The sequence below is a fragment of the Sciurus vulgaris genome (assembly GCF_902686455.1).
Source record: "Sciurus vulgaris genome assembly, chromosome: 5".
NCBI lineage: Eukaryota > Metazoa > Chordata > Mammalia > Rodentia > Sciuridae > Sciurus > Sciurus vulgaris.
Window position 1 is genome coordinate 51,557,847 of NC_136465.1, and position 72,089 is coordinate 51,629,935.

The following is a 72,089-nucleotide window of genomic DNA, read 5'->3' on the forward strand; positions in this document are numbered from 1 at the left end:
AAAAATTTCTTTTGTTTTACAACTTCAGATATAAATCTTAGCAACCTCAGTGTAAGATTTTTGTTTTCCTTATTAACAGAGAACTTTCACCTTTTCACTTTAGGCTTTTCTAAAGTCAGTCTAAACTGACTACTCCTTGTGCTTTGAGGCCACTATTAGGTAAAATAAAGGTTACTTGAACCTAATCACTATAATACTGTGATGGTCAAACTGATAACTGAGATGGTCACTAAGTGACAAACAGATAGTACACACAGTGTAGATATGCTGGAAAAGATGATTCATGTCCAGGGCACAATGGTGTAGGACACAGTAGGACAAGATGGAGCAGAATAAGGCAGGAGAGTAAAAGGTTTCATTTTAAATAATTTAAAATGTATGAACTGGCTGGGTGTGGTGGTGCTCGACTGTAATCCTAGCAGCCGGGGTGGCTGAGGCTGGAGGATCGCAAGTTCAAAGCCAACCTCAGCAACTTAGCGAGGCCCTAAGCAGCTCAGTGAGACCCTACCTCTAAATAAAATACAAAAAAGGGCTGGGGATGTGGCTGTGGTTATGTGTACCTGGGTTCAATCCCCACTACCAAAAAAAAGTATGATTTGGTTTTTTTTGGAATTTTCCATTTTAATATTTTCAGTCTGTGGTGTACCTTGGATGACTGAAACTGGGAAAAGCAAAATTGCAGATAAGGAAGAGGGGGACTACTATACTAAAGAATGGCGAAGAGAAGAAGCTGAATATTAACAAACACTGAACACTGTGGCTATTGAACAGGCGTTTTCAGAAGAATATCAGTACAGACAGGAAATATCAGCATCCACACCTTATGGACTTCCAAGGTCTTACCTTCCATAAAACTTCTACTATAAAGATGTTCAGTACCTTGTCACCCTGCTCCATGCCTAAATTAACCTGAGAAGCCAGGTCAAAAGGATAGGGAAAGCACTAGAATAAACACCAGTAGCTTTAATGGCTTTGTCTCTTATACCCTGGGGGAAAATAATTTGATTGATAGGGACCTTAGTTATCACAACCTTAAAAGTGACATTAACCCCAACATCCCCTATTTTCCAGAGGTGACCAGAGAATCAAACAAACTATATACATGATTTTATATCATCTGGTTGAAGAGAACAAAAATTAGTAAGATCCTCCTGAATAAATAAATTCCTTACTGTTTCTACTGACAAATGCATGGCATAGCATTACTGTTAGTCCTAGTAACAAAACACTTCAGTCATAGAGGACTGGTAAAACTCAAACTTTATTAAGATTTAAACAGAGAAGCTACTTCTGCACATTAACCACACATGGAACTGAACAGCTCAACTAAGACACCCTGCACTACTCATGCCACCTGACACACTAGGAAGCTGGCAGTGATGCTTGATTGCACTCCAGAGGTCTGCTATACCCATGTGTGATAGTTATTTCACATATGCGTAGGCCCGCACCTACAGTCTAGACTTTTTCTTCTTAGTTATATTCCTTGAAATAGAATGAGCTGCCCTAGAGGATATAAAACAGCTGTAAAATATTTAGGGACCAAGATTAGTTGTTTCCTGTGACTTAGGAAACCTTAAAACCCTTCAGAGCCCTCAGAAGAGGTGATTCTGGACCTTCTCAGATCTACAGATAGAAAGGCATGGTGGGTGTGTACAGGCTGCAGTGAGGAGTGAAGGAGTATGAAGCACATCTGGTTGTACACAGCAATTTATCCCAGGAAAAAAACCTCAAAGCAACATTACTTTGTAGCACATATAAGTTCTGGAAGCAGCAAGATAAAACTAGCAAAAACAAACAAAAAAAGTTGCACAAGTATTTGAAAACAGGACTTTAGAGAACTACAGTTGGAGAGCATAGGTTTCCTTTTTCTCCATGCACAATGCAGAGCACAATATTGTTCTATACTTTGAAGATAGCAAAAACAAAAACAAAAAGCCCTGTCTTTTATTTAGATATTTGAATAAGTAATGGACACATGAAAATAGAATAAAAATTAGCCATTTGAAAAACCTTAAGTACTCAAGTTGTTTCTTAAACTGGGTTGGTTATATATGACCAACATGGCCCAGCTTCCTACATTAATTTTATTCAAAGATTTAAGGGAAATTTTTGCCTCTGTTGTTAAAAAATATAGAATACAAAACCAAAGACTGAAGAAATGACAACTTTACCAAGCAGCTTCAAGGGTCTATCATGTTCTCAATGCTAGGCATTCTTTTTACCAAGGGCTACCTATGGAAAAGTTTCATACAGGAAGGCTCAGGATCTAGTACCAGTCCAGCACAGATAAATGTAGATATGGGATCACTCAGTTATAGCTGTGGTCCACCATCATGGGAAATGAGCTGCCATTGCTACTCCAATACTCTGACTCATAAAATCTGGCTGCACTGAAACTCCTGCTATTTAGAAAATCCTGTGGAAAGATCAGGTAACCAGAAAGGCAGTGAATTCTGTAAAATAGTAGAATTGCTTTGGGAAGAAAGTGGGTTACCTTCTCACAGACCAAGTGCTAAAGGCAAGCTAAAGAATATGAAAGCTAGCTTAATTATCATCAGTCTTCAAGGAAAATTCTGATTCTACTGGGGTTTTCTGGGTTAATAGTGGGCTTCAATTTAAGAACTTTCCAGTTCATTTCTGGAAGTATAAACATTTTATGTATTAGAGGGATCAGAAAGAAACCAACTATTTTCTTTTTAACCCTCTTTAATGTAAAGGTTGATCACTTGTCTTACCAATCTTTCACTTTAGTATATTTCCTCAAAATTCTTCTTTAGTATCATTTTCTCTTTCTTTTCACTCATAGATCAAACCTTCGTACTTTTTATATTTCTTTCTTTTTTTTTTTTTTTTTTTTTTTTTTTTTAATTTTTGCAGTGTGGGGGATCAAATCCAGGGCCTCATGCTACCACTAAGCTACATCCCCAGCCCTAGATCACATCACTTTCATGTTGTATGTGATGCTGGGGATTGAACCCAGGGTCTTGCACATGTTAAGCAAGATCAGAGATATATAACTAGCCTTTCTTCAATTAATATTCATTTTTCTTCTAATTTCTTTTCTAATCTTTCTACTTTAAAAAAAATCTATAAAGAAGTTCTTCATTGGCTTTAGACAATTAAAGCCAAGTAAGCAACAAATGTTGGTCTTTTTCTATGGTAACCATGTTAAGTATAATTAAATAAGATGTCAAGTACCGCTACCCTCCATTACACATCTCTTCTTGAGAACTAAGTTGGTGCTGACTGTTTCAGTTCCAAGCTGTTCTCCCTGGTGACTCTTTTCTCCCTTGATTAGTTCCATGGCACTGAAGGCTAAGGAAAAAGGGAGCAGGTGGGCCCTGGTGGGGACTGACCTAAGAGACAGGCTGATATTTTTTACTTTTAGACAAGTAAGAAATGAAAAAGTGTTCATGACTATTTCCACTACGAAACTTTCCCTTCAGGTTCGAACTTGGAATTTTCCAGCTTTTGTCATGTATTTTATGCCTTTAAAGGGTTTGTACTTTTCTCCATACATATCCAGACGATTCACTTTGAGTCCTGGAAAGGAAGAAGGGAGGGAGGAGGAAAAATAAGATATGAGTATTATTCAAAAGATGCAGGTGGTACAATTGTTTGTATTCATTTCAGTTCAAAGAGATCAGCAGGATAGAGACTGCTGTAACAATGAAGCACTTCTGTGAAGCTGGGGGATTCTTCTGTTCATATGCTGACAGCAAAAAACTGCTTCAACAAAAAAGTTATCCTATGAGAAGACCTCCTCAAGTGGGAAAGCCAGAAACTGCAATGCAGACTGCAATGAGGATTAAGGCAAAATAAGATCACTGTATGTTTTCCTCAAGTTATTGGACTGAACAAATAAACTAACAATAATAAAACTAATGAATTAATAATGAAAAATAATGAACCGATCAGTGACTGCTAAGTATTCCCACTATAATTAGCAAAAATATTTTATATTGTATACAGCTTGTAATTTATTGTGTTTTAAGATGAAAAAGCTTATAGCTTAACTGAATTCTAATCATTTAACATTAAATAAGGTCTTTTAGTAAAGAAAAACAGAAACATACATATAACACTGAAGTCAGTTCCTTTCCACCTCATAGGGTTGTTCTAAGAACACATATAAAAAGAGCTTATAAGAGCATCTAGCACATAATAAATGCCCAGTAGGTGATAACTACTTATTACTATCTTCCTAAGGTAGGTGTAGTCTGGAGTAGACTGGACTGGATAGGCCCAATGATTCCAAAATGACACTAAAAGCAAATATGAAAGTCTTTTGAAATTGGGAGAAAAAGAGGAAATTATTCTTTTCCATTACCAGCTAAGAAAGCAGAAGTATTCACACACTGAAAATCTTTGGAACCTCAAATTAGACCTTAAAAAGGTCTGTGAACACTTCTCTATACTGATATTATTTCTTATCATTTGTGCCTTAAACACTTGTATTCAGATCATTTAGTCCAACTTCAAAGTAAGGACTGTAAACTTCCCCCAGAAATGTGCTGGAAGAGATCTAACTAAAGATTATATACCAGGTAACAAAATCAAATCTTATAACTAGGGAGCCTTGGGAAGTTTTTTTTTGTTTGTTTGTTTTTTTTTTTTTATGTCTGTGCTTCACAGAAGAAAGCAACTTCTGTTTCCTTCAAAGCCACCTGAGCTGTGGGTCACTCACCAGAAATGGCTAGCTGCTGGATTTTAAACTGCAGGTTAATTGTGGGGTTTTCATCTGGTTTGGAAGCTCCAGCTTGAAGACTCATGGTCCCCTTCAAACTTGGTAGCTTTTGAGGATTTATTTTTCCTACATCCCAAGACAGCATCTTCAAAGAAAATTAACACAGAGAAGTGTTCTTTATAATAAAGTAATTAAATGCAGGAGAACTCCACATTTGAGGTGGTTAGGCTCTAAACTCAGGGCATCTGTTCACAATATCATAAGCTGCCTCTCAAGTGTTTTTCAATAGAGCATCCTATTTGTCACCATAAGGAATCTCAAAGAAGAAAACAATGTTCCTTTGGTTAATCCCACCTTCCAAATATTGTCTGCATGGAGAGCTCTTAACAGTTACTTCTACTCAACATCAGCAATTCAAAATGCCCTGTTTTCCCCCTACCTTTGTCACTGGGTCAAATGTGTGTGTCCCCTGGGATGGAGTGAGGCTCATATTCAGGACTCCTTTGGGCATCTGACTGATGACAATCACTCCTTCTATAGTCTTCCCCATAGTCTGCTTGGGTCCCACTGTTATTTCAAAGCGTCCAAGTGAACTACTGTCCCGGAAACTGATATTATGTTTGACATACACTGGAATTGCAACCAGACTGGAAAAGAGAGATAAAGAGCCCATTTTATTAATGTACTGGAAGATGGCACTATTTTTACTTTTACATCATGCTTTTTTTGCCCTTTTGGCGGCTTTTTCTCCCTTACTTGTATTCTTACTCCTTACCTTTAAAAATATAGAAAAAAATACAGTAATCATTTTTTTAAAGCTAAGGTATTAGCTAGTAAACTAAGTCTTATGATGAATCCTTGAATAACATAAACAAAATCAAAGTGCACATTAACCCTACTATGAAAAAGGCATATTGAGCAATAAGGAAGTCCCTATATTTCTGTTTTAATTTGTGACATATGATCATTATTTGTACTGGAGAGAGTAATATTCATACCCCACAGCCCTTTCATAATTTCTTGAGGATGTTTTTATTTTACCTTATCTGATCCTCACAAAAACAAAGGTAGAACAGGCTATAATGATTTGACAGGACAGGAAATAGACTCAGAGAAGTCACAGAATAATCCTACAATAATAATGGTTCCTATCACTGAGTACTTCCTGTTTACCAGCCACTATTCTCAATGTTTACTATCCATTTAATCCTTAGCTTATTTCATCCCTCTAATAACAATGAAATAGGTACTGCCACTATGTGCTACTTCATAAGTGTGAAGTAGTTACCGATTTTAGAGATGAATACTGATGTCCTTGAACTTAATTAAGGTTAAGTAACTTGTGAAGGTCATATACTATAAGCACTGAAGGTAGGGTTTAAGTTCAGGCAGTCTGATTCCAAAGTCTTTGATCTCAGGTACTTCAGATGTTTTCCTAAATGACTTCAAATCACACTGGACAGGGCTACTGGCTCTGAGTTCTCCTGGCTCTTAGGTCGGCACACCTTCTACCATACAATACTGCTTGTATCCAAAAGCCTGTAGGCTTCAAACTGAAGTGATCATTCAAGATCAAAAATCACTAAATTTTATGCTTTTTCATAGCATAATTTAATGCTTTTTGGGGTCAAGTGGATTGAATATAGGCTTGCTCAGATTTTAATTTGAGAAAAAAATATTCTTGTTTAGACACATAACAAAAATAATAGTGGTAAATTTGATGAACACTCACTCTGTGTCAAACACTATTAGATTCATTTACTCAATCCTCATAAAAAGGTACTTTTATTATTTTCAGATAAGAAAACAAACAGCAGGGAAATAACTACCCTGAAGTGATACACTTAGTAACTACAGGAGCTGGAACTTGATCCTAGGTAACTCTAGAGCCCAAGTTCTTAATCACTACACACACTATCTCCACATACACAGACAGACACAGATTCCACTCTGAGTGGGAGGAGCTGCTTACTTCTGTGCACTGACATGGTAAGAGAGTAGGCGGAAGTTTCCATCAGGTGGGATGAAGGATAGGATACGCTCTGACTCCCAACGCTTGAAGCGAACACAAGGATGGAAGCTGACGTCATCTAACAACCGGGGGTTCTATAATTACCAGGCAAGGAAAAGCAAGTAGGAATCAAACACCCATGTTTTTTTCAGGAAAGTAATTCAGTTGCTGTTTTTACTAAAAGACACACTTACACACACACATACACACACTAGTTACTTATAGAAAATTCAAGACTGATAAACACTTTGTAGCTGCCCTAATCTTTTCTTCTTGTTCTATTCCATTCTCACCACTCTAGTGTTATAACAGCTTTTAATTTCCTCTTCCAAGACTGGGAGTTCTAGTCCAGGATTTACCATGAAGGAAAGCGTAAGGTCTGGCATTCCAGTGAGTTTTACACAGGCATCAACCACACCCTGGATCTCAGCAGTAACTGTGGAACCTGAGGCAGGAATAGAGAAAAAGAATGTAGAGAATTACTAAATACCTCTCTGTCCTTCCCAGCTAACTTACTTCCTCCCTCTTGTCCCTCTCTCTTCTTCTTTGCCTTTCCAGCCTCCTTTCACCTTTTTTCCTTCTGTTCAGCTGTCCAATTCATTTATCCAACCCATTCACCCATCCTTCCAAACATTCACCAACTGCATATTAAAGCTGAGACACTATGATGAAGTAATGGGGGTGAAAAGATTAATGAGATAGTTACTAGCATAAAGGAGTTTTCAATCTAGTATCAGAATCACACAGAGTATCATTATCTTGATCAATGGTTCAGAAAATTTCCTATTGGAAACTACTCTCCCTAAGGTCTCCAATGAGCTTTGCTGCTAAATCAGACACCTGTGGTCTCTATCCTACAGGATCTCTCTGCAGCATTTGCCATTGTTGATCACTTCTTCCTTTTCAAAGTGCTTTTCTGTCCTAACCTCTCCTAGTCCTATTTTTCTAGCTCCTCTGCTTCAGTGTCTTCTGCAGGTTTTTTTGCACGCCCCTTAAATATCTAAGTAAGTTTCTCCACAGTTCTGAACTTCTTTTGCTCTATACTCTCTCCTTAGGTTGCCTCACCTACTTCCCAAGGTTTCAATTTTCATTTATGATCAACTATTTCCTACTGTTCTTAAGTTCAGCCTCACTCCTAATGGACATTCCACTGGGATGTCATGAAGTGCTTCCAATTCCACATGTGAAAAAGTGAATTTGTCATCTTGCTCCCTGAACCACTCCTCTTATTTTCCATATTGTTATGATGATACCATCTATCCTATTGCCCAAGTCAGAAACGCAGATGCATCTTTGACTATTTCTACTTCCTCAGTCCCCATGTCCAGTCAATTACCAATTCTTCTCTTTTCTAGGACTTACAGCTCTCAAATTATTCATTCCTCTCCACTCTATCATTATAGACAGCAATATTTTGTGCCTGGACTTCAGCAATGACCTTCTGTTTTCACTGCCTGCAGTCTTACCCTGCTTCAAGTCATCATTCCACAACATGCCTGATAAAGTTATTCTCCAACTTAGAACTCTCCAAATTCTCCCAACCCCCTTCCTTAAAATGGCATACAAGGGGGGGCTGTGATTCAGTGGCAGAGTGCTTACCTAGCATGTGTGAGGCACTGGGATCAATCCTTAGCACTATATACAAAATTAAGCAAATAAAGGCATGCTGTCCATCGACAACTACACAAAAATAAATAATTTTTTAAAAATGCCAGACAAGGGGCTGGTGCTGTAGCTCAGTGGTAGAGCACATGCCTAGTGTGAGGCGTTGGTTCACTCCTCAGCACCACATATAAATAAATAAAGTAAAGATACTGTCCTATAACTAAAAATATTTTTTAAATGGCATACAAGGTTCTTCAAGATCTGGCTATCAATTTTTTAAAAAGTTTTCACTGATGTTAAAATACAAAAACTTTACAGTTCAGTGAACATCTTCACATCTTTGCAATTATTATCCACATCAGCAACCTGGTATGCTCCCTCTTAGCCATTCCAGTTAAGACATCCCTCAAATTCTAACTTCTAAGGTAACTTAAATTGTGCTTGTTTTCAAACTTCACATAAATGTAACCACATTGTGTACAATTGTATGTGCCTGACTTTTCTGCTCAATATTGCTATAATTTATTTATGTTTGTTATATCAATCGTTCATTGTTTTTCTCTATTACATAGTACTCTACTTTATGGCCATACTGAAGTTTATTTATCCTTTCTATTGCTGGACATTTGGGTTATCTCCCATTTAAGCTAATATGAAAAGCTACTTTTTGCCTTAAGTTTTAAGGCCTCATCATTTTTCTTTCTTATGCCCTCAATCCAGTCATACTGAACTACTTTATTTTCTAATAATATCTGGGGAGACACTTGTAAGAGTTTTGCTCCTAAATGAATGCAAATCTTAACAACTTCTATTTCTTCGGCTGAAGCAAACACAATCTTCTCTGTACACTTTGCTTAGTATGGGTATGTTCTCACTCATATGCTCCACCTTTTTTACTTTCTCTCACTAGACTTTAATTAAGCCTTTTAGACACAGACTCTGTCTTTTCCTCTTTTTTTTTTTTTTTTTTTTTTTTTTGCGGGGGGAGTAGTTCTGGGGATTGAACCCAAGGCCTTGTGCATGCTAGGCAAGCACTCTACCACCTGAGTTATATCCCCAGCCCCAGACTATGCCTTAAAAATTTATCACCAAATGCCCACTGTAATATAATACAAGTTTTCACTAAACAAGTGTTGAATGGACAAGTTCACTAACATGAAGAGAATTTTCTGAGGACTTCTAAGCTCTATGACTTCTAGTCATTTAGAATAGGTAGAGAGGAAGGCTCCCTGAATCAGTAATTCAATTTTAGTTCTACCATCACAACTGGGGATTAAATATTTTTATAAATGAAATCTAATCAATAAGAGATTAGTTTGTTACTTCTTTTTTTATTATTATTCAAGAGAATAATACCTATGAAACAAGTAAAACCATGAGATAAACATTGGTCTGCAGGCTGGGGCTGTAGCACAGTGGTAGAGCACTTACCTCTAGCATGTGTGAGGCACTGGGTTCAATCCTTAGTATCACATAAAAATAAACAAATAAAGGCATGCTGTCCATCTACAACTACAAAATTTAAAAGGAAAAAAACATTGGTCTGCATCAAAATACTAAAGTCCATCCCATTTTAACTAGCACAGTGCCCGACAGAGTGGGCACTAAATTAAGATGAATAGTTCTGAATGAAGGATAAGTCTGATACTAACAAGTATTATATAAAAGGGGCCTCCTAGTTTCAAATCTCACATGATTCAAAATATCTTAAGAGCACCTACCTGATTTGTCAATAATGGCATCAATCTCTTCAATCACATCAAAATAGGCCTCATTGTTGGTATATTTTACCCCAGTCCGTCGCCAAGGCACCACTGACAGCTGCCCAGTTGGAAGCTGGTCACCCACGTTGGTACTTCCTGAGATAATTAATATTGATAGTTTTAGAATCAAATTGGTTATTTAATGTCAACTTGATTCTAACAGTGAACATTTTCCTAGAAGTTTCTATGTTCCCACTATTCATGCACTATCAAAAAGAAGATGAGTGTTTCCCAACTTCTATGTAGGGCAACCTAGTCTATTTTTAAAACTCATTGTTGTCATCTGGTCTGTCTCCTTGATCAGAACAAAGGTTTTTAAAAAAAAGTTACCTGAGAGACAGATATCATATTTTGGGTTTGAAAGTAACTTGAACTTAGTGTCTCAAATTCCACAATAGCTTACAGCCTAAATAATGCATTGGCTTTCAGTAGCATTGGTAATCTACATATTGACATAAAATTTTCATGGTTAAAAAAAGTACTGGAGCATAAGGTAGGTTCTAGGGTACATTAATAGTAGTATTAAAATGTACACATCAATACGATCTGTTTCATACTAATGTTAAAACTTAGGAACATAAATTAGATCCTTTCCTGTCTTTAAGAGCTGTAGATGAATTTTACATTTTTGCATCAAAAAATTTAATTCAAAGATTTTATACTGAAATAAAAAATGCTATAAATAATTTATTTTCTATTTCATTTCCTGGATCTTTTTACTCTAAGAAAGAAACAATAAACACATATATATTCAGCATGTTGATAAAAGATTTCAGCTTTTTTTTTCAGATTTAAGCAAGATTTAAGTGAGGCCTAAATAACTTCATAATATCCATAAATGAGCCAAACACTAACAATGTTTTTAAGGCTTAAAATGAACTCAGAATATTGAAAAAACACCATATTTATTGCCATATTATTAAAGTTGTTAGAATTTCATACTATATCCTATATCTGGTAGGACAAACTGCTGGCAAAACATGCAGTAAAATGAAATTAAACCCCTCTTTCTCACCCTGTACAAAACTCAACTCAAAATGGATCAAGGATCTAGGAATTAGACCTGAGACCCTGCACCAAATAGAAGAAAAAGTAGGCCCAAATCTTCATCATGTTGGTTTAGGGCCAGACTTCCTTAATAAGACCCCCAGCATGCAAGAAATAAAAGTAAGAATCAATAAATGGGATGGATTCAAACCAAAAAGCCTTTCCTCAGCAAAGGAAACAATCAATAACATGAAAAGAGAGCCTACAGAGTGGGAGAAAATCTTTTCCACACACACTTCAGACAGAGCACTAATCTCTAAAATGTATAAAGAACTTAAAAAATTTTCCACCAAAAATACAAAGAACCCAATCAATAAATGGGCTAAGGAACTGGGCAGACACTTTAAAGATATACATGTGATCAACAAATATACAAAAAAGTGCTTATCATCTCTTGTAATTAGAGAAATGCAAATTAAAACTTCCTATTTTTGAAAAATTTATTTGCAAAACTGTCTTGGCTCTTCTAGTATTACTACTCTAAAAATTTTGTTCTGCATCACTTAATATGCCTTGACATTTAATAGGAAAAATCCTTTCAACCCTTGTAATTCTTTTTCAAACTGCCCTAGCTATTCTTAATATTTACACTTTTTTAAAGTGCATTTTTCTAATAGTTTTCAAATTCCATGAGACTCTTGTTTATTCATTAAATAAGTCCCAAAATACAAAACATTAATAAAGCACAATGATTAATTTGACTAAATCAAAACACTTTATTTATTTATTTAGTTATGCTGGGAGTTGAAATCAGAGGTGCTCTACTACTGAGTTACACCCTCATTCTCTTTTTCTGTTTTATTTTAAGCAGGGTTCTCACTAAGTTGCTTAGGGCCTGAGTTGCTGAGGTCAATCTCAAATTTAGGATCCTCCTTCCTCAACCTCCTGAGTCACTGGGATTACAGGCACATGCAAGTTATTTACTGGTTGTAATTCATGTACCCAGCAAATCAAAACATTTAATATGTGTCTAAACAAATACCATGAATGATGTTAGATGAAAAGTGACAGATTGTGAAATAATATCTGCAATGCAGTATTCAAAATATATAAAGAACTCTTACAAAGTACCCTGTATATTAGAAATATATCCTTAAATAGAAGGAATTCTTTTAAATCAGTATAAGAAAAGAAAAACATTTCAACAAGAACAACAAAGTTGGGCAAAGAACATGAAAAGTTAATCCTCAATAGAGGAAAAGCAATCAAATTTTAATCTCACTAGTTAATAAAAAAAAAGAAGAAAGAAAGAAAGAAAACTGAGTGCATAAGTAACAAGATGCCAACAAAGTATCTATCAAATTGCCAAAGTCTCTAAAAATGTTAATAATGATAGGGTTGACTAGGATGCACAGATATTGCTACTAAAAGCATAAATTCATATTTACTTTTCTGGAGGGAAACTTGGCACAGCACAAAATCCCTGAAATATACACACCCATTGGCCTAGCACTTTCATTTCTAGTATTGAAAATAAATCATCCTGGATGTACACAGATTTAAGTATATGTTAATCCCTTGTTATAAAAGAACAAAAAGTCAGAAATATCATAAACAGGATTGAGTAAATAACTTGCATCCATTCCATACGAAAAACTACAAAATCATTAATAGTGATATAGAAATAAAGTGTTCATAAAATGTTGATAAAAGTTAAGTTTAAAAACTATACAAGTGTGTTTGCTTTAAAAAGTCCCATGCACCATTTACTGATCTAGAAACATATATACCAGTATGTTAAGAGTGGTGGTGAGATTAAGAGGGATTTTCATGTTCCTCCTTATGCTTTTCTATATTTCTGAAGTGTCTATAATAATCATGTTTTTCTTCTGCAATCCAAAAAAATCTGCTAAAGAAAAAGATTTGAGCTGGGGTTGTGGCTCAGTAGTAGAGTGCTCGCCTAGCATGTGTGAGGCCCTGGGTTCGATCCTCAGCACTAATAATGAATATATAAATAAATAAATACATAAATAAATAAAATAGGGGTATTGTGCCTACCTAAAACTAAAATACGAAATATACTTAAAAAATTTTTAAAAGAAGACTTTTTTTTTTTTTCAGATGCTGGAGATGGAACTGAGGGCCTTGAACATTCTAGGCAAGTGCTTTACCACAGAGCTACATCCCTAGCCCATGAAATACTTCATTTTGTCACTGAAATCAGGGTATTTTCTATATAACAAAAAATATTATTTCAGGCTAGATTAAGAGACCATAAAGAGTAATATTAAAGTACCTGAACACCTGAGATTCACAAACATTCAAAATAATGCACATACCAGACTAAGTTACATACAGGATGAGAGCAGCTTTTTGTTGAGCCCCCCAACTCCCATACCTGTTATGGTGTTGACAACTGTCCGAAGGATAGTGGGAGGCTTTATCAGTTCTTTGAGAATGTTTGACTCAGTAGCCAAGGGAAACCCATTGTCAAGCATCTCTTCCAATACCTCGTAAACCACAACCACATTGTCTTTGATAACTGGCTCTGAACAGACTCCAAAATAATCCTGATGAAGATATAATAGGTACATTTATTGTCCAGAGGCTGTAAAAAAATAAGTAAATAAATAAAAGAATATTCTTAAAGAGTAAGGATCTGGTTCAGTCCACACAGGTTTACCCGGTGCTTCTGTGGTACTCTCCTACAATGCTGAAATGGAGCATAACCACAGTTCTCTTAGGCAGCCTGATTTGATAGAGGCAACACTAACTTCTGGTAGTATTGTCATTAATAGCTGCTTCTATAAACTAGATGAAGTCAATTTAACTCTTTGGATTAGTTTTCTCTACTTGATAAAATATATAGAATACCAAATTGAATCTGGATTATTTTATGTGCTTAGGAATAAGAATTTGAATTGTACATGAAAATCTTTTTACACTTGGTTGTGCTATTTCTTCACATTTGTGCAGTGAATAAAGCTGAGAAAGAAAAAAAACTAGAATGAGGCGGATAAGCTAGCAATGCAGAAAATGTCTTGGCAGCCCTAATTCTAGAATTCTAGGAATTCTTTTTCATTTTATTAAAAAGGGTAAACTAGCTGGGCAAGGGTGGCATGTGTCCATAGTCCCAATTACCTGGGAGGCTGAGGCAAGACAACTGCTTAAATCCAGGAGTTTGAGGGGAGCCCAGAGAACACTGAAAAACCCTGTCTCAATGACAACGACAAAAGTTATATACTGTATCATCTGGCGTCTGTAAAAAGCACTGGATGCCAATACAGAAGACCTAGATTATAATCTTGTCACTGATTAGATCAAATCATTCTCTGTGTTCGTCAGCTTTCTATCACAGTGGAAAAAAAAAAAAAAATTACCTGATAAGAACAACTCAGGGGAGAAAAGTTTATTTTGGCTCAGTTTCAGAGGTCCCAGTCCACAGATGGTCAACTCCACTGATTTGGGCCCAAGGTGAAGGAGAACATCATGGTGGAAAGGTGCGGTAGATGAGTGCTGCTCAGCTCACAGCAGCCAGGAAGCAGAAAGAAAGGGGATGGGGCTCACAGGGAGGATGAACCCTTACAAGGAATGAACCCTTCCAGGGCATGCCCCTAGTGACTCACTGTAGGTATCACTCAGTCCATTCAAACTAGGATAGATTTATTAGGTTACAACTCTCATAATCCAATCATTTCACCTCTGACTATTTCTACATTAAAACAGGAACTTTTAGGGGACATCTCATATGCAACCCATAACAATTGTGTTAACCAAGCTGGGTCTTGATTTCTTTAGTAGTAATAATTAGGATAATACTATTTGAATACACAGAAATGTTGTAAGGACTAAGAATGAATGATTAAATGATAAAGTCCATGAAAGTGCTTTATACATTATAAAGTACTTTGTGAAATAGAATACATGATAATGATAATGATTTAGGAAGAAATGCATATAGTCATTTAGTGTATCCTTCTAGCACTGTCATTCCATCTTTTACAGGGCCTCTGAGATGGTCATGCAATGCTTTTTGAATTCATCCAGTGAAGGGAAATTTATCTCTTCTAAGAATCATACTAGCTCCTTTGAACAGTTCTACTCATGGTCAGCTCTGGTTATTAAGAATGCTTTCTTTTGCTAAACTAAAATCTGCCTCCTCCTAGCTGCCTTACAGAGCAAGCTTACATAAACAGCACTGCCATTATCTGAAGACAACAACAAATTGTCACTCATTTTTTTCTTCTTCTCAGAACCAAACTTCTAAGATCTCTCTACTGTTCATGCTATGGTATGATTTTTGGATTGTTTTACCATCTTGCCATGTCTATGACATCTAATATTAAACACATTATACTAGATGAAGTCAAAATTACACAATCTCAATTGTCAGATCCCAATTCCCAAGTCACTTAGGAGACAGAAATATATTCCTAAAAACAAAAAATGAAGATTTAAGAGGGAATATTGTCACATATTTCCTTCCCAAAGTGATAATATTTAAAAAATTAAATTAAAAAAACCACTTTACTTGATTTTATAAACCAAACAATGTGAAATAAGCACTTGGAAAGGAGACTTGTAACATGACAAAGTACTATAGCAAAAGCACCTATAATTCTATAGCTGGAATTCTGTCATCAATTTTAGGACTAGAAAAATTATGGTGTCACAAAGAGTAAATATCAAAAAAAGACATTGAGCTGGGCATGAAGGTGCACACCTGGAATCCCAGCTACTTGAGAGGCTGAGGTAAGAGTATTCCAAGTTCAAAGTCAGCCTCAGCAACTTAGCAAGGGCCTAAAGAACTTAGCAAGACCCTGTCTTGAAATTAAAAATAAAAAGGGCCAGGGATGTAGTTCAAGTCGTTCAGTGATTAAGTGTCCCTGAGTTTGATCCCTGGTAGCCAAAAAAAAAAAGGAAAAGAAAAGAAATAAAAAGACATTGAAATCAGGATATGTACATTTACTTTTTTTTAGATTTTTTTTAGTTGTCAATGTACTTTTATTTTATTTATTGATATGCGGTGCTGAGAATCTAACCCAGGGCCTCATGCATGCTAGGTAAGCACTCTACCCCAGCCCCTGTACATTTACTTTTAATAACTGCTTTAAAAATGACAAGCTCTAAAGTTGTACACTTCTAGATCAGCAAATTTTACTCTGCTTTCTCAAATTTCTCTGTGATTTCAAAGAGATTAAATGACTTTCACACTATCTGTCTTGCAATGAGTTACATAATATTAGTACGACAATAAGCAACAGCTATTGAGATGCACTAATTGAACTGTTAATCTTAGGATGAGTAAAGTATTATGTGGAAATCACAGTAAGACACAGTTAAAATGATATAAGGTCATAACTACTGGAATTACTTCTAGTTCCTTCACATACTGGGGCTTATCATTCTTAGGGGTTTGTTGTTTTTGTTCTCGCAGTGCTGGGCGCTGAAATCAGAATCTCACACAAGGTACACAGTTGCTCTATCACTGAGCTACATCCCCAAACCTATTAATTCTCAGGTTTTCCCTGTGTAAAGGAGCTAGTATGCTGAATAACTAGAATCCTATATTAACAGTTCTATCCCAGAGTATTTGGAGAAAAATCTTATAAAATATATTTTAATTTTCTTGGGAATAAGAACAGCTCTAGACATGTGATATAGAGATGAGTATAAATGAATAGACTTTTTGACTTGCTTTTTAATTTTTATCATAATGTCTGGGTTCTCATTCTCTTCTCCAATTCCACAATTCCCAAATTCCTGAGATTAATTCCAGACCTTACTTGACATAGAAGTTAAACCAAAGGGGCTTTGCTTCTAACTTATCATCTGAATTATATAAATAATTACAACAGTTAGAAGGTGAGTGATCTTGTTAGGAAGAGGATTTCACTATATAAATCCAATCCTGTGCTACAAATGATGTTCTCATAGCTTGGTAAACTTACCTCCCTTCTATCCTACATTCCTGACCCCCAAGACCTTCAAATCAAAATGAAAACTATATCTTGTAAAATGTGTTACAAATTCTTACAGATACAGAAGATTTCCCAACCTCATGTTTGTAACAAGAGTTTATTACTGGAACTATTCAAAATCAACCCCTATAAGAAAAAAGAAAAGTACACTAGCAGTCACATGCTATAAATAACCACACCAAACCAAAGATGGAAGTATGGGTTCACAAATTTACCCCGCAGGAACAGTTAAGAAAAACATTACTTGGCTTTTCTGTTTTTTCTTTTATAAAACTTTAAACATTTATCACTTTCTGATGCAACTCAAAAGCAACACATATAACAATGGTTAGCATCAAGTCCACTATATTAAAAAAAAAAAAAAAAAAGAAAATCTAAACTCTACTCTGTGAGCAAAATATAGGACCAGAATTAAACACACTATACATGGGTTCAAAAGTATTCAATCTTTCATTTTGAATGCAGCAAATGCAATAACTAGAAATAAGAATCTTAATCAGATAAGAAAAAAGTGAGCAACAGTAGAGTTTTGATTTCTCAAAACATTTTTTTAACTGAGGCTGAATACAATGGAAACAGGACTATGAAGACACTTTGCAGCTTACATGTATGAATCTTCCCACATTCACTAACCTGAAATGTGTCCACTACTCGGTGAAGGAACTCAATGACAAACAGAGGTGGGACCTCGGTCTGAATCACAGCCACAAAAAAGATCTTGTGGCGGTAAACACTTAAGAGATAATGGTGAGGGGTAGGGATAACTGGAGGCACATTTTCTGCCTCAGTTGCTCTCTCCTGCGCCTCAAAAAAGTAATCGCAAACAGAACGACTGACCACACTTTTCCAGTGTTTCTCCAGGAAAATATCTCCAGAGGAGTTGATCAAGAAAAGACTATGAATCATGGTGGGAAACTGTCAGTGGAAGAGGAACGCCTTTTCCAGTGTGAAAGCCTCAGGATTCTGCAAACTTTCAAACCTAAAAACAAAAGAAGCTATATTCAGTGCCATTCCCTCCCCATCTTTTTTCAGCCATCCAACACTTACCCATTTTTTCAAGACCAGGCTCAAGTCTTCCTTTACTGCATGAGCCTGAAGTATTCTTCTCTTGAATTCCTAAGAATAATTATCAGTCATCTCATTTGTCAATCATATACTCCTCATTTACTCTCTCTCTTTTTCTGGTGCTGAGGATTGAACCCAGGGCCACTCAAATGCTAAGCACATCCTCTATCACTGAGCTACAGTCCCAACCCCTCCTCCCAGTCTTTACTATTGCCTGAAATATACCCACTTAAAATACTACTTAATCTTTGGGTATATATTTTTTCTTCAACTAGGCTGGAAGCTCCTTAAAGAAAAGGACCAGTCTCATATTTTTTTGTTGCCTTATTGCACAGCACAACTTTGCAAACAGGAGGACTAGAAGGTTTCAAAGAACATTGGTGACTTTGATATAAGGTTTTGGTCACAACATACACATATACATTGCTCAGTTTAATCTGGTAGCCATGAGGGCCTGAGGGTGTAGTATGTGAGACCCAGAGTTCAATTTCCAGGACCCTGCAAAATAAATAAATAAGGTAGCCACTGAACAAATAGGGCCAAAGAGCACTTGAAATGTGGCTGGTTAGAACTGAGATATGCTGGCTGGGCACGGTGGTGCTCACCTCTAATCCCAGCAGCTGGGGAGGTTGAGGCAGGATGATTTCAAGTTCAAAGCCAGCCTCAGCAAATTAGCAAGTCGCTAAGCAATTCAGTGAGACCTGTCTCTCCATAAAATACAAAAAAGGGCTGGGGATGTGGCTCAATGGTTAAGTGCCCCTGAATTCAATCCCTGGTATCAAAAAAAAAAAAAAAAAAAAAAAAGCAAAAACCAGAAATGCTTAAAGATCTGCAACAGATTTGGAAGATTTTTGTATGAAAAATATAAGTTACTATTGGTTATATGCTATAATATTTTGAATATATTGGATTATATAAAATATACTTAACCAGTTTTATGCTTTAATGTAGTTACTAGAAAATGTAAAATTACATTTCTATTGGACAGAGTTGGACCACGGAATGGAAAGCTGCCCTGGTGGTCTTTATTCAATGAGACCCATCTTCTGGGCACTTCTTATACACAGGTTCTTCATTGGGTGCCTTTAAAAATTCTCTCTGGGGACCATCCCGGGTACCTCTGACCGCGGAATGGCCACGCCGCCAGTCGCCAGAATGAGCTGCGGCGAGGGAGCCCAGATGTGGCTACTCGGAGATTGCCTGAGAACTAGCCCAGGTGGTAACACCGCAAAGGCCTGCTGTACCGAGTACGCCAGGGCAAGCTTAATCCCTCTGCCTCGGACTGGACTGCAGGAGGGAGGGAGGGGAGAGGGTGGAGAATAGCTAGGCTGTGGAGGAGAGACGGCCCGAAGTGGGTTATTTCTGCGTTGGTCCCAGCCTGGGAACCCACGAGCCATAGTGATGAAGGCCCTTTGGGGCGCGGATGGGCAGGGGGTGGAATTAAGGTAAAGGCACATTCCGGGGGTGAAAAGGGTCCAGGAGTCGGGGCCTTCCACTTTGCGCACATGCGTTGCCACGGTAACAGTGTCCCCTCCTCCCTCCACCATCCGGCGAGAGCCGACCACCTCCCGGAGCCCGCTACACTGTCCCTCACCTCACCCCATTGCATACCGAAGCTCTGAGGGTTAGTCGGTCCGGCGCCACCCCGTGCCTCTGCCCGCCCCCCGCGCGCCCTCCCCTTCTGACCCTCGCGCCACCACCCCGCCCGCGACCCTCAGTCGCCCCCACCCCCACCCCGACCCAGCCAGTGACTGAGGCCGCGGGCTCTCACCCGGCCTCGCTCCTCGCAGCGCCCACCACTCCGCGGTGCCGACAAGCTCCGCCCCCACGCGCCTACCGGCCGGCGCTCGCACGCTGATTGGTCGGTCTGCGGGCCTAGAGCTGGTGCCGCCCATGACTAAGGCCTGAAAGTCGCTGATTGGGCGCCAGTGCGCCGCTCCTCCCTGATTGAGCGTTGTCCGAGGTACCCTGTTCTTGTGCTCGAACCCCTAATTGGCTCTTGTTGAGAGTTGGGTAATCTCTGATTGGTGTAGCTCAGTGGTTCTGAGCCCTGACTGGAAGGCGAGAACAGTCTACGGGCCGTTTGGTCCACAATGGTCCAGTCACAAAGGGCCTATTAGGCCACCGCTGCCACCTGCATAATTGCGGTTGTGCCTTCAAAGGGATGCTAAAGAAGTATGTGTTGGGCAGGGAAGAAGGTGATTTCCAGGGCACAATTTATCTAATAGCACACCATGGATAATAAGTCATGAATAATAATAAGTACCCTTCATTAGATAAGTGCATTTAAAAAGAGACATACCTTTTCATTTATGTGCTATGCCTTGGGTAAAACAAACGTGACTGGCTGTACAGCTTATTATCCAGATTTCTGGAAAATAATTCAGGAAGTCTCTTCCAGCTCCAGCAAGGCCACCACCTGCTTGACTTTGGATGAGGCACGTCACCTTCCAAAATCTCAATTCCCATATTTGAAAATGAAGGGGTTGAGCAGTTCTCCCTATAAATTGCTTTGGAACACTAGTAACTTTGATGCTACTGTAAGTGGTTTCAGTCATCGTGATCCAGAGAAGTGTGGGATAAAATTCAGAAGACAAGGTTCAACAGCAGTTAAACTAAAAACTAAGAATAAGGCATTAAATAAGATGAGTTGTGGAAAGAGTTTACCTGAGTGCCTGGTACATGGTGTTTGGCAGATGACATAAGTTGTGGTGATGACAGTAATAATGTCATCCTAGATGATGAGGGTTCACTTTCCCTGAGTTTTAATTTTCACTTTGATAAAATGGATCATGGGTCCATCTCAATATACATGACCTTTGCTGAAGGTGGTATGGATTGTTCTATGCCATACACGTGAAGGACAGATGGTTGGTTAATTTTGAAGTAAAAGAGAAAACTGAAAAAGCAAAATGACTGAATGATGTAGCACTGTGTAAGCTAAGGAATTCTGGTGTCAGAGTGCCTGTTTTGAACCCTGTTTCAACCACATTCCACCCATATAACCTTGAATAGGTACCTTTTCTTCTTCAAATTCCAAGTCCCTCACTTTTCAAGTATGGACACTAGTGGTACCTACTTCAATAGATTTGAGATTGAGTTGGAAGATGTTAGCCAATGTTATTATCTAAGAGACAAGATGCAATAACATGGTTACTAAGTAACATATGCCTAAAGTCCAGAATCAAATCACTGCTGTGGGCATTTCTTGTTCATCCATGGAATTAACATTTACTCAGGGCCTCCCAGGTATCAAGCCCTACACTAGGTGCTGAAGATGTTGCAATGATTACTATCACAAGCATATAACCCTATGCTTACATACACTAGCTGGGAAGACACGTTTGTTGAATTGAATCAAATAACAGAATTTGGGAGTTTGTTTAACACAGTCTCATGATCTTGAGAGAACAGGAAATCATTTACAAATATCTTTTATTTACAAAAATCTCTAGGAAAAACATTGAAAGCTGCCACTGACAAATTATTCTAGTGTTTTATAAATTATCTTAGTGTTTAGCTCTCGCAGCTAAGAAATTTTTTCCATCATAAAAAGCCAATCCTAGCTATCAAGTTGCACTGGTAATTATTTGTTTATGATTTCTTAAATTTAAATTTTCTATTTATTGGTACTGGGAATTGAAACCAGGACCTTATGCAGACTAGGCAAACACTACCACTGAACTACAACCCCAGCCCTTTTTTATATTTAAAATTTTTGGTGTTAGACAAAAGAAGCCTCACCCACTAAGAAAGAAATTTTTCAGGGGTTCTGCAGCTGGGTGCCAGTACACTTCTCTAGCTTTGATGCTTCCTCTTTCTCTCCTGGGTGGGACAGGGGTGGAGGGGTGGGGGCACAAACAAAAACAAAAACAAAAAAATCGCTAATGGGCATCTCCCTTCCTTGACTTTGCTTTCAGTGTTCCTTCTCCCTGGAAGGTATTCTTTTCTTGCTTTCCTTTTTTTCCCCCTTGTGCTAAAGATTGAACCCAGGGTTTTGTGCATGCTAAGCACATGCTTTACCACTGAGCTACACTCTCAGCCTATATTCCCTTTTGTTTTGTTTTGTTTTGTTTTAGCTTTAGTTTATTCTTGGCTTGAACGCTGTCATTTTTAAATTTTTTTATTTTTACAGACTGCATTTTGATTCATTGTACACAAATGGGGTACAACTTTTCATTTCTATGGTTGTACACAATGTAGATTCACACCATTCATGTAATCATATATATATATAATATATATATATATATATATTCCCTTCTTATTTGTGGAAATTCTTTCCAGCGATGGAGGCTCAGCCTTCTATTTTCTTCTTCATGAAGTCCATCCCAAGCTTGATGCCTCCATCATGCTGGAAGTAATTTCTCCTTCCTCAGCAATCAAATAATATTTCAAAGCCCTTTCTTATAACCTCCAGTACTTCTGAATGCAGTCACAAATGCATTTGATCACCATGACTAGATGATAAACTGTTCATGGAACATAACAATGTCTTGTATACATTCAGTCATCTCCAACTAGCATTTATGGAGTGCCCACTATCTCCTGGACACTGAGGGCACAAAGACAAAGCATCTTATTTCAAGGAGTATGCAATCAATGGTGGGGGGTGGGCTGTAAAGAAAAGATCAGCTCCATGTAAAAAAATCAAACCAGCTTCCTCAGAGCTGGCCACAGAAGGAACCTATTCATGTAGAAAGTAGAGACTAAATTGATGCTGCAGCTTTCATAAAAGGGATCCTTCTTCCCCTTAGGAGCCTTTTACTACTGGCTACTGTTCCCACCAGGCTGGACTTGGCAGGCTCAGTATTTCTTTAGCCTTTCAATGCCAATGTAGACATACTTTGTTGTTGCTGTCATTGTTTAATTTCCCATCACAGAGAAGACACAAAGATGGACACTTCTACAAAATTTATCTAAATACTTGAAGATATCAAAAGGGAAGAGAACAGAGAGAGTAATATGCAACTAATAATGTAACTCACAAAATGTGATATAATCAAAGTACCTCAGATTTCTCTATGGCAGAGGTACTCTGTGACTCCTCTTGCCCAAGAGTCCCAGAAAAGTCACCTAAAGCTTTTGAAATCCAAATCCTTTCTGAAAGGGAGATAGCAGCATCCCTCTACCAACAGCCTCAGAGTGGTCTCCTGATTCGTCTCCTGAATAAAAAGTTGATTCACCAAATGGCCCCTTTCCTAGATGATTAACCATAGGAACCTCCAACCATGAGGCCCCACTCTCACCTCAGGGGCATTGCAACTTATTACCTGATGCTCTTCTATCCTTTTCCACTCTCTTGGCCTAGATGACCTTATGAGTGTGATTACTTTTAATGATGATGACTCTTGATTTTATAGCTCCACTTAGATGCCTCATAGACATCTTATAGATCCAAAAGCAACTTGAGTTTCCTTCTCAAAACTTCTTCCCACCCCACCTCACCTCTGGTTTTCTCTATGTTATTGACAACATCATTCATCCAGTTACTCAAACCAGTAACTGAATCATCCTTAAGTCCTCCATTACGCTCAACACAGAAGCAAATCTGTTGACTTCACCTCTGATACCTGTCATGAATTCCACTTCTCTCCAACTCCATTGTCATCACATTAATGAAGGCCACCATCACCTCTGGCCTAAAAGACTATAACCACCCCCCCTTCCCCATGGCACTGGGGATCTAACCCAGGGTGCTCTACCACTGATCTACAACTTAGCTACAACTTAGCTACAGCTAAGTTGCTGAGGCTGACCTCAAACTTGTGATCCTCCTGCCTCAGCTTCCCAACTTGTGGGGGTTGCAGGTATACCACCACTCCCAGCTCAGTCCATTTTCTATATGGCAGCAAAAGTGAACTTTTAAAACTGGAAACAATTATTTGAGTCTTGGAGCCCTCCCACATATTTCCACAGCATTATGTCCAAATGCCTCTATCATCTTCTTTATCTGTCCTTTCCTATTTCTCCAGTCAAAGCACCATCCCCCTAAACCTGAACCCCCAGCTTGACCTGGACCTCCAGCTTCTGGACCTAGAAAAGGTTCTTTCCACTGTTTGGAAGGTTTTCTCTTCGGTCTCCATATTGCAAGCTCCAGTTCTTTCTTTAGGTCTTCCTTATTTTACTGCTATAGTTATAGTTGAATTTTTACTGCAAAGGCCCGTGTGTTAAAGGCCTGGTCTCTGGCTTGGCACTACTAGGAGGTAGTTGAAACTTTAAGAGGTAGGGCCTAGTGGGAGGTCTTAAAGTCATGGGGTTATTCCCTCAAAGGGGATTGTGGGACCCCAGTCTCTTCCCCTTTCTCTCTTTTTGCTTGCTGGCCAGGAGGTAAATGGTTTTGCTTTGTCACACATTTTTACCATTATATGCAGCCTCATCATAGGCCCAAAGCACTGGGGACAACTGACATGGATTGAACTCTCCAAGACCTTAAGGAGGAAAAGAAAAAGAAAAAAGAAAAAGAAAAAAGAAAAAAGAAACTTTATCCTTATAAGTTGACTATCTCAGGTGTTTGTTATAGTGATGAAAAGTAACTGTTACCTTCTCGGTGAATCTTATCGAAACCTACCCCATCTCTTCCTTTTCCTCTGCCATCCTAGATAGTTTCCTATTTTTCATAGCATTCATTACAGCTTGCAGTTACTATGCTTCCTTCTTTGATTCTCTGTCAGTCTTCCCTACTATGTGTATCTTTGGGCAGGTATGTATCTGTCTTGCTTACTCTTAGAGCCCTTACCTGGCACACATGGCACCTAAGAGGCCTCAGTAGATACATGTTGAATTGACTATTCTTATCATCTCCTATTCACCTGTTGGTGAAAGAGGGATCCTTACCCTAAAAAGTGTGAGATGTTCAAATACATGATACCCACACTGGACAAGGAGTTTATTAGTAACATACACTTACTGCCTGGAGGAGGGCCTTCCATGCTACACAAGGGCACATATGGTTTGCATCTGGAGTAGAGAAAACCATCAGGGTTGTGGGAGTCAGGCTGTGTAGTGACCAGAGGATAGACTGGTCCTTGGTGCCCGCTAGAGCATATGATAGGCTTGTTGAAATAATTTCACAGGCTGACAGGAAGGTGAAACCCATTAGGTTGAGAACTGTGTGAAGTGTGCTGTCTTGCTGATAGGGTTCTTCAGTGAGACTTTCTGCTGGTGGGGTCATATCTGGTGAAAGTAGGAGAACTCAGGCCTTTGGGCCCTATGATGCTCGAAGAGGTCAAAGCAGCACTTGAAATTTTGGGCCGTAGTATATGAATCTAACATTTGGACAAGAGATATGCACATTAGTAGCCAATGGTAGGGGGCAGGGGAGGAGATTAATTTCATTACATAGTAAGTGAATGGATTATTAAAATACTATAAGTCCTTTATAGTCTACTATATGATCAGCTGGTGAGTGTTCAAAAATAATCATTCAGTAAAATTCCTAACCTATTTTGTTCTTGTCCTAAATGAGAACCAATGTGGATTATGTTCAACTGTGCATAACAGAAAAGCCAAATTACACTGACTTAAACAAGATAGGGATTTATTTTCTTCTCACACTATGAGAAGTCAGGAGGCAGAAAATCCAGGGCTGGAATGGCATTTTCCATCAAGAAGAGAGGATTCTTTTAGCTAGTCATTCCACCATTCTTAGGATAGACCTTTCACCCTCACAACATTGTTGCAATGGCTCTAGTCATCAAGCTATATTCCAGGCAGAAAGGAAAAAAAGATAAAAAGCAAATGGGTATGAGTCAACTGAGTCAGCTCCCTTTAGTGAGTTTCTCCTGAAGTCCCACTCATGATCTATTGTTCAGAATCCATCTGAAAGAGGAGCTAGGGATGTTTTTAGCTGGGGACATTACTACCCCCACTCCCACTCCCCAAATGGGGCTCTGTTAAGGAGGAAGACAGGAGAATGGATATTGGAGAGCAATACAATCCATCAGGGTATCTGCACCCAGTGGGAATGAACAATGCAACTACAATTAGTAGTTGTAGATTGAAATATTTTAAATAAGGTCTAGAACTGAAGGATTCGGGGAAAGCAGACTGGGAAACAGGAAAGTTCCCCCTAATAGCTTTTATTTCATCTTATTAAAGGAAAAGACAAATATGTGTCTTTAGTAAAAAGAATATTCAGTAAGTAATGATCAGGGAGGAGGTAATTTCAAGCAGTCACTACCAGTTCATGACCACAAACTGACCATGTGAGTTTGAGCAGATTATCTAGGGTCTTAATGGCCCTATCTATAAAATGAGAGGCTTGGACTAAATTACTTCTAAGATCTTTTCCAACTCAAAAATTCTATTATAGCAATGGTTTTAATTTTTAAAAAAAACTAAGTGAAATCTTTTAGACACAAGAAAACCTACATAGAAAATGCATGGAGCAGAGGTTAGAATGCTTGAGTTCTGGGTACTAGTCTCAATCTTCGTGGTGGCCCCTAAGCACACTTCTACACAGTTCATGTGTAACTTTAATAAAATAACATGACGTATGTACTGATAAAAATCAGACTATAGCTATCACCATGAGGATTACTGGCAGAAATGGAAAAGTTTTTACTTGGCAATAACAATCTGAAAGACTTGTTAAAACCATCAAATTAAATAACTAGAGTGTTTCAACTGTGACACTGCTTTGTAAATTCTGATTTGAAATTTCTGGAGAAATGTTCATCATATTAAAGAATTTTGTCTAAAATTTGCTGGGGGAAGAAAAGAGGCTGGACTGTAAAAAAAATCTTTCAAAGTCACATACTTAATATTTTCTAGATAGTTATGTAGATAAAAATTGTTTTGAGGGGAAAAAAAAAAAAAAAAAACCAAACCTTTGCTTTACAAACGCTTGTTTCCTGTGTGCCAGACTGAGCTGCTTCCTGTTTATCAAATGCAATTGTTAGTAAATGGAAACAAAGCCCAGAAAAACTTACCTCTTGTCAGTCAACCTGCTGAACTTCCTTTTCTTTACTTAGCATACTTTTAGCATTTCCAGCGTTTTTAAAACGCCCTTCTTACCATTTAATAATTAAGCTTTAAAAATAAAATATAGAAAAATTCAATGAGATCTGAAGCAGTTGTCCTCAATTTTCTTCCTCTAGTGTCTCTCCTTAGGAATATTAGATAAAATGTTATGAATAGCGATTATTTTCCCCACCCACACATAATCTGAAATGTGTATTTACATAACTCAATGTACCTAGCTTTATTCTCTCCACATTAGTAACACAAGCTTTTATATTTTCCTCTACACAACCAGCCTCCTTTTTTCATGATCTCACTTTTTCTCTCACCACCGAAACCTTTTTTATTTCCAGATAAGTCTGAAAACACCATCTGTTCCAATTTTAAGATTCCCTGGGGCAGATTATAGGTGTAGGAGCTTCTTTTCTTTAATCGGAACACCCCGGACACATGGCAAAGATTTTTTTTTTCTATTTTAAAATTTATTCTTTATAAAGTTTCACTATAGACACACACAAAAAGTAAATCATATTTAGGAATTCATCAAAGGTAATACAAAACTTCAGTATAATACATTTTAAAGGAGAAGCGTCTGAGAAAAATACAGGTCATCATCGTTTGCATAATTGTGCTCTTTTCTAAGCCAAAAAGTGTTTAACAGACCGAGTGTGAGAGCCTCTAAAATAAAGTTAGACAACAGTAGGGGGGAAAGAATCGGTCCTTATTGTACAGACTTTTAAACTTCCTGGCAAAGAGCTCTTGCGTTACCAGGACAGACTCGGTAATTAACTCTTGGTTACAGAAGATGGTGCTGTTGGGTCTGAGGGGAGAACTGGCTTGCACCAGAGCTCCAAAGAACAGTTTTAAATTTAAAAACAACGCTGTGATTTCTAAAACGAATTCCCCTACTGTGGACATCCTACTCGAAAGTGAGACTTTTAGTGACTCAAAGAGCTCGAGGTAAAGGCAGAAACAGTTTGGCAATAGTGACTCGAAGAGAAAATTAATGCCGAAGTTACGGTGGCGTGCTCTGGGCTGCGCCCTCGCATCCAGGGGCACCTTCTGGGGACAGGGCGCAGGGCGCGAAGAAGAGTTGTCGGGCGCAGAGAAAGGGTGGTGATGAAAACCAAATGTCTTTCATCCCCTGGAGACAAAGAGGTGCCTTCTTTTGACAACAGCTGCCAGTGCCACACACACCATACGGCGGGCCGGCAGGGGGAGGGGAGCCCGGAGGAGCGCGTCTCAGGCAGGAACCCGCTCTGACTTTCAATAATGGGGTGGTTGCCATGGCGACAAGCCATACATCTAAAGGGGTGGCTGAAAGGACCCATTGTTCTGGAGTGGGGCTGCCCGGGTTGCGCCTGTTTCTAAGAGACACCTTTAAACACCTCCCTTCGTTAGGGGAAATCTGTGGACGGTAGCTGGGAGAGTCTCGTCGGGAGTTTCACACCAGGACCGCATATCACAGATCGCGACGCCACCTCGCTCAACACCCTCTGCGAAGGAACAAGCAGCCCCTTGCGCTCGGCCCTGCTGCCTCCCACATAGGCATTCGTCAGAAATCAGTGTCCACGTGCGTTCACCGATGCTCAGACACAAGTACTGACACACGGTTAATAGTACTCCCTGCTGCTTTCAGGGCCCGAGTAGGCAAAGGAACCGGAGCCTGAGAACAATACTACAGGAAAAACCAGTAACTCCACAAATTCTTGCTAAGGTTTGGGGAGAGGGGACTCAGCAAAGTCCTAGAATCGCTTTTAGGTGGTGCTGGAAGAAAAGGAGAAAGAAATCATAGTATAAAAGAGGTTACAAGTTAACAAGGCAGAGTTGCAGTTTGGAATGTAAGAGCAAGCAGCTGGAAACAAACTAAAAGCCGGTCCCTGGGGGCTGGTTAAATAATGTGGGGAACATCCCTCTAATGGATACTAAGCTACCATTAAAGAGTACAAGGCAGCTCTGTGTGCAGAAAAGGGAAATTTGCCCGTATATCTTAAATAATAAGTAAGGTGTAAAAGAGTGTGTAGTGTGTATGGATGGGTGGGGGGTTGCTTCTTAGGAGGGCAACTGTGAGACTGGAGTATGCAGTTGAGGGGAGAAAATTTTCCTTTTCGCCATATAATCTTTCATACCTTTGAACTTTACTATACATACCATGTATTATTTGTTAAAAAACAAAAACAAAAACTAAAGAACTTTAAGGTAAAATTGCATTTGTATGAACACTAATGAAAGTTGGAACTCTCCATAAACTATCTGAACTTCTTTAAAATGCTTTAATATAGATTTTTAAATATACATGCACAACATGTAATAACCAGTTATGTGTGGTAGTCACAGTGGTAAGTCAAACCTTGAAATATAGCTCCTTCCCTACCTCATGGTGCTGAGATGGAAAGAGGCCACTGTCATTTGAAAAGCCCATTGCATAATCCATTTGTTAGCTTTCCATTGCTGTGGCAAAATACCTTACATAACTTATAAGGAGGAAAGGTTTACTTTGGTGCACAGCTTCAGAAGTTTCACCATGATTGCTTGGCCCTTTGGCCTTCGGGCTTGTGGCAGCACAGTACATCATGGCAGGAGTGCATGGTGGGAGGAACTGCTCACTTTGTGATAGCTGGGAACCAAAGAAAAAGACAGAAAGGGGTCTAGGTCCCAATATATACTTCAAGGGCATGTCCCCAGTGATCTAACTCCCGTCCACTAGGCCCCACCTCCTAAAGGTTCCACCACCTCCCGATGATCCTTTAACACATGGTCCTTTGGGGGGCACTCCACATCCAAATTATGGCACCATCTATTAAAAATCAAATGAATCACAGGCCCCTAAATTAAGTAAACACGACATTGCCTTAGGGCAATTTTCCTGATTACCAAATGCTATATAACCAGTAAAATAATGGACCTTTGAACCCCAATGTCATGGATGATCTTTTTGCCGAGAGAAAAATAAAGATTATTTACTCAGCAATGACTCACTGAAGAGTGATAATGAGTTAACGTCTATTGACTATCCTGTACCTCAGTGAATAGTACTGAGTTCGATATGCATTATTTCCTTTAATCTTCAAAATAAAATGTTTTTATTGTACAAATTTTAAAAAATGTAGAAACATTCTTCAATTTACCTAATATCACATAGCTAAGAAAGCTGCAGAATCTGAATTTAAATTCACATTGACTAATTCTAAAATCTGATTTTAACCTCTACATATTACTTTTTATTTTATTTATTCCACATAATTTCTTATGGTGAAAACCCAGGCTCCATATGATTCACAGTAATTCTGTATTTACACAATTTGAATTAAACATATTTAAAGATTGAAAACTAGATGATGTTTGAGGAAACAATTGTAAAGAGTGTAAAGAATCTGCAGATTTTAACACATGACAACTTGGTGGTGCAGAGTAAATATGAGGTCTCTGTTTTGTGTATAACTAATGTAGTCCATTTCAGGGTCAATAAATAAAGTTTTATTGGAATACAGCCATGCTCGTTCATGTATTATCTGTGGCTGTTTTTATGCTACTATGGCATAAGTATTTGTACAGACCATATAGTTCAAAATATCTAAAATATTTTCTGTCTGCATCTTTACAGAAATGTTTGCTGATCCCATGTACTCAGAAAGGCAAAAGGGGGAAAGACTTATAATTTGAAAATGTCATACTCATTCTAAAAGTGTTATTTTTAATTCACCCAAGTATATTATACTCCTGTTCACACTCATACATTTAGTGGCATCCCGAAGAGTTTTAGCATTGAGAAAATGACATCTGTTTTTACAGGATAAGTATGGTATATATATATCACATAGGCTTTCTTCAGTCACAAGTGCTCTTTGTCATTTTTTTTCTTTGAGAAGGAGCTAGCTAGGGGTTGGGGATGTGTGTAGCTCAGTGATACAGTGCTCCTAGCATGAGTAAGACCTTGAGTTAAAGGAGAAAAGGAGAAGGAGAAGGGGGGCGGGGAGAAGGGGGAAGGCGAGGAGGAGAGGGAGAGAGAGAGAGGGAGAAGGAGAAAAGAAGGCCTATTAGTGAGCACACATCCTTTCCTCTGGATATTGTTTAATCAAAGACCTTTCAGGGAAGAAAGGAGCCAAGGACAGATGACACTGTGCCAAAATGAAACAATTAAAATGATTTGAAATATATAGCTTGCAATATCATATTTGGTGGTTGGAATTAGCCTTCCTTAGTTTTCAAAGAATTGCATTCCCCCTTTAGGAGCTTTAATGGCTCTGAAAAATATTGAAAAGGTTATGTGAATTTATAGACGAGAACCTGTGAAGAGAGACTGCTGTGCTATCCATGTGCACAGTTGCCACTAATCTCAGTATAGAATTTTTAGGAACATTGATGAGGTGATATGAGTCCCAGTTACCCCTCCTCTCCATCACTGTCTAGATCACCTTCTAGCCCAGAGCAGAAGTAGTTGTTCCCTTGTTGCACAACCTAATTTTTATCTGTGGACATCACCTGTCTCTAAGTGCCAAAAGCTGTAGGTGTGTTTAGGCAGCAAGCCAGATGACTTTGAAATTTTGTTTCTTTAAGCTGGGAAGAACTCTCTAGAAGTTCCTCCACCCAGCAAATAGCTGACCTGTGGTGGCTTGTTTAAAGTTGTCATGAAATTGGCCACAGTACAGAATTCTTAATCAAGCAGTGAACTTACCAGCAGGAGCAGAGTACACCTATGTAATTATGGTACCAATATCACTATACTCAGCATCACTCAAAAGTTTAGGCAAGTGCCAATTCTAACTGATAAAAATTGAATTCTGATTATATAATCCAGGTAGTGGGTAGTGGTTATAGGGATGTTAACTGTACATTTGTTTCACAATATTCTGTATGTTTGACATTTTACCTAATTAAATGTCGGAAAGTATTAGATTCTGATCTAAAAGCTCCATTTTCTCCAATTTTCTGAGGAACAAAAGACCAATATTTAAAGAACATAAATCCCCCCCCCAAAATGTAAATGCCCCTCAACTAAGATTGTAAAAATAAAGGATGAGATTCAGAAGCTATCATAATTTCAGTCATCTTTTCCTAAGACTTGAAAACACTTCAGGGAAAATATTTGGACATTTTAAATAAAATAATTCCCACTATTATATTATCAGTGAATGGTATCAACACTAATAGTATGTGAGAGTGGAATGTTCTCCCTCTCCAATTTTAAATTGCCATTACTTGTGTCTAACTTCTAAATTGCCCTCTTTGAACACTTGGACCTACCAGAAGTTCTTAAAGAGCCCAAACCCAACATAGTAGGTTGATGTCGAAATCTCCTCTTTCATTTTCTATCATCTCCTTAAAAAGCATTCACGTCATCTCTTCCCACAGTTGTCAACTACCCAGCAACTTCTACTCAGTCCACCTCTTCACCCTTTCAGCACACATGCAAATAAATAGAATATAGAACTCCTAACCTCAAACCCCACTCCATAAGAAGTTCCTTAACTAAGTACATAAGGTGCTATTTATTTACTAAATTATAGAAAAGAAATCGAAGAGAAAATAAAAATAACAACATTTGTAATTAATGAAATTGAAAATGATCAAGAAAAAAAGTGCAACAAAAGGAAAAAATAAGAAAGGTATAGCTATAGGTACAAGAGAGATTTTTTAAATGAAAGTTTTCTTCATGGAATTATGTAGCAGCAAATTTGGAGCTCTAGATGAAACAGATAATTTCCAGGTACAATATTAAATTACAAATAATTACCCAAGGAAAAAATGGCAAATCTGAATGGCTTATTAACATAGATAAAATTTATTTTTTTTCCATTAGGAAAATTAGGAAAAGAAAGAAAAATTATTAGTAATACCTTCAGAAAGATAAAAAAAGGATCCATGGAATAAGAGAACAATATGAAAAAGGAGGAACAGAGAATACAAAAGAAATCTTAGTAAGTTAAGTGTGGGTATCTACATAAAAAAAATCTACATAAAATATGACAGTCTGGAAAATATTGCAGAAAGTAAAAGGTAAAAAAAAGACTAAAGTATAGAAAACAGAAGAACAATACTGGAAGTCTAATATTTTACTAATTGGGATGATATTGAGAATAGAGAAAACAGGCAAAAGGAAGTTTTTTTTTTAATTAAAAAAATTCCATTATTGAAGGGAAATAAATCACTGAATATCTAAATCAAAGAAAATTACCTACTGCCCAGGTCAAAAAATGAAAACCAACACATAGTAAGAAAAAGAAATATTAAAAACCTATATGGAGGACTGGGGATACAGCTCAGTTGGAAGAGTGATTGCCTCCCATGCTCAAGGCCCTGGGTTCAATACCCAGCATAGAGAGAGAGAGAGAGAGAGAGGGAAAGAGAGAGAGAGAAAGAGGGAAAGAAAGAAAGAAAGAAAGAAAGAAAGAAAGAAAGAAAGAAAGAAAGAAAGAAAGAAAGAAAGAAAGAGGGAAAGAAAGAAAGAAAGAAAGAAAGAAAGAAAGAAAGAAAGAAAGAAAGAAAGAAAGAAAGAAAGAAAGAAAGAAAGAAAGAAAGAAAGGGAGAGAATCACCTATATGGATTTAAAAATGGTGGGGAGGAGGAAGAGAAGAATGGGTAGGTTACCTGGTGCATTTGAACAGGGGCAAAATAATGGAAAGAAGATAGATATTGAAGAGTGAAAGAAGAACGATTTGGATACATAGAAGCCTAAGCAAACAAAAAGTAATTACTAATTCCAGGAAAAGCAGAAGGTATAACAAGAAAGAAAATGTCATCATAGTATATTACCTGGCTCATCACTGAACATGTTTCAACTAATCATTATAAACTTCATCAACACTGTCACTTTGTTTTGATTAGTGATGAATCTCCAGCATCTACAATAGTGCCTGGAACAGAGTATGCTTTCAATAAATATTTGATGAATTGATACTGGATAATAATTTAGCATTAGCCACGATATAACTAGACTAGGGCAGGAAAGGAGAAGGACTGGAAGGACTGAAAGAGTATTCGGCCTTTACTCTGTATGACACAAAATCTATGGATAAAGTAAAAAAAAAAAAAAAATAGATGAAACAAGATAGAAAAGTCTATAGGACTCAGAGCAACCACTGGGGCTCCGGCGGCTGCCCAGGGGAGGAGTGGCGAGGAGAGCTGTGTGGACTCAGAACACGGGCCTGCCCTGAGGAGGAGGAGGAGGAGCGTGGCCACTTGGATTCGGAGTGACTGCACCAGAGCTACAGCAGTTGCCAGAGGAGGAACAGCGCAGCGAGCTGTTTGGACTTAGAGCGACCATTCCTAAACCCTGGGGCCTGCCCTGAGGACAAAGAGGAGGAGGAGTGCGGCCGCTTGGATTCGGAGTGACTGCACCAGAGCTATAGGCGGTTGCCAGAGGAGAAGCTGCGCGGCGAGCTGTTTGGACTCAGATCGACTGCTTCTGAACACTGGGGCCTGCCCTGAGGACGAGGAGGAGGAAGAGGAGCGCGGCCGCTTGGATTCGGAGTGATTGCACCAGAGCTATAGGCGGTTGCCAGAGGAGAAGCTGTGCGGCGAGCTGTTTGGACTCAGATCGACTGCTTCTGAACACTGGGGCCTGCCCTGAGGACGAGGAGGAGGAAGAGGAGCGCGGCCGCTTGGATTCGGAGTGACTACACCAGAGCTACAGGCGGTTGCCAGAGGAGGGGCTGCGTGGCGAGCTGTTTGGACAAAGACCACTTCTGAACACCGGGGCCTGCCCGGAGGAGTAGGAGGAGGAGGAGGAGGAGCGCGGCAGGTCGTTTGGACTCGCAGTGACTGCATTAGCGCTCCAGGCAGCTGCTCAGAGGAAAAGGCGAGTGGTGAGTTGTTTGGACTTAAAGTGACAGCTCCTGAACACAGGGGGGCTGCCTGGAGGGGAAGTGTGGTGAGTCGCTTGGTCTTGAGTGGCCGCGCCAGAGCTCCGGGTGGTTGCCCAGAGGACGCGTGCAGCGGGTCACGTGGATTCAGAGCCACTCAGAGCGACCGCTCCTGAACACCCGGGGGGTTATCTGGAGAAGGAGGAGGAACGGGGAGGGTCACTTTGACTCGGAGTGATTGATTGCCCAGGGCTATGGGTGGTTGGTGGGAGGAGGAGGCACGCAGTGAGTTGCTTGGACTCCTAGTGACCGCACCGGAATACTGGGCGGCTGTCTGGAGGAAGAGGCGTGTAGCGGGTCTCTGGGACTCAGAGCAATTGTACGGGGCCCCAGGTGGCTGCTCAGAGGAGGGGCCACATAGCCAGGCGATTAGGTGCAGAGTAGGGTCCCAGGATCTAGGAGTCTTCTTGGTGGAAGAGCCTCACAGAGACACGCTTAGGGCGGAGCGAAGGTTCCAGGCCTGCGGGCAGATTCTCTGAGGAGGGGCAGCCTAAGGAGATTCATCTGTGAAGGGTGAGGCTCCCAGGCCCAGGAGGTAGTGCCGGGCCCCTGGGAACTTTGCAGAGGAAGGCAGCCCAGCCCAGGCGGTAGCTGTAAATTGAGGGGAACCTCTAGGAGGGAACTGACCAGCGAGACCTCCCCACCGGGTGAGTCTTCCCTGCCGGGTGAGGTTTCCCCACAAGGATGGTAAAACCAGAGACTCAGGCCCAAACAGGCCTTGCCTCAGCCCGCAGCTTAGGTCCCCTTTGGATGACCACAGGTCAACAAGTGGAGGCACCTCTGCCCACTAGAAGGGATTATATACCACCTGAAGGCCACCACTCCTAGAGAGGCAGCTTCCTTGTGGAGCACCGCATTATCAACCTCCTCCAAGACTTCAGCCTACTGAAGGCTAAGGGGGGATATATATAGAAATCTTCAGGGACATTGTAAGTCAATAGAGGAAATCTGCAATATCTCAGCGGTCCACTGATACCTGAACAATATGAGAAAACAAGGAAAGAAAATGCTGCAAACAAATCTAGATGTTACATCAATAAAACCCAATGACAGCATGGCAGAAGAAATGACAGAAAAGGAGTTCAGAATGTACATAATTAAAATGATCAGAGAAGCAAACGATGAGATGAAAGAGCAAATGCACGTACTGAATGATGAGATGAAAGAGCAAATGCAGGCATTGAATGATCGCACCAATCGACAATTAAAAGAGCAAATACAGGAAGCAAAAGATCATTTCAATAAAGAGTTAGAGATATTGAAAAAAAACCAAACAGAAATCCTTGATATGAAGGAAACAATAAACCAAATTAAGAACTCCATAGAAAGCATATCCAATAGGATAGAACACCTGGAAGACAGAACCTCAGACATTGAAGACAAAATATTTAACCTTGAAAAGAAAGTTGAACAAACAGAGAAGATGGTAAGAAATCATGAACAGAATCTACAAGAACTATGGGATATCATGAAAAGGCCAAATTTAAGAATTATTGGGATTGAGGAAGGCCTAGAGAAACAAGCCAAAGGAATGAACAATTTATTCAATGAAATAAATCAGAAAATTTCCCAAATCTGAAGAATGAAATGGAAAATCAAGTTCAAGAGGCTTATAGGACTCCAAATACACAAAATTACAACAGACCCACACCAAGGCACATTATAATGAAAATACCTAACATACAAAATAAAGACAGAATTTTAAAGGCTGTGAGAGAAAAGAACCAAATTACATTCAGGGGGAAACCAATACGGATATCAGCAGATTTTTCAATCCAGACCCTAAAAGCTAGAAGGGCCTGGAATAACATTTTTCAAGCCCTGAAAGAAAATGGATGCCAACCAAGAATCTTATACCCAGCAAAACTTACCTTCAAATTTGACGATGAAATAAAATCCTTCCATGATAAACAAAAGCTAAAAGAATTTCCAAAAAGAAAGCCAGCATTACAGAACATTCTCAGCAAAATATTCCATGAGGAAGAGATGAAAAACAAAGAAGCAAATCAGCAAAGGGAGGAGTTATCCTAAAGGAATTGTCAAATAAAGGAGGAAACAAGTTGTGTCAAACAAATAAATAAATAAAATTTAAAAAATGAACCAAATGACCGGGAAACCAAATCATCTCTCTATAATAACCCTGAATGTTAATGACCTGAATTCATCAATCAAAAGACATAGACTGGCAGATTGGATTAAAAAGAAAGATCCAACAATATGTTGCCTACAAGAGACTCACCTCATAGAAAAAGATACCCATAGACTAAAGGTGAAAGGATGGGGAAAAACATACCATGCACATGGACTCAGCAAAAAAGCTGGAGTATCCATCCTCATTTCCGATAATGTGGACTTCAAGCCAAAGTTAGTCAGAAGGGATAAAGAAGGTCATTTCATACTGCTTAAGGGAAGCATAAATCAGCAAGATATAGCAATCATAAACATCTATGCCCCAAACAGTGGCTCATCCATGTATGTCAGACAAATCCTTCTCAATTTCAGAAACCAAATAGACCATAACACAATAATACTAGGTGATTTTAACATGCCTCTCTCACTACTGGACAGATCTTCCAGACAAAAATTGAACAAAGAAACCATAGATCTCAATAACACAATCAATAATTTAGACTTAACAGACATTTATAGAATATACCATCCAACCAAGAGCGAATACACTTTCTTCTCAGCAGCACATGAATCCTTCTCTAAAATAGACCATATATTATGCCACAAAGCTAATGTTAGCAAATACAAGAAGATAGAGACACTACCATGTATTCTATCAGATCATAATGGATTGAAGTTAGACATAAATGAAAGAGTAAAACACAGAAACTATTCCAACATCTGGAGATTAAACAATATGCTATTATATGATGAATGGATAACAGAAGATATTAGGAAGGAAATTAAAAAAATCTTAGAGGTAAATGAGAACAAAGAAACATCATATCAAAATCTCTGGGACACTATGAAAGCAGTACTTAGAGGGAAATTTATTTCATGGAGCGCATTTAATAAAAGAAGTAAATCTCAACAAATAAACGACCTAACACTACAGCTCAAAGCCCTAGAAAAAGAACAGAACAGCACCAAAAGTAGTAGAAGACAGGAAATAGTTAATCTCAGAGCTGAAATCAATGAAATTGAAACAAAAGAAACAATACAAAAAATTGACAAAATAAATAGTTGGTTCTTCGAAAAAATAAACAAAATTGATAAACCTTTAGCCACACTAACAAAGAGAAGACGAGAGAAAACCCAAATCACTAAAATTCGGAATGAAGAAGGAAATATCACAACAGACACGAGTGAAATACAAAACATAATTAGAAGCTATTTTGAAAATCTATACTCCAAAAAAATAGAAAATTTCGAAGACATCAACAGGTTTCTAGAGACATATGAATTCCCTAAACTGAACGAGGAGGACATACACAATTTAAATAGACCAATTTCAAGTACTGAAATAGAAGAAGTCATCAAAAGCCTACCAACAAAGAAAAGTCCGGGACCAGATGGGTTCTCAGCCGAGTTCTACAAAACCTTTAAAGAAAAGCTCATTCCAATACTTCTGAAAGTATTCCATAAAATAGAAGAGGAGGGAACCCTCCCAAACTCATTCTATGAAGCCAATATCACACTGATACCTAAACCAGACAGAGACTCATCAAGGAAAGAAAATTTCAGACCAATATCCTTAATGAACATCGACACAAAAATTCTCAACAAAATTTTAGCAAATTGCATACAAAAACATATTAAAAAGATAGTGCACCATGATCAAGTGGGTTTCATCCCAGGGATGCAAGGTTGGTTCAACATCAGGAAGTCAATAAACGTAATTCACCATATTAAGAGACTTAAAGTCAAGAATCACATGATTATTTTGATAGATGCAGAAAAAGCATTTGATAAAATACAGCACCCCTTCATGCTCAAAACACTAGAAAAAATAGGGATAGTGGGAACATTCCTTAACATTGTAAAGGCCATCTATGCTAACCCCATGGCTAATATCATTCTAAATGGTGAAAAACTGAAAGCATTCCCCCTAAAAACTGGAACAAGGCAGGGATGCCCTCTTTCACCACTTCTATTCAACATTGTTCTTGAGACTCTGGCCAGAGCAATTAGACAAACCAAAGAAATTAAAGGGATACGAATTGGAAAAGAAGAACTCAAACTATCCCTGTTCGCTGATGACATGATTATATATTTAGAGGAACCTGGAAATTCCACCAGAAAACTCTTAGAACTCATAAGTGAATTCAGTAAAGTAGCAGGTTACAAGATCAATGCCCATAAATCCAACGCATTTTTATACATAAGTGATGAATCTTCAGAAAGAGAAATTAGGAAAACTACCCCATTCACAATAGCCTTGAAAAAAATAAAATACTTGGGAATCAATCTCACAAAAGAGGTGAAAGACCTCTACAATGAGAACTATACAACACTAAAGAAAGAAATTAAAGAACACCTTAGAAGATGGAAAGATCTTCCATGTTCTTGGATAGGAAGAATTAATATTGTCAAAATGGCCATACTCCCTAAAGTGCTATACAAATTCAATGCAATTCCAATTAAAATCCCAATGACGTACCTTACAGAAATAGGGCAAGCAATTATGAAATTCATCTGGAAGAATAAGAAACCCAGAATAGCTAAAGCAATCCTTAGCAGGAAGAGTGAAACAGGGGGTATTGCAATACCAGATCTTCAACTCTACTACAAAGCAATAGTAACAAAAATGGCATGGTATTGGTACCAAAATAGAAAGGTAGATCAATGGTACAGAATAGAGGACACGGACACAAACCCAAATAAATACAATTTTCTAATACTAGACAAAGGTGCCAAAAATATGCAATGGAGAAAAGATAGCCTCTTCAACAAATGGTGCTGAGAGAATTGGAAATCCATATGCAACAGAATGAAACTAAACGCATATCTCTCACCATGCACGAAACTAAACTCAAAATGGATTAAGGACCTCGGAATCAGACCAGAGACCCTGCAGATTATAGAAGAAAAAGTAGGTCCAAATCTTCAACTTGTTGGCTTAGGATCAGACTTCCTTAACAGGACTCCCATAGCACAAGAAATAAAAGCTAGAATCAACCACTGGGATAGATTCAAACTAAAAAGCTTTCTCTCAGCAAAGGAAACTATCAGCAATGTGAAGAAAGAGCCTACAGAGTGGGAGAATATCTTTGCCAATCATACTTCAGATAGAGCACTAATCTCCAGAATCTATAAAGAACTCAAAAAACTCTACTCCAAGAATTCAAATAATCCAGTGGACAAATGGGCTAAGGAAATGAATAGACACTTCACAGAAGATGATCTACAAGCAATCAACAAACATATGGAAAAATGTTCAACATCTCTAGTAATAAGAGAAAATCAAAACTACCCTAAGATTCCATCTCACCCCAATTAGAATGGCAATTATCAAGAATACGAGCAACAACAGGTGTTGGCGAGGATGTGGGGAGAAAGGTACACTCATACATTGCTGGTGGGGCTGCAAATTAGTGCAGCCACTCTGGAAAGCAGTGTGGAGATTCCTTAGAAAACTTGGAAAGGACCCTCCATTTGACCCAGCTATCCCACTCCTTGGCCTATACCCAAAGGACTTAAAATCAGCATACTACAGAGATACAGCCACATCAATGTTCATAGCTGCTCAATTCACAATAGCCAGACTGTGGAACCAACCTAGATGCCCTTCAATTGATGAGTGGATAAAGAAACTGTGGTATATATATACAATGGAATATTACTCAGCCATAAAGAATGATAAAATTATGGCATTTGCAGGCAAATGGATGAAATTGGAGAATATCATGCTAAGTGAGATAGGCCGATCTCAAAAAGCCAAAGGACGAATGATATCGCTAATAAGTGGAGGATGACACATAATGGGGGGGAGGGAAGGGTTAGTGTTAGGGTTAGAGTTAGGGTTAGGGAGAGGGGCAAGTATGGAGGAAGGAAGTACTGTATAGAGGGTAAAGAGGGGTGGGAGGGGTGGGGGGAAGGGAAAAAATAACAGAATGAATCAAACAACATTACTCTATGTAAATTTATGATTATACAAATGGTACGCCTTTACGCCATGTACAGAGAAACAACATGTATCCCATTTGTTTACAATAAAAAAAAAGAAAAGTCTATATATACGTGTATATATATACATATATCGTGGTTAAGGGCCCCTGAGTGTGTGTATATATATATATATATATATATACACACACATATATATGTATATACACTTTTCTATCTTGTCTCATCTATATACTATATAATATATATTCATATATACTTATAGATGTATGCATGTATATAAACACACACATATATATATATATATTACTGTTGACTGAGGTGTCTAGGGTAGTCAAACTAATAGGAACTGTAGAATGGGTATAGAATTTTAATTTTGCAAGAGGGATAAGTTCTTGAGATAGACAGCAGTGATGGTTGGACAACAATGTGAGTATAATTAACACTAATGAACTGTACACTTAAAAATGGTTTGGATGGCTCGGTGTGGTGACTCATGTCTCTAATCCCAGCAGCTCGGGAAACTGAGGCAGGAGGATCGTGAGTTCAAAGCTAGCCTTAGCAACTCAGGGAGGCCCTAAATAACTCTGTCAATAAAATATTTTTTTAAAAGGGCTGGGGATGTGGCTCAGTGGTTAAATGCCCCTGAGTTCAATACTGGTTCAAAATAATAATTATGTGTGTTTTCTAAAATCAAATATTTTAAAAATTAACTCAAAATGGACCCAAGATCTTAATGTAAAACTAAAACTATAAAACTTTTAGAAGGAATTGTAGGTGTAAATCTGTATGTCCTCAGGTTAGGCAATGGTTTCTTAAGCATGATATCAATTATAAGCAACAAAGAAAAAAATAGATTGGACCTCATCCACATGAAATAAACTCTATCAAGAAAGTGAGAAGACAATTTTAACTAAAATGGGAGAAAACATTTGCAAATCATGTAAGGGAAGGCAGAAAAAAGTGAAAGATTATGAAAAATAAAGTTAGTATCTAATTTTTTTAGCTATATAATTCAATTTCAGATAACATGTAATGTTTTCCTGCTGTAGAAGACTGCGAGCATCAACTCTTACTCCCAACTCTCCACATTTCCCATCCTCTGTAGGTTTTCATTCATTATATTGTTATTTTTATACTAAGTTATATCATTCACGTTTCTATGTAATAGTAACCCAATAGTTACTCACGATTAAGCTAGATTTTATGGAGTCTGCTTACCACCACTTTTTAAAAAATTATTTGTGGTAATTCCAAAATTATTTGTGGTAATTCATCTTGAAACAATCTGGATTTCATTGCTAAGCAGCTTTCTTTCCCCCTAAGAAGAACTCACTGATAAAATAAAATTTCCTAGATGTCTTAAATGTAATTACAATGGCTAGAAGATAGAAATAACTGAGATAAACAACTGATAAGGAAGAAAGCTTTATTTTGACTCACAGTTTCAGAGGTTTCAGTCTAAGGTTTGGGGACCCTGTTGTTTGAGCCAGTGGTGGCACAGAATGAAACCTGCCAGTGAAAGACAGAAACAGCCTGCTCACCTCCTGTTAGCCATGAAGCAAAGAAAGAGAAACTGGGAGGGACCCTTCGAAGGCTTGCCTCCAATGACCTAACTTCCTCCCATTAGACTCCACCTTGTCAAGGTTCCACCACCTCCCAATAGTGCTATAAGCCAACAACCAAGTCTTTAATACATTGGGCTTTGGGGGAGATAGGAGGGACTTATTCTAACAAAGTGACTCATGGTGAGCTCCCATATGGCTTCAAGATGGGACTGGTTACCAGAAAGACCAACATGTGATTAAAGGGCTAGTTTCACATTAATAGAGAGGATAGAGGTTGGACATTGAGTTCAGTTATGTGATCCAGTGATCAACAATCAATTAAAACTATGAACACCAAGATTTAGAGAGATTTTCTAGTTGGTGAATACACTGATGTGCTAGAAGGATGCTGTGCTCTGACACCACAAAGAGGGAGGTACCTCTGAACTCCCTCCAAGACATCACCCTGTGGGCATCCTTTATAGTAAAACTGTACAGCACTTTCAGTGAGTTCTGTCAGTCATTTTATTGAATTATTGAACATGGCAGTATCATGAGACTCTCCAAATGCATAGCCAATCAGTCAGAACTGCTGGTGTCCTGGGGTTCCCACCTGTGGATAATACCTGAAGTAAGAACCAAGCCACTGGAGATGGTCTCCTTTAACATGTGGAGCCTGATGAGGAAGAGTGGCCAGAGAGGAAAACCAGACAGGTGGGGTGCCTAAAGAAAAGAAACTGTTTCTAGTGTTGCAGATAGGTCAAGTAAGACAGGGACTGAGAATTTTCCATTAGATTGAGCAATATGGAAGTTATAGGAGACCAGGGTCAGAGAAATTCCAATGGAATGATGGAGTTTAAGGAAGAAGGAGATAAGAAACAAGAGCAACTCATTCAATAGTTTTGCTATAAGAAGAAAAAAAAGAATGAGGCAATGGCTGGAGGAGGGCATTCGTTTGTTTGTTTGTTTGTTTGTTTGTTTTTTAATGGAAGAAGCAGCAGCAGACTTATAAGATAATGGAAATGATCCAGTAGAAAGGGAAGCATTTACACAGAAGAAGAAACTGGATTAGGGCCACCTGGGTGAGTGGCAGGTGAACTGGAACAGAGCTTAATTGACATCTACTATCAAGGCCAACCCTATTAAGAACAAGGCACAGTTTGCCCACAGTAACAGGAGAAAAGGTGAGGTGCAAAGGGCACAGATGCAAGAGCTGTGTAGGTGTGGCATTAGATGCTTGCAGAAACTCTTTAATTGCTGTTGTCACAGGTTAGATTTTTCACAGGCAGACAGTGAGATAACCATGTTTATGAGTAGAAGGCGGAGGAAGCAGGATTAGGCAAAGGGAGAAGGTGAACTGGAAGACAAACCCAATGTAATCTTCGAGAACCAACTGGGGACAACTTTGTGGAGTTGTCCTGCATTGGACTGTTCTCTAAACACCAACTTCCCCTAGCCCACTCTCCAACCTAGGGTCGGATTCTCCTGATTCACCCAGCAGAGGCTGCCTTGCAGATGGGGCTACTCTTGATGCAGGCTGTCAGCTCCCAGATGTGTTCTGAGAACCATGTTTCTTTCAGTCCACTATATATTGGGTCTTGCCTCATGGGAGCTACGAGTCCAGGGCAACTTGTAATGTCTATATGGGTTCAGTATTTGTGACCCACAAAGAAGGATGTGTGATATGGAGGGTGAGATTCCGATAGGCTATGTAGGTGAAGAGTGAAAGAAAGATGGGGGAAAAAAAGAAGTGGATTGACTGATTCAAATATGGAGTACAACTTCAGTAATCCCAAACTAGATCATTCTCAGATCATCATTGAGATGACCCCCTTTGGTGTGAATTTGGCTTACTGTTCATAACCAAAAACTGCTCATCAGATCTTATGGGGGGTTTTCTAATGTGGGAAGTCACTCCTCTGTGCTGTGTATCTTGTGTGGCCCTTAAGATCTACTCTCCACTCTTCAGCTTTCTGCCCCAGGAGTTAACCTGTATAATTTAGCTTATACTCGCTGATCTGGTTGGGTTCAGTCAATGTGGAGCACCATCAGGAAGCCAGAAGCAGGGAAGAGAATGAAGCCAGAACATTTGTCCTCCTGGGTGTGAGATTACCTTGGGGTGGCTGTGTCTTTTGACAGTAAGTCACTGGTTGTCATAAGGTGACTTAATCTACGTGACCCTCCTTCAAACTATAGCTAAACCTTCCCTCCTCTCACCCTTTTGGGCTACATGCTCCAGGTTCCTGTCTAGTCTCTTGTGTGGTTCATTTTTCTCTACCTATACTTTGGAAATTGACTCCTTCATAAATAAGCCCTTCTCAAATATTGTATTTCTTGTCCCCAGCTGACCAACCCTCCAAGACCTGGTCTGCTGACAGAGCAGCTGGAAGTGGAGGACAAAGAGAACTAGGCACAAACTATTGTCAGAAGAGAATTTATCTTTTTAATTAAAAATACTTTATTTCCAACAACAACAACAAAAAAATGTTAACGGTCATCTGAGCCTTCAGAAAGTCATTTTTTTCTCAGGTGGAATGTCTTGCCTTGACTTGATGACTACCGGCTGATTGTGGTTGCTGAAGTTTGGGGTGGCTTTGGCAATTTCCTAATATAAGATGTAAAGTTTGCTATATCCATTGATTCTTTCTTTTGTGAAAGATTCATAGAGGAAAATTTATTAGTGAGAATGCTTTCAAGTGCAGTGGTCAAAACCCATGAAACTAAAGTTGGAAAGGGATACCATTGGCTTATATAACTAAAAAACACAGTCAACCCTTCTTCAGGCACACAGATATAAGGTCAGAATTATGACCTCAAAGACTCTTCCTTTTGGTTTATCTACCACTTTTGCCTTATTTGCTAATAGTTAATTTCTGGGCAAGCTCTTCTTTTGAAAAGACAAAGATGGTTAAAGGCATTACTGTGCAGGCTCATTCCTGAACCTGGTCATTATGACCAGAGCATATATAACAGAATAATCCAGACCAGTTTCTTTTGCCCATTTCTAGTGGGAGATGGTAAAGAGCCCTCTACACTTGAAATACATGAAGATAAGAGCTCTGTAACCAACAATGTGGGTAGGAAAATGGTGTGGGCAACAGAAATTAAGACCACTACAATTGAGTGTAAATGGAATTATGGTACAGATATGAATGGCAGCTTTTGAGAATTCTGCTATGAAGAATTGCTGAGTTTGCTTTGGAGGTAGGTGATATAGCACCATCACACTCTCCACACTTGATGGCCAGCCTTACAGGTGATCAGATTGGGAGGGGTAGAAAGTAGGGGGTTGGGGATTGCTCTGAAGTTCATACTTCCTGACATGGGAAATTACTTGGCATCTGCAAGCCTATTTGGATAGCTCACAAGCAACTCTATGGATAGTATGGGATTCTGAGAGCTAGGCAGAGCCAAGTGCTTGTACCTTCAGCCAAGCAAAACAGAACCCCAGCCCAACAACTGTGGAATCCAGCAGGCAGATGTGTATGGGCACTCAGCTACCATCCTCCATCAGCTACCCTCCTTGGACCTAAGCAGTTTCAGAATGTAAGGGCACCATTGAGTCTTCTTGGAACTCTGTACCTTGATTTTTGGTCCTCCTTCAAGGAATTATCTTGGATCTACCTCACTGGTTTTATTTTTGCTGTACTGGTGCAAGTTAAAAAAAAAAAAAACAAACAAAAAACAACTCCAATTAAGAAATCCTAAACTTAATCCTCCAAACCCCCACCAGTTTGGTCCTGCTGGTCCCACTATATGGAAAATGGAACGTCCAATTCTTGGCTGCTTCTCTTGGGCCAAGGCCAAAATTTCAGTCTTTTACAGCCACCTGGTGAAGAACAGTGGGTGTCTTATGCTGCTAAGGTAGTTTGTTCTGCCAATTTCCCAATTGTCTTGCTAGACAGCTTTACAGAGCTGTGAAGGGTATGTTTCTCCATTTCTGACTCCCATTTTCTCTATCAACTTTGCAGTTTTCCCCTACAGAGTAGCTATGAAGTGAAAGTGTATCAGGAGCTGTAATCCAAGAGTTAATGGATCATCTAGCCTCTCCAGGAACCAGAATACAGTTCAGAAGTCAGGAAAAAATAAGACCTGGGTTCACTTACCCTGTGCATGGGAACTATCTGCAGGTAAATGGCTTGGAAAAATGGAAGATCATCTCTCCTTTTGATCAGACCTACTGAACCAGAGGTGATAAGAAGACAAGGGGTAGTTACGGGACTAGAGACTTGAGACAAAATGGTCAAGGCTATGGTCAGTCACAGAAAAAGATGTGATGGAGTGCAGACATAAATTAAGATTAGGCAGTTAGAATTACTATGGACACCAGGCTTATAGAAAACCAAAATTCTTTTTATTTTTAGCTGTTATATTCCCATTAGATATAGAGGAGAACTTAAAGGGGCAGGCCCCACCAGACAAAAGTTTGCTTGTGCATCCCTAAAGTAAGTGAACTTGACCAACTTAGGCTACCCTAAAAGGCCATATCAATTGCCTTTGGGGCCAAATTGCAAAGTCTAAGGAGACCAAATTGCATAGTATGTCTGCTTTGCTCAGAAAACAATCAACAAGTTTTGGGCTCTTTATTCTGTTCCTTTCACCTATCTGTTCTTTCACCAGTACCACGCTGTGTGGATTAACGTAGCTTTATATTAGTCTGGATGTTAGGTCATGTCTGTCCCCCAACTTTGTTCTTTCCCTTTAATATATTTTTTTTTTGCAGTGCTGGGGATTTGAACCCAGGGCCTTGTGCTTGCGAAGCAAGCACTCTACCAACTGAGCTATATCCCCAATATCACCCTGATACCTAAACCAGACAGAGACACACCGAGGAAAGAAAATTTCAGACCAATATCCTTAATGAACATTGATGCAAAAATTCCCAACAAAATATTAGCAAATCACATACAAAAATATATTAAAAAGATAGTGGGTTTTATCCCAGGGATGAAAGACTGGTTCAACATCCAGAAATCAATAAATATAATTCACCATATCAATAGACTTAAAGTCAAGAATCACATGATTATTTTGAGATGCAGAAAAAGCATTTGATAAAATACAGCATCCCTTCATGCTAAAAACCCTGGAAAAAATAGGGATAGTGGGAACATTCCTTAACATTGTAAAGGCCATCTATGCTAAGCCCATGGCCAATATCATTCTAAATGGTGAAAAACTGAAAGCCTTCCCCCTAAAAACTGGAACAAGGCAGGGATGCCCTCTTTCACCACTTCTATTCAACATTGCCCTTGAAACTCTAGCCAGAGCGATTAGACAGACCAAAGAAATTAAAGGGATACGAATAGGAAAAGAAGAACTCAAACTATCCTTATTTGCTGATGACATGATTATATATTTAGAGGAACCAGAAAATTCCACCAGAAAAGTTTTAGAACTCATAAGTGAATTCAGTAAAGTAGCAGGATATAAGATCAATGCTCATAAATCCAATGCATTTTTATACATAAGTGATGAATCTTCAGAAAGAGAAGTTAGGAAAAATATCCCATTCACAATAGCTTCAAAAAAAAATAAAATACTTGGGAGTTAATCTAACAAAAGAGGTGAAAGACCTCTACAATGAGAACTACAGAACACTAAAGAAAGAAATTAAAGAAAACCTTAGAAGATGGAAAGATCTCCCATGTTCTTGGATAGGCAGAATTAATATTGTCAAAATGGCCATACTACCAAAAGTACTATACAGATTCAATGAAATTCCAATTAAAATCCCAATGATGTACCTTACAGAAATAGAGCAAGCAATTACGAAATTCATCTGGAAGAATAAGAAACCCAGAATAGCTAAAGCAATCCTTAGCAGGAAGAATGAAACAGGGGGTATCACATTACCAGAACTTCAACTATACTACAAAGCAATAGTAACAAAAACAGCATGGAATAAGCACCAAAATAGACAGGTAGATCAATGGTACAGAATAGAGGACACGGACACAAACCCAAATAAATACAATTTTCTCATACTAGACAAAGGTGCCAAAAATACGCAATGGAGAAAAGATAGCCTCTTCAACAAATGGTGCTAGGAAAACTGGAAATCCATATGCAACAGAATGAAATTAAACCCCTATCTCTCACCCTGCACAAAAATCAACTCACAATGGATCAAGGACCTTGAAATCAGACCAGAGACCCTGCATCTTACAGAAGAAGAAGTAGGTCCAAATCTTCAACTTGTTGGCTTAGGATCAGACTTCCTTAACAGGACTCCCATAGCACAAGAAATAAAAGCTAGAATCAATAACTGGGACAGATTCAAACTGAATAGCTTTCTCTCAGCAAAGGAAACTATCAGCAATGTACAGAGTGGGAGAAAATCTTTGCCACTCATATTTCAGATAGAGCACTAATTTCCAGAATATATAAAGAACTCAAAAAACTCTACACTAAGAATACAAATAACCCAATCAACAAATGGGCTAAGGATATGAACAGACACTTCACAGATGATCTACAAGCAATCAACAAACATATGAAAAAATGTTCAACATCTTTAGTAATAAGAGAAATGCAAATCAAAACTACCCTAAGATTCCATCTCACCCCAATTAGAATGGCAATTATCAAGAATACGAGCAACAATAGGTGTTAGAGAGGATGTGGGGATAAAGGTACACTCATACATTGCTGGTGGGGCTGCAAATTAGTGCAGCCACTCTGGAAAGCAGTGTGGCAATTCCTTAGAAAACTTGGAATGGACCCACCATTTGACCCAGATATCCCACTCCTCGGCCTATACTCAAAGGACTTAAAATCAGCATACTACATAGATACAGCTACATCAATGTTCATAGCTGCTCAATTCACAATAGCCAGACTGGAACCAACTTAGATGTCCTTCAATTGATAAATGGATAAAGAAACTGTGGTGTGTATATATATATATATATATATATATATATATATATATATATACACACACACAATGGAATATTACTCAGCCATAAAGAATAATAAAATTATGGCATTTGCAGGCAAATGGATGAAGTTGGAGAATATCATGCTAAGTGAGATAAGTCAATCTCAAAAAACCAAAGGACGAATGATCTCGTTGATAAGCAAATGATGACACATATAGGGGGTGGGAGGGGGACAAAAATGGAGAAAGGAGGGACTCTATAGAGGGATAAGAGGGGTGAGAAGAGTGGGGGGGAGAAAAAAAAATAACAGAATGAATCAAAAACTATTACCCTAGGTAAATGTATGATTACACAAATGGTATGCCTCTACTTCATGTAAAAACAGAGAAACAAGATGTATCCCATTTGTTTACAATAAAAATGAATTTAAAAAAAAAGAAAAGAAAACAATCAACAAGCAATTAAGAGCAAGATTGGGAAGGTGGGTAGGCAGGTAACAAGTAGACTTGAACATCAGAAAATTGGTTAAGATGTGGTCCCAAAGTCAGAGAGATCCTGGAAACAGACAGGAAACCTGAAGGATAAAGTGAAAAAAATGATTATCAAAAGGTGACAGAATTTGTAGTGTCTGGATAAGACACTGAACTGGATAAGTTTGCATAGATGCTTGGTCTTAGCCATAGATTTTTTTTTCCTGCATGAGGCCTTTGAGTATCCCAGAGGCAAGAGCAGGATATTAAAGAAGCAGACTTTGCCAGAGGCCCAAAGACTACAATAGATTATGAAGACTATACAGGATCCCACCAAGAGAGAACTAAGCCTCAAACAGAGCTTCTGCAATCTGCAACACTGTGTATAGGTAGGTGAATTCTTCAGGACTCAGTTTTAAAGGAGGCAGAGGTAAGGAAAGAGGAATAAGGGAGAACGATGAAGCTGACCAGGTGATTATTCAAAGTAGGCATAAGAATCCCTGCTCTGCACAAGATCAGGTTCATTTCTAGTCCCCCACTAAATGGCTCCTTCTGATATACATTTGGTTTGTTAGTTATGAACTCCTTCTGGGCCTGCCAGGGTCATCTGGGGGCATTCCGTAGTAACCAAAAGACCAGATTTTGGAAAGTAGAGGGGAGCTGTATTTTCAGTCTTTCCCAAGACCTTTCACACCCACATACTTAAAAAAAAATGGGGTATAATTTAAACATCTTAAAATGTACCTATTTAAAGTGTTCAATTAGCTGGGTACAGTGGCACACACCCATAATCCCAGCAATTCAGGAGGCCGAGGCAGGAGGATTGTAAATTCAAGGCCAGTCTTCGAATTTTAGCAAGGCCCTAAGCAGTTTAGCAAGGCCATGTCTCAAAATAAAAAATAAAAAAGGCTGTGGATGTAGCTCAGTGGAAGAGCACTCCCGGATTCAATCTCCAGTACCAAACGAAGTGTTTAATTTAGTTGTTTCAATATATTGAGTTATGCAACCATTATCACTATCAGTTTTAGAATATTTTCCTTATTCCACAAAACCACTTACCAGTAATCACCTCTTTTTCTGCAAACCTAAGCAACTCCTAATTTACTCTCTGGTTCTGTAGATTTCCCTATTGTGGACATTTGATACTAATGAAGCCAAAATATGTGGTTTTCTTTAACTGGCTTCTTTTATTTGCTTTACAGGTTAATCTACGTTTTAGCAAATTGAGGTGAGGTGTTCCATCCTAGCTGATATTTAATTTCTTATTATGGCTGAAATTTTTTTCCATTGTATGGATTCACTATGTTTTATTCATCTGTTCATCAGTTGAGGAACATTTGGGTTGTTTCCATATTTTGACTATTGTGAATAATGTTGTTAGGATCATTGGTATGTAAGTTTTTATGTAAACATTTCTTTTAGTTTCTCCTAAGTATCTAGGAGTAGAATTACTGGACCATATGGTAACTCTATGTTTAACTTTTTGAGGAGCTGCCAGATTGTTTTTCAAAGCATCTGTTCCATTTTATGTTCCCATCAATAGTGTATAAGGGTTCTAGTTTCCCCACATTATTTCTTTTATGATAACCATCCTACTGGGTGTGAAGTAGTATCTAATTGAGGTTTTGTTTTGCATTTTGATGATGACTAGATGACTATGATGCTGAACATTCTTGTACTTATTGGTCATTTGTATATCTTCTTTCAAGAAATGTCTTTTCATCTACTTTGTCCAGTTTTCAAATGTTCTTCTCATTTTATCAGTAAATCTAGCAGAAATGCATTGTTTCAATGTTTTTTATCTTGATAGTTTTTTCTTTCCACATTTTTTTGGTGCCTTATAGTTATAATAATGATTTGTTGTTACATATTTGTACATGCACACAGAATAGCAGTATAATTTGACTACTCAGTCCATTTTTAATTGGGTTATTTGTTTTTTTATTATTGAGTTGTAAGATTTCTTTATATATTCTAGATGCAAATCCTCTACCAGATTTATGATTTGAAATATTTTTTCTCATTCTATGGGTTGTCTTTATATTTTCTTGATGGTGTCATTTGCAACATAATATTTAATTTTGATAAAGCCTAAATTATTTATTTTGCCTTTTGTTAATTGTGCTTTTGATGTTGTATTTAAGGAAACATTGCCTAATCCAGAGTTACAAAGATATATGTATTTCCTTCTAACAGTTTACAGGTTTAGCTCTTACAATTAGGTTTGACCCATTTTTAGCTAATTTTTATATATGGTGCTAGCTAGGGGTCCAACTTTACTCTTGTACCGAAAGATATCCAGTTTTCATAGCACTGTTTGTTGAAAAAAATTATTATAGTCTTTTCCCATTGAATGATCTTGCCACCCTTGTCAAAAACCAATTGATTGTTGGCCTTGGTGGCACATGCCTGTAATCCCAGTATCTTGGGATTTCCAGGCAGCAGGATTGCGAGTTCAAAGGGAGCCTTAGCAATTTAGTGAGGCTCTAAGCAAATCAGCAAGACCCTGTTTCTTAATAAAATATAAAAAAGGACTGGGGATGTGACCCAGTTGTTAAGTGCCCCTGGTACAAACAAACAAAAATGACAAGTGATCATAAAAGTATGACTTTATTTCCAGACACTCAAGTCAAATCCATTCATCAAAGTGTTTATCCTTATTCCAGTACTATACTGTCCTGATTACTGGAGGTTTTTAGTAAGTTTTGACATCAGAAAACATGAGTCTTTCAACTTTTTTTAACAGATTATTTTGACAATTCTGGATTCATTGCAATTCTATGTATTTTAGGATTTTTGTAAAGTCAGCTGAAATTTTGATAGGGATTGCACCAGATCTGTAGATCAATTTGGAGAAGATTGTCATTTTAAAAATATTCAGAAGCCCTCACCAAACACCAAATCTGCCGGAGTCTTGATCTTGAATATTGCAGCCTCCAGAAATGTGAGAAACAAATTTCTATTATTTATAAATTACCCACTCCATGGCATTTTGTTACAGTAGCAGGAACATATGGAGACACCAGTGTCCCACTAATCACGTGGTAGAGCATCATGAGATATAAGGTCTTCACCATCCAATCTTAAGGGTGTAAGGGTGGTTTTGTTCCCTAAAGCAATTCTGTATAATACAATAATTAGAGTTCCCAGGTCATTTATCAGTAGTGGTAGCCCTGGAAGGTGAGGTAAATAAGCAAACCATGGTGTAGTCTTTTTTCAAGAAGAACTTACAGGATTTGTGCTCTTGACACTGATAAGGAGAAGAGATCTCGGTCTCAGGAATTAGGGGGATGGCAGGCTCCAAGAGAGCAAATAGAAGTTATCATGAGGAGGTAGTTGTACCACCTTGACTCAACAGATATTTGAAAAAGACGTAAATGAAGAAGTGGGATGGAAGACTACAGTAGAAGGGCATGCAGAGAACCCAGAGAAGATAGAAAACAACTCCTTGGGCAAGAAAAGCAAAGCAAAGTAAATCTGTGATTAAGAGGAAGTTCCTGCAACTCTTCTTTCCTATGACTTAGGGGTTTTCTGGTAGAGAAGAGGCCGAAAGAATTGGCTAGGTCTAAGTGGATTTCCTAAAGATAGGAACTGAAGAACTCACTGCTAAGCCCATCTAGAAGAGAGAGCTGTGGGGAAAGAGAGGGTTTTGCACAATGTGGAATAAAGAAAATTTCCAGAAGCTCCCAAAAGTTAACGCATGAAGTGGAAACTTGGGAGTGTTTGCAGATTTGAACATAGGATGGAGAGCAGCTCAATGTTTTACATACCCATTTAGGAAAAGAAATAGAATCCATGAGTTTTTTTTTTTTTTTTTTTTTTTTTTTTTTCAGACTGAGGTTGTCTACATCCAGATCTAGCCACTTAACATCAGATGCATGTGTCATAAAGTAATTTCCATTCATTAACATTATCTGTGGTTGCTTTGTCCTATAATCTGTGGAGCTAATTACATATGGGATTTCATGAAAGATTGCATTGATTAAGGTGCTATGTCAGTGCTGAGATAAAAATGCTTAGTGGAAAATCAGTGTCTTAAAAGATACTTTTGGTTTACCTTCAACAAGGTTCAGCCTTCAAACAAGGCTAAAAGCAAACTGTGGAGGTGGCAGTTAATAGGTGGATAGATATGTGGCCACAGTCACCATGCACCACTTAATGGAATTTCAAAATGCATTCCCATCTGCAAATGACAGTTTTCTCTAGCTGGGAAAGAACCACACCCCTTCAAACCTGGTTGCACAGGTTGAGTTGCTCTAGTGGAGTCTCCTGAAGCTTGCTGTGGTTCACTCAGAAACATACTATGCCAAAAGAGCATCTGACCTTGCAGTCATGCAGATCCACCCTTCTTCCTGCATTACAGTCAGTTGCTGAGGAGCATGACTTGATTGAGTCTCATCTGAAGGAATTCATCCTTTATGAAGATTATGAGTTTAAGTTTCATGGGATCCCCAATCATTACAATGGAAATTCAAGAAAGCAGTGTGGAGACATGTTTAAGATAAGAGAGATCACTTATCAGGTTCTTAAATGGCTTAATTTTCTGACCACAAAAAGGAATAATCTGCCAATAGGTAGACAAAGTTGCAGCAAGATCACCTCTAGCCTTGGTCACAAATGGGCACTGTTCAACAGATCCAAGTTGTATCTGATGCCAAATTATGGGCTTCAGAACCCTGTAATTGAGGATCAAGTGTATCTGCTCTCCAGAAAGCAGCCAGGGAGTGGTCATGGAGGGCCACCAGGAAGCCAAAGAGAATGTTATGCAGGAGTTTTGTCTTCCACCTTCTGATCAAGTTAACTAACTCCTGAATATCTCTTGTATGTATCCTTTCCTACCCATCCCCACTACCAAAGCATTTCTCTTGCTCATTATTCCTTTCTTTTGCACCTTAGCTGACCTCCTCACCTTTATTTCTACCCCACTCTAGCTAATCCTTCACACTGTCCCTTGCATTGATCAGTTCACTCCACTATTGGAAATACTTTGGTGAAACCACCATTGTTTATCTATTATGAAATCCAAACTTTCAGTTTTTACTGAAAAGTTCGATCAGGAATTTTTTTCTGATTTACTGTATATTATACAACTGGACAATATTGATGAGCACAAGGAAAAAGTTGAAAGTCATGCCTAAATAGGCCATCCAAAAATAATGACAAGTATTTTGTGATAAAATACAAATATACTACTGGAACGAGTCAGATCACTTAGACAAGAATGCTGGAATGACAGTGGCTTTTATACCTTATCTCACAACTGCAGGGTGACAATCTCCTTCTTCCTTCAGTATTCTCTCGGTTATTTCTAGGACTCCAGGATATGCCCCATGTGTGCTCAGGAACAAGTCAGTCCCTGATCTCCTTTTAGTTTTCTACATTTTTTTCTTTTTTTGGTGGTGTTAGGGATTGAACTCAGGGCCTTGTGCATGCAAGGTACACACTCTACCAACTAAGCTACATCCCCAGCCATCCCATGTTAGTTTTTTTTGTGAACTTCCACTGTATTCGCATTCCTGCCCTTCAGGAAAGTGGCTGGGCTACAGTTGTCTACCATAAGAACACTGCTGGCCTTAACTCAGACACACCCAGCCCCACTGACTCATTAGGTCCTAAAGAGGCACTGCTTGTTTTCAGACTCTCAAAGTCTGGCAAAACAACGTGGACACCACAGCATTCCCACATTTCCTTTGTTTTCTAAACCTCTCCCAGGCATTCAGACATCTAGAGCTCATGCACATGGGGGAAAAAATTAAAACCATCACAACCACAACAACAAAAGTTTTTTCCTCTTTCAGGAAAAAAAACTCCCTACAAAACCTCCCCACTATATAGCAGCAATAATAGCAAACATCTGTATTGTACTGTATGTCAGGCAATATTCTAAGCACTTTCCATATGTTAGTTCATTTAATCTACAACAATCCTATAAGAGGTGTTATTTTCTTCACTTTACAGATGAGGAAATTGAAGTACAAATTTTCCCAAGGGAACAAAGCTAATAAGTCTCAGAGCTGACACTTGAATCCAGGGAGACAGGCTTGAGTGTTTATGATCTTAGGGGTGCATGCCTACTAGTTCTGAAAACAGTAATCTGATTCAACTTTACTGAGTACTGTGTTAAAGGTGCATATCTTTCTAGTTTTTTTCTCAATGCATATATATGTACGTGTATATATGCATAAATATATATTCATAAACTCGAGCTTCCCAACATTGCACTATAGGCTGAGATGACGCAGACTCCCTGACAACTTCTTTACTCCTACTTTCCACCACTCACCCTAAGGGGCAGTCACTCTGAACCAAGAGGCTCTCATTAGGTCCTCATGCTCCTACAAGTGTCCCTTTTGCCTGTAGCTCTTTTCTGCTGAATGTTCCATACCTTTTGTATTGCCCAGTGAATTCTGCCTCATCTGGCCCATCTTGGTCCTGGCCAGGTGCTTTGTGCGCCCAGGCCTTGCCTCATTGCTCCAGGTTGTTAGATTTTTTTCCCTTCCCACTCCCATGCCCATAAACCTGTTGGAGGATCTACCCATGGTATTACAGTTCTTCACAAGTCTGACTTCCCCATGGAACTGTGAGCTTCTCAAGAGTGAGTGCCTTGTTTTATTTACTGTATTCCTGGTGCCTACCATAGCATTAATTCACATATTTTAAGAAACTCTAACTTTTTCAAATGAACACATATTGTATTTTCGAATAGTTTCTAGGAAAGTTGATTTCATTGCTTATCTGTCATTGATTCCAGTCTCCTAATGCCTTCTACCTAGACCTTTTTTCTAGTTAAATCTGTATGTTCTCTTTTCTCTCTCTACAACCTCCTTCTTCCCCCTGTGCAGTTTTGTAGAGTAACCAGGCCTAACATGATAGGACATCATAAAAATCTCTATGTATAAAAGTGGCAAGGCACATTGATTGAGAAACAGTGCCAATGCTATGCCACTCCTGAGTAGAAGATTAATATCTGGCTCTTACAATGAACAATAGAGCCAATTTTAAATTTTCATTGACTTGAGGGTAGAGCCTATGGACCTGCAGTATCTTTTAATTCCTACTGCATATGTGACATCATGAAAATACTTCTGATTAGAGTCAAAGAAGAAATACAACAAAACCTTCAATCTCTTTGAGATTTTGGTCAAGACTTATGCAATTACTCTCGTGATAATATTCTTTTATTGGCTTAGATGTCTGAATGGGGGGGGCGGTCACTGCCTTAAATCCTTTTATCATTAAATAATTCCAGTTCCTTTAGCCTTTGGGGAATCCTAATTTTCCCTAAGATGTTGTTTCTCCAGAGTCTGAGTTCCTCTCATGCACTTTTGATGTGCAGGTGTCAGTTCCATGTAGAAGTTGCCCATCAGGATTGTCGGGTTCAGAATCTAGGGAAATGCTCTCCATCTGCCCCAGAAGTTTATGTGTACAGAACTTCTATTTGTGTTCACAATAGTTTCTCACCTTTAAGTATACTTCATCAAGCAACAACAAAAACAGTCTTCATTTTTGAAGCAGGGAAGCCAGAGGCCTCCTAACTTGGACATGATGTGATCTCATGAAGTCAATCTCTCCTAAGAGATATCTAGGGGTTGGGGATAAAGCTCAGTGATAGAGCATCTGCTTAGGCATGTGCAAGGTCCTGGGTTTGATCTCCAGAACAAAAAAAAAAAAAAAAAAAAAAAAAAAAAATCTAGGCAGAGTTGCTCTAGTAAGCTATAAATCATGAATATAAGATTCTGTGCTACAGAAAAGTACACCACGTTCTTTGACTAGGTTTAACTCTGTATTGAAATTCTGTACAACGGGACACCAATATACTTTATACCCACATTTCCCACATGCTGTGTCATACCTTTGGTGCCACCAGACCTGGCTAGTGGTATTGCCTGCACATCTCCTGCCCTGGCCCACCAGGGGCTTTTGTTCCTGCCCTTCCTGCTCTCTGCAATGTCCTCCTTCTTCTACACATATTCATAAATAATCTATTGTTGTCTGAATTAGTTGAGCTTTTTCTGCTTACATGTCTTTGCTTCCATTTTTTCCTCCTGTTTAACTAAAATAAGAATCTCCCCACCTTACATACAAAAGTGTTAATAACTGTGGTTTGGTGAGCATTTACTTTATAACAGACTCTGTGGGGATCTATGCAATCTAATTAATAACACAAAACCTCTAAAAGGAAATTATGTTTATTTTAAATTTGAGGAAACTGGGACTCAGAAAGGACAAATGATTCCCCGGGCTCACAAAATTAGCAAATGTTAGAGCTGAAATTGGACTCCAAGACAAAGCCCACCCTTATTTTTCTATGTGATAAATAAGCTAATGTCAATAACCTAAATTTTTGAATGTAGAAATGTAGTTTTTATTGACATACTTGTCTTTATGACTTATAAAGATTAAGAACATTCTTTGAGCCACGTGAGGTGGTGCATGCCTGTAATCCCGGCAGCTCAGGAGGCTGAAGTAGAAGGATCAAGAGTTCAAAGCCAGCCTCAGCAATTTAGCAACTCAGGCCTAAGCAACTCAGTGAGATCTTTTCTCTAAATAAAATATAAAAAGGGCTGGGGATGTAGTTCAATGGTTAAGCACCCTGGGTTCAATCCTTGGTACCAAAAAAAAAAAAAAAAAATTTGTTTTTCTTTGAGGAAAAGCTGCCCAAATTACCATGTTATAACTGGATCTGAAATTCATCTTCTATGAATACATCTCTTCTTTGACCCTTAATCAGAAATGGATGTCACCATAAGGCTGTTCTTGATAGAAAGAGGTAGGGAAAATGTGTATGTATATATGTAGGTATATACACACCCAGATATACATCAACAATGATGTTTATTATCCACCTACATATACTGAAAACCATGATTTCACATGAATACATCTAATTCATTCCAATTTTCTCCCATTCTATTTCGTAACTCCCTTTTCTGATCATAAGAAAACTGGTCCCCATTTTCCTCAACATACTTGCTTTCTGAATCAACCCCCTGTGTGTATTCAATCTCCTGTCACTGACACCTGCTTACCCTGCCAAGGCTCTGACACTGTGTACTCACCTTAGCTAGCCCCCACACCTTGCTTGGCTGCTTTCATAGTTTTTGGACGAGTTATTCAGCAGAAAAGTAAAAACAGAAGGCAAACAAATGTCTCTACTGAAATTCTTGAACATATGGAATAGTTATAATAACTGTTTTGATGTCCTTGCTTTTTTCTGTTTTGTTTTTGTCCTTACCTGCTAATTCTATTCTAATTCTAATTCTCTATATCAATTTTTTTTCTTGTATTGGGGATTGAACCCAGGGGCACTCAACCACTAAGCCACATCCCCAGCCCTTTTATATTTTATTTAGAGACAGGGTCTCACTAAATTGCTCAGGCTAGCTTTGAGCTCATGATCCTCCTACCTCAGCCTCTCGAGTTGCTGGGATTATAGGGGTGTGCCACTGCTCCCAGAGATTAATCTCTTATGATGGATTGTATTTTCCTTTTTTGCATGACTGCTTATTCTTTATTGGATGTCAGACACTATGAATTTTACCTCGTTGGGTACTGGATAATTTTGGGCTCCTATACATATTCTTGGGCTTTGTTCTAGGATGCAGTTCAATTTTGGGAAAACAGTTTGATCCTTTTAGGGTTTGCTTTTATGATTTGCTAGGAAGGTCTGTGTTGTACTACTACTGAGCTGTGCTCAGTTGAGGGCTTATTATTGCTCACTACTGAGGCCAGACCTTTCTGAGTGCTCTCCCTGGTGTCTGTGTCTCATTGGGCATCCCCTCTGGGGTGGAGCAGACATGTATGAGTGCAGAGGATTCTTATCTTTAATTCTTTTGGGTGATTCTTTCTCGAGTCTATTTCCTCACACATATGCACCATTCAGTACCCACTGGATGCTTGGGGAGGACCCTCTGCAGATCTCAGCATTCTTCCTCCATGCTCTTCACTTTGGTACTCAATCCTGAGAATTTGAATCACCTTGGTCTCCCTCCACTCTCAGCTCCGTTTCCTGGGCACAGGAATCCACTGGGCTTTCTCAGCTTCTCATGCTTGTGGCCTAGCCTGGGAACACTCTCAGGGAAATGGCCAGAGGTCTTTGCATGGTTTGTTTCATTTGCTTCCTATCTCACAAAATCACTGTCCTTTGTTGCTTGATGCGTCTTGACAACCAATGTTTCATATATTTTGTCTGTCTTTGTTGTTGCTATCATTTCTGGCAAAAAAGTGATAAAGGGCAAATCTGGTCCCTATTATTCCAGGAGGAGTGGAAATGGAGTAGTAGTATATATTTAAGATTAAACAATTAAAAAAAAATGCTTAAATCCTTAATTCTTAATATATGTCTAAATTCAGATTCAGTGCCCAAACTGACATGTTAAAAGCCCAATAATGTTTCTGAGCTATGAAATTATGTAGTGGTCCCAAGATGTAGAAAAGGCTTCTCAGATTCTAAGTAGTGCTTTGAAATATTCCTGACTCCACTCCATTTCTGAGGGCTAATGTTTTAGTCAGCTTTTCATTGCTGTGACCAAAAGAGCTGATAACAATTTAGAAGAGAAAAACTTTATTTTGCCTTTGGTGTCAGAGGTTCAGTCCATGGTCAGCTGATTCCACAACTCTAGGCTTGGGGTGAGGCAGAATATCCTGTTCTTGTGAAGCAGAATTAATATTGTTGAAGTGGCTGTACTACCAAAAGCAATTAACAGATTCAATGCAATCCCCATCAAATACCAATGGCATTCTTCACAGAACTAGAAAAAACAGTCCTTAAATTCTTTGGAAGAACAAAAGACCAAGAATAACAAAAGCAATTATGAGCAAGAAGAGTGATATAGGAGACTTCACTATACCTGATCTCAAATTATACTACTGAGCTACAGTAACAAAAACACCATGGTATTGTCACCAAAACAGGCAAGAAGACCAAGAGAACAGAATAGAAGACACAGAGACAAGTCCACATGCTTATAGTCATCTGATATTTGACAAAGGTGTCAAAATATATCTTGGGGAAAAGAAAACGTTTTTAACAAATGGTGCTGGGAAAACTGGATATCCATATGTAGATGAATGAAATTAGATCCCTCTCACCCTACACAAAGTCAAATCAAAATGAGTCAAAGACTTAGGAATTAGACCAGGAACCTTGCAACTGCTAGAAGGAAACATAGAGTCAACTCTCCATCATATAGGTGCAGGCACCAACTTCCTCAAGACTCCTAAAGTTCAAGAAATAAAACCAAGAATCAATTAGTAGGGTGCCATCAAATTAATAAGCTTCTGCATAGCAAAGGAAACGAGTGTGAAGAGAGAATCTACAGAGTGGGAGAAAATCTTTGTCAGCTGCTCCTCTGACAGGGGCTTAATATCTAGAATATATAAAGAAGTCAAACAACTTACTACCAAAAAACGCCCCCCAAATAACCAAATCAATAAATGGGCAAAAGACATTTCTCAAAAGAAGAAACATAATCAGTCAACAAATACATCGGGGAAAAAAAGGTCAACATCTCTAGCAATCAGGGAAATGCAAATCAAAACTACTCTAAGATTTTATCTCACTCTTGTCAGAATGGCAATTATCAAGAGCACAAAGTAATAAATGCTGGCTAGGATGTGTAGAAAAAGGGACCCTGACACATTGTTGGTGGAACTGTAAATTAGTACACCTACTCTGGAAAGCAGCATGGAGACTCCTCAAAAAATTAGGAATGGAACCTTCATATGATCTAGCTATCTCACTCCTCTGCATTTATCCAAAAGAACTAAAATCAGCATATTATAGCAATACAGCTGCTTCAATGTTTATAGGAGCACAATTCACAACAGTCAAATTATGATATTGGTCCAGATACCCATCAATAAATTAATGGATCAAGAAAATGTGATATATATATATATATATCTCACATATATATACCATATATATATATACACACACACATATATACCATACACACACAATGGAGTTTACTGAGCCATTAAGAAGAATGAAATTATGGCATTCACTATTAAGTGAATGGAAACAGAGAACATCATGCTAACTGAAATAAGCCAGACTTAGAAAATCAAGGGTTGAATGTTTTCTGTTATATATGAAAGCGAGAGCAGAATGAGGGAAAGAAGGTGGGGGGAGGGCATCAGATATGATAAATATATAGGGAAGATCAGTGAAGTAGAAGGAGATAGGTAGGGAGAAAGGATAGAAAAGGAGAATAAATATGGAATGAATCTAACAAAATCATGTTACATGCATATTTAAGTGTACCACAGGAGATACATTGTTATATATATATATATACACACACATATATATATATACACATATATATACAGTACTTATCTATCTATATAAATATATATAGTACCAATCGAAAAAAATAAACAAACAAAAGGAGATCAGTAGAATAGAGGAAGAAGAATAGAGGGAAGGAGGAGAGGAGGGAAAAGGGAGGAGGAACAGGGATTGAAATAAAATTCCATGCATGTATGATTTTGTCAAAATGAACCCAACTACTACGTATGACTATAATGCTCTGATTTTTTTTTAAAAATGCTGTGTGCCAGAATTATCTTCTTCCTGACAATGGACACTTAGAGAGGGCTAAGAGCATGCCTCCCACACCACACACACTCTTTTTTGAAAACACTTCATTCAAGTAGATTAACATACCCATCTTGCTTGCTTCATTTGACAAGAACAAGAAGTTTACACGCTGTAACAGATAAGGTAGATTGGTTCTCAATACTATTTCTAGCTTTTTCTAGGGTACCTTCTTGTATTGCAAAAATAGGAAAACTAAAAATGACTTTTTTAAAAATATTTTTTTAGTCGTGATGGACATTTATTTTTATTTATTTATATGCAGTGCTGAGAATCAAACCCAGTGCCTCACACACGCTAGCGAATGCTCTACCACTGAGCCACAACCCCAGCCCCTAAAAATGACTTTTAATATGATTTAGGTTCCACTAGACAGAAGCCATCATGCAAGAAGGGAATTTGAAACTGAGTTAAGTGAGAAGAGAGGCGCATGGCATTCATTTTACTGGTACAAATGGCAGTAGGTATAGAATGGCTTTGAAGCTGACTGTTCCATGGGTGTTACTGAGCCACAGAGTATGGCTAAGTCAGTAAGTTCTAGATATTTCTAGTATATATGAAAGCAACCTGGCAGCAGCCCTGAATTCCTAACAGGCTGAGATTATGATATTCTAGAGCAGTGGTTCTCAACCAGGGGTTATTTTGTTCCCAGGAGAGCTTTTAACAAATCTGGAGGTATTCCTTTTGGACATAACTGAGGGCATGTTACCAGTACCTTGTGGATAGACAACAGGTTGTTATTAGACATCCACAATACACAGGACAGTCTTTCCACAAAGAATTATCCAGTCTACAATCTCAACAGGGTCTGTCGATCCTAGAGCCAGAATTTTGGACAGAGGTGTTCCAATTCCTTGAGTTCCCTGTTGTGGCAAAACAGCCCTTTCTTCAGAGGGCCAATTTTTTTTTTTTAGCTTGTCTTTATTGTTTTACATTTATATTAGGCTAGATTTATTCCTGGGAGAATCTTTTTCTTCTGTGCGCTTTTTTTTTTTTTTAATCTCCTCTTCCAAGTTAGTAAAAATTTGTCTTTTTCAATAAGTATCATAATGTGGCAGGGGTATTACTGGTTTAATCTGACTGTGACAAGTACAATGATGCAATTTTGGGGCTTTTTTTCCCCAAATGTACTCAAGGAACAGAGAATCAACATCTAAACTCTGACATTTAGCATTGCTTTCTGCATTTTTAAGCATGTGCAGCAAACATTCAACTTTTTCTCTGGGCCACTGACCATGTGTCCAGACCCACTGTTTGGCCTAAGCCAACCCCACTGTTGAACCAGGGAATGGGACACTTGGCTTCTGTAATTGACATTTTTCATATACTTGGTGTTTGTATATGCATATCCTTGATGACCTGGACAATTTCACAGATGTTCTTGAAATAAACAGATTGGAACATGTTGATTTGCACAATTTTGAGGGCCTTCTGGGTCAAGTGAGGAGTGAACTATTTTCAGACATAGTTTTAGGCTGCTTGTGGAAAGAGTAGAGGGTTGCTTCTGCAGTGTCATTCTGAGACTTATTACTAAAGGTCCAACATAAAACTTGCTTTTTCACGACCCATTATTTTATTTATTTGTATGCAGCACTGAGAATTGAACCCAGTGCCTCACACATGTTAGGCAAGTGTTCTACCACTGAGCCACAAGCCCAGCCCAAAACTTGCTTTTTCAAAGCCTAATACCTTGGATTAAATTCCTTTGCTTTTTAAAATACCCAGAATAGTGTTTAATCTGCTACTTTCCTGATACACGTGGTACTGCATGAACTGATCCCATATGATCCCTCCATTGAAAAAAAATGCATAAAATGTAATTTTGTGCTAATGAGCCATGACAAGTTTTAAGCTCTTGCACATTTCTTTTTTTTTTTTTTTTTTTTTTTGGTGCTGGGGATCGAACCCAGGGCCTTGTGTCTTGCACATTTCTTTGTCTCTCTTCTTTTACCCACAAAAATGTCTACTGGTCTACATTTAGAATCAGGTAAACACCCTTGCTCCAAGGATTTTAAGAGACAACAAAACCAAGATACATCAAAGATAAAAAGGGGATGAAAGGGAATTTTCATGACTTAACAATAAATGAATGCCAGTAAACCATTTTAAATAAACAAGCCCAGTGCAGTGATGCACATCTGTAATCCAGTGATTCATGAGGATGAGGCAGGAAGATTGCAAGTTTGGGGCTAGCCTGAGCCACGTAGTAAAACCCTGTTTCTACCACACACACACACACACACACACACCAAAAAAAAAGAAAAGAAAGAAAGAAAGAAAAAAAGAAAATAGGGGCTGGGAATCTAAGGCCTAGAGTGGGGATATAAAGATTAGTTAATAGGGGCAGCATGGCATAGTGATGGAGAGCAAGGACTCTGTCAAGAATAGTTTGGAGCCAGGCATGGTGTTCATGCCTATAATCCCAGTGACTAGGAAGCTGATATAGGAGGATCACACCCTGTCTCAAAATTAAAAGTGAAAAGGACTGGTGATGTAGCTCAGTGGCAAAAGGACTCCTGAGTTTAATCTCCAGTACTAAAAAAAATAAGGTGGTTTGGGTTCATATCCTGGCTCTGTTTCCTGGAGTAGCTGTTTAATTTCATCTTTAAGTTGTATCACACAGTGTTGTACAGATTAAATTAGTTAATATATGTGAAACACTTAAACAATGTTTGATGCATAGTTAAGGTATTTAAATGTTTGTTAAGTAAACTAAAAATGGAGGTGGAACTTCAACTGGTTGGTGTGAGTATAATTAAATGATAGAAGAGATTTCTAGTGTCCTATACCTCTGTGCCAATTTAGCACCTACAAGCCACTTGATAACTGGCCTATAAAAGGATCTTTAAACACCAACAAATACTTATTGCAACTAATAGTTACATTAGCAGTAGCAAATAGCAATGCTGGAAGATGGGAAGGAAACTGGCTTGACTGCCATGCAAGCTGATATTGAGGAAGAGTGACATAAAATGCTGGTATAGTAAGGCAAGGGCATGGGAGGGGAGTTTTGAATAACCTCCTAAATAGACTGGGTTTTCACTTCTAAGAAATTGGGATACCACCAGAGGGTGTCCAGCAGATGAGTGCCATAGATAAAGTGATATTTTAGAAATAGCACTCAGGGTGATTAGCACTCAGGTGTAGGCTAGTATCGTACACCTCTATGCCAACTTGGCACCTACAAGCCACTTGATAACTGGCCTATAAAAGGATGCTTTAAACACCCACAAATACTTATTGCAACTATGTGGCCTTCTTTTATTCTGACATTTCTGCCCTGCCCTAAACAGCTTCAGTGGACCTGCAGTTGGGTAAGGAAGTTTGGAATTTAGTTGCAATTAACTATATTAAATGTTGGCTTAGGGTTGGGGATATAAGTCAGTGGTAGAGTACTTACCTCATATGCATGAGTCCCTGTCACCCTCTGATGTCATTCTCACAACTGGTCATCCCAAAGGATGAACTAGGCATGGATTATTGTTTTGTTTTGTTTTGTTTTTTTTTTTTTTTCCTATATGATAGGAGAAAAAGACTTTGAGTAACTTACTCAAAAAGAGGATAATTGCAAATTTCTTTTAGTTTTCTGAATGAAGCCGGGGGCACTTGGGAATGAAGATGCCAAAAACATCTAGGAAAAAAACTATGGGGTTCTAGGGTGAGGTGGAATAAGAGAGGGAAACATCATAGATATTCCCTGGATTTGGTGTTGGTGTTTGGTTTGGTGGTATCATTGACTGAGAGAAGGAAAAGGGACTCAGGGCAGGGGTGTCAAAGCCACCTACATAATTTATGTGACCTGAAGTAAAATACAAATTCAAAAGTGAAATTGATCATTTTTTTGTATATGTGTGAATATGCCAAAATGAAGCATTTTATTTTGTGTAATTGAGATGCCCCAATAACAAATCAAATAAATAAAATTTAAAAATAAAATTTAAGGGCCTACATTCAAAAAACTCTTTATTCCCTTTCCCCACAATCTCCTTCTCCCTCTGTTTGTTGTGATGACCTTTATTTTTTATTTAATATCACTTTCCCTTGGTTTCAGAGATATACATAGGGTGAGTGCAGACCCTCAGAGACTTCTGGGTCCCTTACTTCATGATGGGGCATAGAGCTGTCAGGTTCCCAGTTTCTGCCAACCAGGGGCCAACACCCCTATAAGGCAAGCCAGGAGCTGGGTGTGGTGGTACATGCCTAAAATTCCAGCTACTTGGGAGGCTGAGGCAGGAGAATTGCAAGTTGGAGACCAGTCTGACCAATTTAATAAGACCTTATCTCAAAATAAAACTAAAAGTGGTAGAGTGCTTGCCTATCATGCACAAGGACTTGGGTTCAATCCCTAGTACATCAATAAAAGACAAGTCAGGCTTCCCCACTTCCCAAGGGCACATAGTTCTAACCCACAGCAGATGGTAACTCCCAAGAATAATACTACTTCTGTGTTATGAAGTAATATCACATGCTAGAAACCTGGATGGGGATGGGTTAGAGACTTGCTCTGCCAAGATACCCCCTGAATGTGCTGTGGCACTGCCAGTCTGAGGCTAGGATGGCCACTGAGGTGCCCTTAGTACTAGTGTGAGTATACCCAACACTGCCCTTCCCCATGCCCATTCCAAGGCCCAAGACCTCATCACTGGGGACAGAAGTGGGCAGAAGTCATGGGGGATGGGAGGGGAAGCCTGTGGGCTAGCAGGCAGGAGCAGTAGGATGAGAGCTGGTTCCAGGGATGCAAAGGGGTCACGAGAGGCAGGATGGTATTTGAACTGAAGCTCCAAGTGTCCAACACGAGCTCCATTATCCCATAGGACTTCACTTACAAACATGAATTGAAGATAAAGGTGTTAAGAATTTTCAAAACAGCTATCAAAGAGCATTAAACTCCAAGCACTAGGCTCTTCTGAGACCAGAGCCCCGTGCATTGTGCTGATTGCCCACCAGTGATTATGAACCAAATGTTTACCTTCCCCTAGAATTCATATGTTGAAGCCCTAACCACAGTTTAACTGTATTTGGAAATAAAGGGTTTAAGAAGTAATTAAGATTTAATGAGTTTACAAAGTTAGGCTCCTAATTCAATAAGACTGATATCCTTATAGGAAGATACACCATAGATAACAGCTCTTCCTTTCTCTGTCTCTCTCCCTCTCTCTCTCCTTCTCTCTCTTTATGAGTAGGTGATAATGAAAAGCCTTGTGACTACATGGTGAAAAAATAGTTGTCTGCAATCCAGGAATAGTGTCCTCACTGGAACCCAAGCATGATCTCAGATTTCCTGCCTCCAGAACTGTAAGAAAATAGATTTCTATTATTTAAGCCACCATATGGTGGTTAGGATATTCTGTTAAAGCAGCCCAAGCTGACTAATACCTGTGTGAAACCAAAACTGGGAGAAAGTTGTTTGAGAAAATCATGAATTCCATTATGGACCTATTAGGTAAGGGACCTAATATAACCTAAGTTGTATTCAACTAGCAATTCCTTATCCATGGACTTATAGATCCAGTGGCTAAGAGTGAGTCTAGAAATACCAGTTTGGGAGTAACTAATATATAAACAGTAATTAGATCCATGGGAGTGGATGAGATCACTCAGGCATAGTGTTTTAAGTGAGAAGAGAATGAGGTTAGAAACCAAGGTGCACAGGTGGCAACATTTAAGAGATTGACAGAAGTGAAGAGACCACAGCGAAGACAGAGAGGGAAAGATGAGAAAAAAAGGGGGAGGAAATCAAAGAATGGAGTATGGTGTTGTGGGAAACAAAGAAAGTTAGAAATGAGCTTGTCAATGCTGTTAAAGGTCAAGATTGGAAATGTCTTGTGGATTTAGTTGTAGGAGCAATTTGGTTTGAGGGATAAAATCAGAAGCCACACTGGGACATGTTGGAGAACACATGAATGAGAAAAAGTATAGGGAAATCCTATGTCAATCTGGCTGCATCAAATTTGCCTAGGGAGCTTATGTATAAGAATTCCTGGACTCTTTGTCAAGAGATAATTGTTTGAAGCTGGGCACAGTGGTACATGCCTATAATCCCAGTGACTCAGGAGGCTGAAGTAGGAGTATTGCAAGTTTAAGGACAGCCTGGGAAACCTAATGAGACCCTGAGTTCAATCTCCAGTAACACACACAAAAGGGATTGAGATAGATTATAATTTAGTATAGCTTGGGATGGGTCCTAAAATCTCTGCATGCCTCTGATGCTCTGGCAGCTTTGGGGAGTATCAACAGAATGCAAATAACATAAGTTGCATTGAGAGACCTGGGTTCCCATTCTCACTCTGAATATTTCATCTATTTGAGCTAGAACAAGATACTTAAAACTCTTTAAGTCTCTTTCACAAAAATGGAAATAATCAATTCCCAGCACCAAAATAATAATAATAATAATAATAATAATAATAATAATAATAATAATAATAGAAGTAAGAGTCCTTCCTTGTGTTACTGACTTGCAGATTGGAGATAATATATAAGTCATTTGGCAAAGAGTAAATGTCTAGTCAATAGTAGTCAATGCAACTTATAAGTGGATATAATGAATGAACACTGTGCTCTTAATAAATACTTGACTGTGAGGGCAGGAGAAAGAAGGATCTATAACTACATGTATACCAAGAGTCAAAGAGGGGTAATGTTTGTCTTGTCTTGATATTTTTGTGAGAGCATGTCTATAAACTGAGAGGCAAGAGAGGCAGATGAGGTAGGATGATCCCAGATCTCTGAGTTAGAGAATTATCAAATCACAGATGAATTATCTGGATGTGAGAAGAAATCCCTGGGATAAAGTTAGTTGACATGGGGGCAGGACATTCGGGGTTTACTCCTGATAATCCCATTTTTGTCTATGAAGTAGGAGGTACTATATGCTGAGAGAGGTAGGATTCTTGAGAAGAGGCACAGATTTGGAAAGATTGTGTTGGGAGTTTGAGGAATGGGAAAGCTAGATGACAAAAGATAACTTGAAAGGATAACAAGAAGTGCCAAAGCCTTTGCTTAGGCTGGAGACTGCTGATTTCTTTATCACTCTGTCTGTCTCTGTCTCTCCTTTCTTTATCTCATAAGTGGTTTAAGCTAGTCTTTGTATGTTTTTTTTTGAATAATAAATATACTACTGACATTTTCTGAATAGTTAATCTCTACCAGCCACTGTACTATGCATGTTGCTTGTATTATCTCATTTAATGTGTCATATAAGTACCATCCATTATTCCTATTTTACAGAGGATGAACTGGGGCCTAGAGAGGTTAACAAACTTGCCCAAGACTACACAGTTCATTAGCTTAAGAGTAAGATCTCAACTTCAGATCTGATTCCAGAGCTTCTTTTCTTAACTATAGCATATGACACATTAATTGGGATTAGATTTTGAGCAAACATGTGGCTCTAATAAGATAGGGGGTTATTCTTTTTCATGTAATGGAAGTTCAGAGGCAGGCAGCTGTGCAATCATCAGGTACCTAGGCTCCTTCTATCTTTCTTATCTACTATCTTATCATGTGGCTTTCATCTATAAGGTTGCTTCATGGTCCCAACCGGCTCCTGGAGTTCCAACCTTCATGTCTACATTCCAAAAACAAGAAGGTACAAGAAGCAAAAGGAAACATGTCAAGGTCTGTCCTTCATTTGAAGAGTTTTCCTGCAGGTTCTATATAATATCTTCTGCTTACATCTCATTGATGGTCTCCCTACATTCAAGAGAACCTTGAGTATATCATTCTAAGGGCACATTTTTTATCCAGAATAAATTAGGTTCTGTTTTTGAGAAGGAAAGAGCAGATATGGGGTGAGCAACAAGCACTATTTGTCATATAAGGATTCCCACATATAGCTGAAGATTAGGGGAAAAGGTGCTTATTTCATTCCCATGCAATCTGGGGAGCTCTTGCTCAGCTTTCCAACCTCAAAACGTGGACAACTCTCTCAGTAGTAGATTTGTAGTAGAATATTTCAATAATTCCTCAACATGAATGAAAGCTTGCACAAGTAAGAAAACTTCTGGCTCCTAATTATGGAAAATGGAACTCAAACTGGATTAACTAATACAGTTCTTGATAAGGTTAGCTAGTAAAGTACAGAGGCAGGTTGGGCCATGGAGGCATTTCAGGCAGAATGGTTCCCAATAAAATTTGAAGTTAAATGTTTCTTTGTCACATCCACAGGGAGCGAATGAGTCTGGATTCCCAGTGTTCTCCTTTAAGAACAAGGAAAAACTTTCCCCCAAATCTTTATTCCAACCTCTCAGACCCATTAGTTACAATGGGATAAAATGCCCCTTCTTAAAGTAGGCATGAACAGAGGATGAGAATACCTTTAGAGTAATCAGGCCATACCCCTTAAGGTGAGTTCAGTTCCCCAGTCACATTGCTGCTGGAGAGAGGTGGAGTAGATACTGGAACATCAACCACAATTTTATCTATGGAATTTTCCCACAAAACAGCAGGGGGAATTTTTCAGAAGACAGTTTTATATTATAGTATTATCATAAAATATAATGTATTACAATGTTCTTGATTAATGGTTGAAAATATTTATTCCTTATAGATGGAGCTATCTTGGAAATGGTTAAAAAAAGGAATTTATGAAATTAGAATGAGGGACTAGGAGTATACATCAGTGGTAGAGCATTTGCTTAGTATTCATGAAGACCTGGGTTGATCCCCAGCACCGCGCGCGGGCGCGCACGCGCGCACACACACACACACACACACACACACACACACACAAATACATACACAAACACAAGGAAATTAAAATGAGAACATTGAAATAAATTGAAAATGGGAGTACAGCTATGTAGATTCATAACCTTACTGTTGTATTTGGCAAGAGCTTCATTTCTCACTGTACAGAAAAACTGCTATTTTTCTAAGAAAATTTTGTAAGTATGTGGTTAACTCTGACCCTTCGCAGATTTAAAACTATATTTAAATTCACATTTAAAGTTGATGAACTAATATAAATATGGAAAAGAATGAAGTCTACAACCTAAGAGTAGTAAAAATGGTTATATTTCTGTAGCTCCAGTTTCCATCATAGAGGTGCTGCTGTGCAAGCAGCAATTCCCCCCCTCTCACCCTCTCCTCTGTCTCCTGTCTATGGAGTCACAATGACTTAGCTGAATACTGAGGCGGGGAAAAGAAACTGGACAGGGACCAGACAGGTATATCCAGTCAGAAAGTCTACAATTACTAATTGGATTTTCCAGCTTATTTACATTTATTACTACTGCTATACTTGGATTTATGTTTTTATCTGCAAGAAGAGAATAAATTGATTTTTTAAATAAATAAAATATTTCAAATTTTCACCCTTCATTCATCTTAAAGCTTTTTATATACCTATCAAAGTAAGTTGCAGCATTGGTATACTCACTGCCGCCATATTTCCATGTAGTTTTTATTTTTAATTTGTATATTTTCCATTTCTAGAATGTCCATTTTGCTTCTTGTCCATACAGTGATTTCTGATGGTCTCTTGATCATCACTCGTCTTTCTAGTTTACTCCTTTATTTCCTGAATAATTAGCCATATTTACTTTAAAATCTGTATCAAAAGTTGTCACATTTAGCAA

General features: G+C 38.6%; 1 protein-coding gene across 2 annotated transcripts; it reads right to left on the reverse strand.

The window, feature by feature from the left end:
* Positions 1 to 2,914: 2,914 nt before the first annotated feature.
* On the reverse strand, positions 2,915 to 19,997 carry AP3M2 (adaptor related protein complex 3 subunit mu 2). Of its 2 annotated transcripts, none has more exons than XM_079142134.1 (9): positions 19,874 to 19,997; positions 17,875 to 18,016; positions 13,455 to 13,626; positions 10,028 to 10,165; positions 7,061 to 7,146; positions 6,663 to 6,796; positions 5,130 to 5,337; positions 4,691 to 4,835; positions 2,915 to 3,546 (listed from the first exon to the last, which is right to left on the reverse strand). In XM_079142134.1, the coding sequence occupies exons 2-9, from the start codon at positions 17,941 to 17,943 to the stop codon at positions 3,446 to 3,448; spliced, it is 1,053 nt and encodes a 350-aa protein (XP_078998260.1). In that variant the 5' UTR covers positions 17,944 to 18,016; positions 19,874 to 19,997; the 3' UTR covers positions 2,915 to 3,445. The 2 variants fall into 2 exon arrangements, with proteins under 2 accessions (XP_078998260.1, XP_078998259.1); XM_079142133.1 differs by having other exon boundaries at positions 17,671 to 18,016.
* Between the last annotated feature and the right edge of the window lie 52,092 nt (positions 19,998 to 72,089).

Bases quoted from the DNA above. Each gene is read 5' to 3' on its own strand.
- AP3M2 (XM_079142133.1), bottom strand. From the start codon at position 17,943: ATGATTCATAGTCTTTTCTTGATCAACTCCTCTGGAGATATTTTCCTG. The intron at 10,166-13,454 runs GTATGGGAGTTG...TAATTATCTCAG, and splicing joins AGTTGTCAACACCATAACAG to GAAGTACCAACGTGGGTGAC. The intron at 6,797-7,060 runs GTAAATCCTGGA...TGGTAATTATAG, and splicing joins ACCTTACGCTTTCCTTCATG to AACCCCCGGTTGTTAGATGA.